The sequence below is a fragment of the Harpia harpyja genome, chromosome 14 (genome assembly GCF_026419915.1).
Source record: "Harpia harpyja isolate bHarHar1 chromosome 14, bHarHar1 primary haplotype, whole genome shotgun sequence".
In the NCBI taxonomy this organism is placed as follows: domain Eukaryota; kingdom Metazoa; phylum Chordata; class Aves; order Accipitriformes; family Accipitridae; genus Harpia; species Harpia harpyja.
In genome coordinates, this window is record NC_068953.1 from 42,807,481 (window position 1) to 42,876,260 (window position 68,780).

Here is a 68,780-nt window from a genome sequence, read left to right on the forward strand (position 1 = left end):
CCGGCGCCGGCGTGGTAGAGCTCCCTCCATATCCGGCGCTGGCGTGGTAGACCTGGCCTCCCTATCTGGTGCTGGCGGGATAGACCCGGCCTCCCTGCCGGCGCCGGGGGTGTAGACCTGACCTCCCAAGCCAGCGCCGGCACGGTAGTCCTGGCCTCCCTAGCTGGCGCTGGCTGCGTATTCATTGTCTTCCTAGCCGGCGCCGGCGGGATAGACCTCGCCTCCGTAGCCGGCGCCGGCAGGGTAAACCTTGCTTCCCTAGCCGGCGCCGACAGGGTAGACCTGGCCTCCCTAGCCGGCGTCGGTGGGGTTGACCTGGCCTCAAAAGCCGGCGCCGGCGGGGTAGACCTGTCCTCCCTAGCTGGCGCCGGATGCATATACATGGTCTTCCTAGCCGGCGCCGGCAGGATAGACCTGGCCTCCGTAGCCAGCGCGGGTAGGGTAGACCTGGCCTCCGTAGCCGTCGATGGCGGGCTAGAGCTGGCCTACCTGTCGGCGCCGGTGGCGTAGACCTGGCCTCCCTGCTGGCACCAGCGGGGTAGACCTGGCCTCCCTAGCCGGCGCCGGCGGGTACGATCTGGCCTCCCTGCCAGCGCCGGAGGGGTAGACCTGGCCTCCCAAGCCGGCGCCGGTGGCATAGACATGGCCTCCCTAGCCGTCGTCAGAGTCATAGACATTGCCTCGCTAGACGGCGCCAGCGGGGTAGACCTGTCCTCCCTAGCTGGCGCCGGCGTCATAGACCTGTCCTCCCTAGCCGGCGTCGGCGGCGTAGACCTGGCCTCCGTAGTTGGTGCAGGCGGGGTAGATCTGGCCTCCCTAGACGGCGCCGGCGGCGTAGACATTGACTTCCTAGGCCGCGCCGCCAGGGTAGACCTAGCCTACCTGCCGGCACCGGCGGGGTAGACCTGGCCTCCCAAGCCGGCGCCTGCGGCGTAGACCTGGGCTGCCTAGCCGGTGTCGGCAGCGTAGACATTGCCTCCCTTGCCGGCGCCGGCGGCGTATACCTGGCCTCCCTAGATGGCGCCGGCGAGTTAAACCTGGCCTCCCTTCTGGCACCAGCGGGGTAGACCTGGCCTCCGTAGCCGGCGCCGGCGAGTTAGACCTGGCCTCCCTGCTGGCTCCAGCGGGGTAGACCTGGCCTCCCTTCCGGCGTTGGCGGGGTAGACCTGGCCTACCAAGCCGGCGCCGGCAGGGTAATCCTCGCCTCCCACGCCGGCGCCGGCAGCGTAGACATGGCCTCCATAGCCGGCGCCGGCGGAGTAGACCTGGGCTCCGTAGCCGGCGCCGGCGGTGGTAGACCTGGCCTCCCTGCCTGCGCCAGCGGAGTAGACCTGGCATCCCTAGCCGGCGCCGGCGTGGTACACGTGGCCTCCCAAGTCGGGGCCGGCGGGGTAGACCTGGCCTCCCAAGCCTGCGCAGGGGGCGTAGACCTGGTCTCCTTAGCCGGCGCTGTCATGGTAGACCTGGCCTCCGAAACCGGCACCGGTGGTTTAGACCTGGCCTCCCTAGCCGGCGCCGGCAGTGTAGACTAGACATTGACTCCCTATCCGGCGCCGGCGGGGTAGACCTGGCCTCCCTAGCCGGTGGTGGCGGAGTAGACCTGGCCTCACTAGCCGGCGCCGGCGGTGTAGACCTGGCCCCAAGCCGGCGCTGGCGGGGTAAACATGGCCTCCCTACCCGTCGCCGGTGGGGTAGACCTGGCCACCTTAGCCGGTTCCGGTGGTGTAGACCTGGCCTCCCTGCCGATGCCGGCGGTGTAGACCTGGCCTTCCAAGCCAGCGCCGGTGGCATAGACCTTGCCTTCCTAGCCGGCGCCGGCGGCGTATACCTGGCTTCCCAAGCCGGCGGCGGAGGCGGCGTACACCTGGCCTCTCTAGGCGGCGCCAGCCGGGTAGACCTGTCCTCCCTAGCTGGCGCAGGCAGTGTAGACATGGCCTCCCTAGCCGGTGCCGGCGGGATAGACCTGGCTTCCCTAGCCTGCGCCGGTGGGGTAGTTCTGGCCTCCTTATCCGTCGCCGGCGAGGTAGACCTGGCCTCCCTGCCGGCGCCGGAAGGGTAGACCTGGCCTCCATAGCCGGCGCCGGCAAGTTAGACCTGGCCTCCCTGCTGGCACCAGCGGGGTAGACCTGGCCTCCCTAGCAGGCGCCGGCGGGGAAGATGTGGCCTCCCTGCCAACGCCGGCGGGGTAGACCTGGCCTCCCAAGCCAGCGCCGGTGGCGTAAAACTGGCCTCCCTAGCTGGCGCCGGTATAGTAGACATGGCCTCCCAAGCCGGCACCGGCGGGATAGACCTGGCCTCCCTAGCCAGCGCCGGTATAGTAGATCTGGCCTCCCAAGCCGGTGACGGCGGGGTAGACCTGGCCTCCCTAGCCGCACCAGCGTGGTAGACCTGGCCTCCCAAGCTGGCACGGTGCGGTAGACATGGCTTCCTTAGCCGGCGCCGGTGGGGAAGACCTGGCCTCCATAGCCGGTGCCAGTGGGGTAGATCTGGCATCCCTAGCCGGCGCCGACAAGGAAGACCTGGCCTCCCTGCCGGCGCAGGCAGGGTAGACCTGGCCTCCGTAGCCGACGCCAGCATGGTAGACCTGGCCTCCCAAGCCGGCGCCAGCGGAGTAAACCTGGCCTCTCAAGCCCGCGCCGGCGGCGTAGACCTGGACACCCTGCCGGCACCGGCAAGGAATACCTGGCCTCCCTGCCGGTGCCCGTGGCGTAGACCTGGCCTTCCTGCCGGCGCCGGCGGGGTAGACCTGTACTCCATAGCCGGCGCCAGCATGGTAGACCTGGCATCCCAAGCCGGCGCCGGCGGAGTAAACCTGGCCTCTCAAGCCCGCGCCGGCGGCGTAGACCTGGCATCCCTAGCCGTCGTCGGCGTCATAGACATTGCCTCGCTAGCCGGCGCCGGCGTCATAGAATTGGCCTTCCTGCCGGCGCCGGCGGGGTAGACCTGGCCTCCGTAGCCGGCGCCAGCACGGTAGACCTGGCCTCTCTAGGCGGCGGCGGCCTGGTAGACCTCTCCTCTCTAGGCGGCGCAGGCCGGGTAGACTTGGCCTCCCTAGCTGGCACTGGCGGGTTAGACCTGGTCTCCGTAGCCGATGCCTTCGAAGAAGACATGGCCTCCCTGACGGCGCTGGTGGGGTAGACCTGGCTGCCCAAGCCGGCGCCAGCGAGTTAGACCTGGCCTCCGTAGCCGGCGCCGGCATGGTAGACCTGGCATCCCTAGCCGGCGCCGGCGGGGTAGACCTGGCCTACCTGCCGGCGCCGGCAGGGTAGACCTGGCCAACCAAGCCGGCCCCAGCAGCGTAGACCTGTCCTCCCTATCAGGCGTCAGCGGCATAGTCATTGCCTTCATAGCCGGCGCTGGTGTGGTAAACCTGGCCTCCGTATCCGGCGCTGGCGTGGTAGACCTGGACTCCCTGCCGGCGCCGGCGAGATAGACCTGTCCTCCCAAGCCGGCGCCGGCGGGGAAGACCTGGCCTCCCTAGCCGGCGCCGGCGGGGTAGACCTGGACTCCCTCGCCGGCACTGGCATGGTAGTCCTGGACTCCCTGCCGGCGCCGGCGGGGTAGACCTGGCCTCCCTAGCTGGCGCCAACGTGGTAGACCTGGCCTCCAAAGCCGGCACCGGCGGCGTAGACCTGGCCTCCCTAGCTGGCGCCGCCTGCGTATAAATTGTCTTCCTAGCCGGCACCAGCGGGATAGACGTGGCCTCCGTAGCAGGCGCCGGCGGGGTAGACCTGGCCTCCCTGCCGGCGCCGGCGGGGTAGACCTAGGATCCGTAGCCGGCGCCGGTATAGTAGACTTGGCCTCGCAAGCCGGCGCCGGCGGGGTACACCTGGCCTCTCAAGCTGGCGCCGGTGGGGTAGACCTAGCCTCCCTGCTGGCGCCGGCGAGTTAGACCTGGCCTCCCAAGCCGGCTCTGGCGGCGTAGACATGGCCTCCCTATCCGGCGCCGGTATGGTATACCTGGCCTCCTTAGCCGGCGCCAGCGGGATAGACCTGGCCTCCCTAGCTGGTACCAACGTGGTAGACCTGGCCTCCCAGGCCGGCGCCGGCGGGGTAGACATGGCCTCCTTATTCGGCGCCGGAGGTGTAGACCTGGCCTCCATATCCGGCGCTGTCGTGGTAGACCTGGACTACCTGCCGGCGCCGGCGGGGTAGACCTGGCCTCTCTAGGAGGCGGCCGCCGGGTAGACCTGTCCTCTCTAGACGGTGCAGGACGGGTAGACTTGGCCTCCCTAGCTGGCGCCGGCGGGTTAGACCTGGCCTCCGTAGCCGGTGCCGTCGAAGTAGACCTGGTCTCCCTGCCAGCACCGGCGGCGTAGACCTGGCATCCCTAGCCAGCGCCGGTGGGGTAGACCTGGCCTCCCTATCCAGCGCTGGCGCAGTAGACCTGGCTTCCCAAGCCGGCGCCGGATGGGTAGACCTGTCCTGCCTAGCCAGCACCGGCGCGGAAGAACTGGCCTCCCTACCCGGCGCCGGCAGGGTAGACATGGCCTCCCTGCCGGCGTTGGCGGGGTAGAGCTGGCCTCCCCAGCCGGCGGCGGTGAGTTAGACCAGTCCTCCCAGCCGGCGCCGGCGGGGTAGACCTGGCCTCCCAAGCCTGTGTCGGCGGCGTAGACCTGGCCTCTCTAGATAGCGCCACTGGTGTAGACATTGTCTTCCTAGCCTGCGCCGGCGGGATAGACCTGGACTCCCTAGCCGCGCCAGCGTGGTAGACCTGGCCTCCCAAGCCAGCGCCGGCGGGGTAGACCTGGCCTCCGTAGCCGGTGCCGGCGGGGTAGACCTGGCCTCCCTGCCGGTGCTGGCGGGATAGACCTGGCCTCCGTAGCCGGCGCCGGCGGGGTAGACCTGGCCTCCGTAGCCGCGCCAGCGTGGTAGACCTGGCCTCCCAAGCCGGCGCCGGCGGGATAGACCTGGCCTCCGTAGCCGGTGCCGGCGGGGTAGACCTGGCCTCCTTAGCCGGCGCCTGTTGCCTTCATAGGCGCGGTGACCTGCTTCAGGAACGGCACGGCGACCAACCCCGGGCCGTTCGGGCCATCGGCTCACAGACACCAATATGGTGGATGGCAAATGGCGTTTATTGATGAGTAACAGAGCTTTATATAGCTAGGGTTTACAACGTCACTTCCGCCTGCTTACATCATAAACTAAAGGTTATTGGCTCTTAGGAGAGGAGCTCTATCTTTCCGTACAGCGCGACATCTTCCGGCCGCCAGACCCTAACCACCTACATTTTCCCCCCTCCCTATGCATAACTAAATTAGCTAAAATATAACAATCCTAAAAAATTCTATTTTTATTCTTATTCTATACTTTATAACAATCTTAAAAAGTATATGTCATAAACTTGAATAAAAAAACATAAGGCACAGTGAACGGGTGGAAGTTAGAGGGTGACTGGTAACAATGGGGTGTAACTTGGGGATAACTGGGGGTAACACTGAGTGGGTACATTCTTAAAGCAGTTGCTGGTGTTCTACCAGCATAATGTTAACCTTCTCTAGTCGGCTCTTGACAAACGACACGAGCTTATTCAGTATGCAGGGTCCAAAGATCAGTGCTATCATGATCATTACGATCGGCCCTATCAAGGTAGATATCAGGGTAGTTAACCACGGTGAATGGTTAAACCATGATGCAAACCAACTTTGTTGTGCCTCTCGTTCCCGTTTCCGTTTTTCTAATCCTTCTCGCAGTTTGGCCATAGTGTCTCTCACTATTCCGGTGTGGTCCGCATATACACAACACTCTTCTCTTAATGCAGCGCACACCCCCCCTTGCTGTAAGAACATCAGGTCTAATCCTCTTCGATTTTGTAGTACTACCTCAGATAATGATCTAATTGATTGTTCTAATGCGCTTATCGATTGTTCAATTCTAGCCAGGTCCTCATCTACCGCCGCCCTCAAGGCGCTGAATTCTTTACTCTGTTGCACCAAGGATGCTACTCCTGTACCTATTCCCGCGCCTCCTATCATCATTAGAGTAGCTACCGTTAGCGCTGTAAAGGGTTCTCGTTTTGACAGATGATGTTCTGGGGTAATCTGTGAGTCATAGACAAATTCTTCAGAATGGTAAAATATTTTAGGGACTATAGACACTTGGACACAATATTCTGAGGACTCATTAAATTTTTCTAGCGACAAACAAGGTGTAACTCCAATAGTAGAACAAACCCACTTGGCATTTTTGGCCGGTATTAACCACTTTGCAGGGGTTTTATGTTGTGTCTTATTAACACACAGTTGTTCTCTGTGCTTTGGGACTCTGCCTACACACGCGCCACTTCCTACCACTTGTGACAATGTAATGCCTTGTTTATCTGTGTCCCATATACACTGGGCTGGATTTGGACCATTTACCCGTATAGGTATGTCACTTACTCCTACGGCCTCATAAAAGGGTGGTTTTATCCCGTAGCATAACCAACAATGCTCTGTAAGATTCGGATTTGTTTTGTTCAATACTTGGTAACTAGCTTGCATCATTTTCCAGAGAGGATTTCTATAAGGGATTTTGGTGGTGTGTGTCGCTATAGGTGTGGTAGCGTAACTTTCTGTTACTGTTACCTGGTTGGTGGTATCGGTAGACACATAGTGATGCTTGGGAATAGTCGGGAATACTTCATTAACCAATACTTGGTTGGGGCCTACTGGCAGTGGATCATTCGGGACAACTTCCTTTTTTATGAGGATTAAGCCACCCTTGTCTGTCCCTGGTTCTGTGTATCTTATTCCCCACATTCTTCCAAATAGCCAACTGTCTTCTTGGGGCTTGGTAACATTTAAGAAGAGGTATCGACAATTTCCACGTCCTTTCCATGCTTGCGGTGGAATGCACCCATATGGACCCCACTGGACCTTTAGGTATCTGTCTGTACCACCACCCGGTATCCAAGTAGGGGCTATGGTCTCACATCCCCAATAACCACAATAATATTGGTTAGGGAGGTTACAATATCCCTTCCCAGGATTCGAGCTGGGGCACATATAGAAACCTAAGTATTCCCAACACCGGTCTCTCGGGACAAGCTTACACAGAGAGGCAGTAAAACTTGGTGCGCCTGATGTTATTTGAGTTGCGATAACTTGGTGATCCTCACATCGAAGGAGGGACCATTTAAACGGGCTGGTGGTGAAGGTGACTTGACTTTACCTGTTCTATGGTGATAAGCTCTAAAATCAAAATCACACAAAGGCCTCGCAGCCCCCTTCTGTGGAGGCTATCTTGCCGTTGTCTGGATTCTGCCAGTGCGGAATTTCCTGGCTTGGACAGGACGCTTGCCGACTTGTCGTTTTCTCTTGTTACTGGGATGTACGGGTTACGGGGGTGTCCGATGATCCGGTCCTGTGAACAAAAACTCACAGTTTTCATTAGTTTTATTCTGAAGGTCTGGTTTGATAGACTTAAGCGGGCACCACTTAACTCTACCATCTTTTTTGACAGCGGCATACCCTCGCCCTGTCAGAACCAGTTTCCACCCTTGTTCCCATTCTCCCAGCTCATTTCTAATTATGACCAACGGGCCTTCTTCTAGTGCTCGAGTGGCCCAATGTTTTTGGGTGGGGCTATTCAGTGCTAGTAGAGCAGAATTGATTCAGTGCTAGTAGAGCAGTTGCTAGTAGGCGTGCTTGGTCTCCCGGGGGAATGGCGTTGACAAAACCTTCTGGTTTTGCCAATACCTCCAATTTAGATTTCAGAGTTTGATTCGCTCGTTCTACTATGGCTTGTCCCGTGCTATTATATGGGATGCCGTGTGTTAGGGTAATACCCCATTTCAGAGCAAATGCCTGAACTGATTTAGAAACAAAATTTGGACCGTTGTCCATTTTGATCTGATTAGGGACGCCAAGCCACGCCATGGCTGTCAGCCAACGTTGGATGGTTGTTTTGGAGTCAGTCTTAAGGTGTTGAGTGGCTACAATCACCCCGCTATATGTGTCTACAGTTACCGCTAGCCACGCTCGAGGTTTTAGCAACTGGCAGAGTGTAAAATCCGTCTGCCACACCTCGGAGGCTTTAAGACCTCTGGGGTTCACCCCGCTGGACCACAGTGGTGCTTTCTGACAGTGGGGACATGTAGCTACTATGTGTTTTGCGTCAGTGACTGAGATCCCGCATCTCTTTACTAACGCTTTTGCTCCGATGTGGAGAGACTCATGTAGCTGACGGGCATCTCTTAGTGTCCACAATCCTTTTGCAGCGGCGTCTGCTTTGTCGTTACCCGTTTGGAAAAACCCTTTAATTGGGCTGTGGCTGTTGACATGGATGACCGATATAGTGCCCTTTCGAGAAAAAAGTGCTTCTTCCAGCATTAGGGCTGTTGTGGATGTTGACACGCCGGGCCCCGACGTGGCCAAGCAAAGTTTGGCCACAAACATCGAATCAGTTACTATGTTAAGGTGTTCTGCTGGGAACAGTCCGCACGCTAGTACTACGGCCGTCGCTTCTAGCTGCTGGACTGAAAGAGCACAATCGGTCATTTTAATGCAGTGCCATTCTCCTCCCGATTGCCATACTACTGCCGCGGTTGAGGTCGCTGAGGATGCGTCTGTGAAGACCGTTGGTCCCGGTTGGGGCCGGTCCATGATCTTCTGTGGAAGGTCGATGTTGAGAATTGTCAGCATTTGAGCCCAGGGGGGCTTTGTGGCGTACCGGACTTCTCCACCAAATCCGACGAGAGCTATGGCCAGATACTCTGACATCGCCACTGATTGCGTTGGAAGCTGTTTGCGGAAGGGTAGGTATATCCTGGCGGGTTCGATGCCTAAGTGCCTTAGGGCGAGTTTTCTGCCTTTCATGATGAGGTTACCAAGGCACTCGACTCCTGGAGAAAATGCACGTGACGTTTTTCCTAGGACTATCCATTGTACTGGCTGGGCTTTCTCAGGGGGGCCCTGGGCTAATGCTCCTACTCCCCCCCCCCCGCCGTGAAGTGTACATACAGATCAAGTAGTATATTCGGGTTCCACCTGGCGAGCGTGCTTGATGACACCTGTTGCTCGATAAAGTCGAGAGAGTTCGTTGCTTCTATCGTCAGAGTTTTTTGTTCCCATGGGTTCTTTCCTTTCAAAAGATCGTACAGGGGGGCCATGATTTCGGGAGGGATCAAAACAATGTTGCGGAGCCATTGCAAGGACCCCACTAACTGTTGCATATCATGGAGTGTCTTAATGTTCCGACGGATTTTTATTTGGGGGGGGGTTACATAAGAACTTGTGATCTCCACTCCCAAAAAACTTATGCATGGTCCTCTTTTAATTTTCGCGCTTGCAATTTCGAACCCGTTTGTTTTTAGAGTTTCTGAAACCGTTGACACTAGCTGGTCTACCTGACTTCCTGATGGTGCAGCGATTAAAATATCATCCATGTATTGAATGATAGTCGCAGTCGGGTTACTGCGCCGGACTGGTGCCAATGCCCGATCCACCCTAATCTGGCAGATAGTGGGTGAGTTGATCATTCCTTGGGGCAGCACTTTCCACTGGAAGCGTAGGTTGGGGCGTTGGCTGTTTGGGAACACGACGGAAAAAGCAAACCGCTCCTTGTCCTCCTCATACAGGGGTATCGAGAAGAAACAGTCCTTAATATCAAGGACAGCACAAGGTTGTCCTTCCGGTATCATAGAGTTCATAGGCAACAGCGTTTGGACAGGACCCATTGGTTGGATTGTCTTGTTTACTTCACGCAGGTCATGGAGGAGACGAAACCCTTCGCCAGTTCATTTGGGTATTACGAAAACTGGGGTGTTCCACGGGCTAGTGGAAGGCTCTATGTGACCTCGCTGTAGTTCGCGGTCAATTAGCTCAAAAAGAGCGTCCATTCGAGGCTTCGATAGGGGCCATTGCTCGACCCACACTGGGTCGGAAGATTTCCACGTCAGCTTAATTGGTGGAAGTGGGTGTGCGGCAGTGGCCCTTAGGGTAAATTTGTCACTCTGGCTTTTAGCAGGGCTAGAGCGTCCCTCCCCAACAGGGGTGGGACTCCTGACATGACATATGGGAAAAGGGTGATGGTTTTCTCTGGTCCCTTTTCAGTGTGGAGCATGAAATTGAGCTACCAATTGAGCACTCTTCCGAGCTCGGGTTAATCCCCCGACTCCACCCACCATGGGGGCGTCTTCCAATTTCCAGCGTGGGGGCCAATTCGTCTCAGGAATAACTGTAACATCTGCTCCGGTGTCAATCAAGAAGGGAACACTAATGGTGGTGTCATTTGAGATATTATAGAGGGAACAGATCCCCCATACCACTGGCGGGTTGTCACACTTTACTGCCAGGGCCACCCTGGGGTCTCGCCCCCAAGGGGTAGTCCTTGTTGTCCCTGTGATAGGGGCTGATTGGGCTGGACCATTGGTTGGACCATGAAGTTGGTCGCTTCTCGAGGGGGCAGCGGGTTCGGGAGCGCCTCGCCCCACCCGGGGTTGGCATAGTTGGGCCGCCTCATGTCCCAAGTGGGAGAGGGTCGTGCGCGGCCCGAGTGCCCTCTCCCCCCCCCGTTTCCCTGGGTTTTAGATCTGCAATCCTTAGCGAAATGTCCTTTCTTTCCACAGGCCCAACACGGTCCTCTGGATTGATTTTGGCGCGGGGGGGGCGCTGTTGGCGGGTCCCCCAGTCGGGGGCAGTTTGCCACCACGTGGCCCGCCTGGCCACATCTAAAACATGCCATCACATTAGCTATAGCGGTGCGAACAGCCGCCTGAATCGGGGCCAGATGCTCTTCTTTCATGACATGCTTAATCATGTCCGCGATACTTGACCCCACCGGTAGCGATCGTAGGATTTCTTTGGTTTTTGAATTACACTGCTGACGTAAGCAGTCTGCAACGACCGGACCTTTTGCTTCCGCGGGTAGGGTCGAGGAGTCGACCGCTGCTTGGAGGCGATCCACAAATTGTGTAAAGCTTTCACTTTCATTTTGTTTTATTGTAGACCATGGCGATGGCTTGGCGATAACTCTAGAGGCTGTGCGAATAGCTTCTCTAGCTGCACGAGTAGTTGCCGTAACTTCATGGGCCCGCAGGCCTTGGGCTTGTGCCTGGGGGGTAATCATTGTTGGGTCTGTACCCATTAGTCGCTGCAGGCTGGAGCCATGTAGTGGGTGATCTGCCCCAGTTACTTGGGCTAGTTGTTTCGTACAGTTGTCCTCCCATTCTTGTTTAAAAACAATCATCCCTGCCCCATCAAAAATCAATCTACAAGTCTGTTTTATATCGAATGGGAGCATGTCATCTCCTCCGAAAACCCCATCTATGAGGGTGGAGACCATGGCAGAATTAAGCCCTTTGTCCGCAATTGCTTTAACAATCGCTTGTATATCCTTAGGGTTTATTGGCGAATAGACCCTTTGTCCCCCGTCCGTCACCCGGACCGGGAACGCTAGCGTGGCCGATGGGGCCCAATCGGCACACGCAATCTTTATTTTTTTCCAATCCGTGAGAGGAATTTTTCCCCCCCGCGGCCCCTCTTTATTGCGGATGGGGATATTTTGGTTTTTAACCTTGTTTACCTCCGCTTCCTCCCCCTCTGAATTTGGATCGGTTGCGAGCCACTCGTCCCAGCTAGTGTCTGATCCGGAATCAGAACTCGACTGACTGGTTACTTCCGGGCTCCGATACTTTTTTGTTGGGCTCCGGCCCCGCCCACTTCCCTTGCGGGCGGGCTGTTCCCCCCCTCTTGGCTCGCCCCGCCTTCTACTAGGGGGGGTGTTTGCCCTATAAGGGCATTTCTTCAGATGGCCGTTCTGATTGGCCCTCCACCCATCACTCACGCTCCCCTTCCCTTCCCGGTTGTCCCCACCACTTTTCTCCTTCTCGTTCTCCTCCCCTTCCCGTTTGCAGGCGCTTGTTAGTTCTAGCGCTTCCCTCCTGTTCCCGCCGGCGGCGTCCTCGCCCCGCCCTCCCCCTTGCTGCTCGGCGCCATTTTGGGGCGCATAGGGCGGTGGTCTAGCCCAGACGTCCTCAGACTCTGATTTCCCCGCGGCACCTCTGGCCTCCTCGGCTAACCCACCCCAGAAGGATTTTGCTTGATTCTGTCCATCTGTAAGCGGGTCGGGGTTCGGGGATTTGGGGGGCGTATCGCCCTCTCGCAAGTTTTTAGGCTCAGCAGAATTGCCACCGTCTGGGGGGAGCGGAGTCTGTGTGGCTGCCCCGACTCCTACTTTCGGGGTGACCAACAAACAGTCCCTTGCTGCCACCCAGGTCTCCTGCTCTTGTATGGCCTTTTGCAGAGCTTGTACGACTTTCCCCCAAGACTTAAGGTTTTTCCCACAACCCGAGGACATCGTCTCCTCGGCTAACGCTTTAGTACACTTATCCCACACTTCAGGGTGGAGAATATCCACCGGCTGGTCAATGACCCCTATTTGTAAGAGCCTCGCAACGGCGAGAGTAAAATCTTTGGGTTTACAATCAATACCGCATTGCTTATGTAATTGTGATACGACCTTCACAAGGGCTTCCATCCTCCTTGTTGGTCCGGGAGCGTCCTCCCCGCCGGGCTGGTCCTGCCGCTCCGGCCGCCGTTCACCCGTCCAGGCGATGATTCCCGGGTTTCGGCACCACTTGTTGCCTTCATAGGCGCGGTGACCTGCTTCAGGAACGGCACGGCGACCAACCCCAGGCCGCTCGGGCCATCGGCTCACAGACACCAATATGGTGGATGGCAAATGGCGTTTATTGATGAGTAACACAGCTTTATATAGCTAGGGTTTACAACGTCACTTCCGCCTGCTTACATCATAAACTAAAGGTTATTGGCTCTTAGGAGAGGGGCTCTATCTTTCCGCACAGCGCGACATCTTCTGGCCGCCAGACCCTAACCACCTACAGGCGCCGGAGGGGTAGACCTGGCCTCCCTAGCCGGCGTCGGCAGCGTAGATATTACCTCCCTTGCCGGCGCCAGCGGGTTAGACCTGGCCTCTCTAGGCGGCGCTGGCAGGGTAGACCTGGCCTCCCTAGCTGGCGTCGGTGGCGTAGATATTGCCTCCCTAGCCGGCGCCGGTATAGTAGACCTGGCCTCCAAATCCGGCGCCGGCGGGGTAGACATGGCCTCTCAAGCCTGCGCCGGCAGCGTAGACATTGTCTTCCTAGCTGGCGCCGGCGCGATAGACCTGGCCTCCCTGCATGCGCCCGCGGAGTAGACCTGGCCTCCCTAGCCGGCGTCTACGGCGTACACATTGCCTCCCTAGCCGGCGCCGGTATAGTAGACCTGGACTCCCAAGCCGGCGCCGGTGGGGTAGACCTGGCCTCTGTAGCCGATGCCGCGGGGTAGACCTGGCCTCCCTAGCCGGTGTCGGAGGCGTAGACATTGCCTCCCTTGCCGGTGCCTGCGGGATAGCCGTGGCCTCCCTAGCCGACGCCGGCGTGGTAGACCTGGCTTCCCTAGCGGCACCGGCGAGTTAGACATGGCCTCCATGTAGGCCCCAGCGGGGTAGACCTGGCCTCCCTAGCTGGCGCCGGCGTGGTAGACCTGGCATCTCTGCCGGCGCCAGCAGGGGAGACCTGGCCTCCCTGCCGGCACCGTTGCGGTAGACCTGGCCTCCCTAGCCGTCGTCGGCGCGGTAGACCTGGCCTTCGTATCCGGCGCCGTTGGGGTAGACCTGGCATCCCTGCCGACGCCAGCGGGGTACAACTGGCCTCTCTAGGCGGCGCCGGCCGGGTAGACCTGTCCTCTCCAGGCGGCGCAGGCCGGGTAGACTTCGCCTCCCTAGCTGGCGCCGGCGGGGTAGACCTGGCCTCCCTGCCGGCACCTGCGGGGTAGACCTGGCCTCCCAAGCCGAAGCCGGTGGGGTAGACCTGGCTTCCCTAGAGGCACCGGCGAGTTAGACTTGGCCTCCCTGTCGGCGCCAGCGGGGTAGACCTGGCCTCCCTAACTGGCGCCGGCGCGGTAGACCTGGCCTTCGTAGACGGCGCTGTCGGGGTAGACCTGGCATCCCTGCCGGCGCCAGCGGGGGAGGCCTGGCCTCCCTGCCGGCACCGTCGGGGTAGACCTGGCCTCCCTAGCCGTCGTCGGCGCGGTAGACCTGGCCTTCGTAGCCGGCGCCGTCGGGGTAGACCTGGCCTCTCTGCCGGCGCCGGCGGAGTTGACATGGCCTCCCTATCCGGGTACGGCGAGGTAGACCTGGCCTCCCAAACCGGCGCCGGAGGCGTAGACCTGGACTCTCTAGATAGTGTCAGCAGCGTAGACATTGTCTTCCTAGCCTGCGCCGGTGGGATAGAACTGGCCTCCCTATCCGGCGCCAGCATGGTAGACCTGGCCTCCCAAGCCGGCGCCAGGGGTTTAGACCTGGCCTCCCTAGCCGGCGCCGGCAGCGTAGACCTGGCCTCCCTAGCCGGCTTCGGCGGCGTAGAAATTGCCTCCCTTGCCGGCGCCAGCGGGGTAGACTTGGCCTCCCTAGCCAGCGCCAGCGGGGTAGACCTGGCCTCCCAGCCGTCGCCCGCGGGGTAGACCTGGCCTCCGAAGCCGGCACCGGCGGGGTATACCTGGCCTCCCTAGCCGGCGTCAGCGGCGCACACATTTCCTCAAATGCCGGCGCCGGCCGTGTAGACCTGGCCTCCCTGCCAGCGCCGGCGGGGTAGACCTGGCCTCCCTAGCCGGCGCCGGCAGCGTAGACCTGGCCTTCGTAGCCGGCGCCGTCGGGGTAGACCTGGCCTCTCTGCCGGCGCCGGCGGGGAAGACCTGACCTCCCTAGCCGGCGCTGGCATGGTAGACCTGTCCTCCCAAGCCGGCGCCAGCGGTGTAGACCTGGCCTCCCAAGCTGGCGCCGGCGTCGTAGACCTGGACTCCGTAGCCGGCGCCGGCGGGGTAGACCTCGCCTCCCTGCCGGCACCGGCAGGGTAGACCTGGCCTCCCTGCCGGCGCCGGTGGGATAGACCTGGCCTCCAAAGACGGCGCCGGCTTTGAATACATTGTCTTCCTAGCCGGAGCAGGTGGGGTAGACCTGGCCTCACTAGCCGGCGCCAGCATGTTAGACCTGGCCTCCCAAGCCGGTGCCGGCGGGGTAGACCTGGCCTCCCTAGCCGGCGCCGGCGGGGTAGACCTGCCTCCGTAGCCGGCACCAGCGGGGTAGACCTGTCCTCCCTAGCCGGCGTCGGCGGCGTAGACATATCCTCCCTATCTGGAGCCAGCAGGGTAGACCTGGCCTCCCTAGCCGGCGTCGGTGGCGTAGACATAGCCTCCCTAGCTGGCGCCGGCGGGGTAGACCTGGCCTCCTTAGCCGGCGCCAGCATGGTAGACCTGGCCTCCCAAGCCGGTGACGGCGCGGTAGACATGACCTCCCAAGCCAGCGCCGGCAGGGTAGTCCTGGTCTCCCATGCCGGCGCTGGCGACGTAGACCTGGCCTCCCTAGCCGGCGTCCGCGGCGTACACATTGCCTCCCCAGCCGGCGCCGCCTGCGTAGACCTGGCCTCGCAAACCAGTTCCGGTGGTGTAGACCTGGCCTCCGTAGCTGTCGCAGGAGGGGTAGACCTGGCCTCCCTGCTGGCGCCAGACTCGTAGACCTGGCCTCCCAAAACGGTGCCGCGGGGTAGACCTGGCATCCGTAGCCGGCGCCGGCGGTGTAGACCTGGTCTCCATGCCGGCGCCGGCGGGGTAGACCTGGCCTCCCAAGCCAGCGCCTGTGGCGTAGACATGGCCTCCCTAGCCAGCGCCGGCGGCGTATAGCTAGTCTCCCTAGTTTGAGCCGGTGAGTTAGACCTGGCCTCCGTGCCGGCGCCGGCAGGGTAGACCTGGCCTCCCTAGCCGGCGCCGGCGGGGTAGACCTGGCCTCCCAAGACGGCGCCGGCGTCGTAGAGCTGGCATCCCTAGCCGGCATCGGCGCGTAGACATTGCCTCGCTAGCCAGCACCGTCAGGGTAGACCTGGCCTCCCGAGCCGGCGCCGGTGGTGTAGACCTGGACTCCCTAGCCGGCGCCGGCAAGGAAGACCTGGTCTCCCTGCCGGCCCCGGCGGTGTAGACCTGGCCTCCCAAGCCGGCGCTGGCGGCGTAGACATTGTCTTCCTAGCCGGCACCAGCGGGATAGACCTCGCCTCCCTAGCCGGCGCCGGAGGGGTGGACCTGGCCTCCCTAGCCATGCCAGCGAGGTAGACCTGGCCTCCCAACCGGCGCCGGCGTGGTAGACATGTCCTCCTTATCCGTCGCCGGCGGGGTGGACCTGGCCTCCATATCCGGCGACAGTGGGCTAGACCTGGCCTCCCTGCTAGCGCCGGCTGGGTAGACCTGGCCTCCCAACCGGCGCCGGCGTGGTAGACATGTCCTCCTTAGCCGTCGCCGGTGGGCTAGACCTGGCCTCCATATCCGGCGACAGTGGGCTAGACCTGGCCTCCCTGCTAGCGCCGGCTGGGTAGACCTGGCCTCCCAAGCCGGCGCCAGCGAGTTAGATCAGTCCTCCCTGCCGGCGCCGGCGGGGTAGACCTGGCCTCCCTAGCCGGCACTGGCGTGGTAGACGTGGCCTCCCTGCCAGCGCCAGCGGATTAGACCTGGCCTCCCAAGCCGGCGCCTGCGGCGTAGACCTGGCCTCCCTATCAGGCGTTGGCGGCATAATCATTGACTCCATAGCCGCCGCCGGCGGGGTAGACCTGGCCTCCCAAGCCGGCACCGGCTGCGTAGACCTGGCCTCCCTAGCTGGTGCCAACGTGGTAGACCTGGCCTCCAAAGCCGGTGCCGGCGTCATGGACCTGGCCTCCCTAGCCGGCGCCGGCAGCGTAGACCTGGGCTCCCTATCCGACGTCGGCGTCATAGACATTGCCTCGCTACCGGGCGCCGGCGTCATAGACCTGGCCTCCCTAGCCGGCGCTGGCATCGTATACGTGGCCTCCCTAGCAGGCGCTGGCTGCGTATACATTGTCTTCCTAGCCGGCGCCGGTGGAGTAGACCTGGCCTCCGTAGCCGGCGCCGGCGCGGTAGACCTGGACTCCCCAGCCGGCGCTGGCATGGTAGAACTGTCCTCCCAGCCGGCGGCGGCGGGGTAGACCTGGCCTCGCAAGCGGGCGCCGGCGGGGTGGACCTGGCCTCCCTAGGCACCGCCGGCATGGTAGACCTGGCTTCCAAAGCCGGTTCCGGTGGTGTAGACCTGGCCTCCCTAGCTGGCACCGGCTGCGTATACATTGTCTTCCTAGCCGGCACCGGCGGGATAGACCTGGCCTCCCTAGCCGCACCAGCGTGGTAGACCTGGCCTCCCAAGCCGCCGCCGGCGGGGTACACATGTCCTCCGTAGCCGGCGCCGGCGGGATAGACCTGGCCTCGCAAGCGGGTGACGGCGGTGCGGACCTGTACTCCCTGCCGGTGGCGTAGACCTGGCCTCCCTAGTCGGCGCCGGCGGGGTAGATCTGGCCTCCGTAGCCGCCGCCGGCGGGGTAGACCTGGACTCCCTGCCGGCGCCAGCAGGTTAGACATGGCCTCCCATGCCGGCGCCGGCGGGGTAGACCTGGCCTCCCTAGCCAGCGCCGGTATGGTAGACCTGGCCTCCCTAGCCGGTGCTGGCGTCATAGACATTGCCTCGCTACCCGGCGCCGGCGGGCTAGACCTGGCCTCCCAAGCCGGCGCTGGCGGCGTAGACATTGTCTTCCTAGCCGGCACCAGTGGGATAGACCTCGCCTCCCTAGCCGGCGCCGGAGGGGTGGACCTGGCCTCCCTAGCCATGCCAGCGAGGTAGACCTGGCCTCCCAACCGGCGCCGGCGTGGTAGACATGTCCTCCTTATCCGTCGCCGGCGGGGTGGACCTGGCCTCCATATCCGGCGACAGTGGGCTAGACCTGGCCTCCCTGCTAGCGCCGGCTGGGTAGACCTGGCCTCCCAACCGGCGCCGGCGTGGTAGACATGTCCTCCTTAGCCGTCGCCGGTGGGGTAGACCTGGCCTCCATATCCGGCGACAGTGGGCTAGACCTGGCCTCCCTGCTAGCGCCGGCTGGGTAGACCTGGCCTCCCAAGCCGGCGCCAGCGAGTTAGATCAGTCCTCCCTGCCGGCGCCGGCGGGGTAGACCTGGCCTCCCTAGCCGGCACTGGCGTGGTAGACGTGGCCTCCCTGCCAGCGCCAGCGGATTAGACCTGGCCTCCCTAGCTGGTGCTAGCGGTGTAGACCTGGCCTCCATGCCGGCGCCGGCGGGGTAGATCTGGCCTCCGTAGCCGCCGCCGGCGGGGTAGACCTGGACTCCCTGCCGGCGCCAGCAGGTTAGACATGGCCTCCCATGCCGGCGCCGGCGGGGTAGACCTGGCCTCCCTAGCCAGCGCCGGTATGGTAGACCTGGCCTCCCTAGCCGGTGCTGGCGTCATAGACATTGCCTCGCTACCCGGCGCCGGCGGGCTAGACCTGGCCTCCCAAGCCGGCGCTGGCGGCGTAGACATTGTCTTCCTAGCCGGCACCAGCGGGATAGACCTCGCCTCCCTAGCCGGCGCCGGAGGGGTGGACCTGGCCTCCCTAGCCATGCCAGCGAGGTAGACCTGGCCTCCCAACCGGCGCCGGCGTGGTAGACATGTCCTCCTTATCCGTCGCCGGCGGGGTGGACCTGGCCTCCATATCCGGCGACAGTGGGCTAGACCTGGCCTCCCTGCTAGCGCCGGCTGGGTAGACCTGGCCTCCCAACCGGCGCCGGCGTGGTAGACATGTCCTCCTTAGCCGTCGCCGGTGGGCTAGACCTGGCCTCCATATCCGGCGACAGTGGGCTAGACCTGGCCTCCCTGCTAGCGCCGGCTGGGTAGACCTGGCCTCCCAAGCCGGCGCCAGCGAGTTAGATCAGTCCTCCCTGCCGGCGCCGGCGGGGTAGACCTGGCCTCCCTAGCCGGCACTGGCGTGGTAGACGTGGCCTCCCTGCCAGCGCCAGCGGATTAGACCTGGCCTCCCTATCTGGTGCTAGCGGTGTAGACCTGGCCTCCATGCCGGCGCCGGCGGGGTAGACCTGGCCTCCCAGCCGGCGCCCGTGGGGTGTACCTGGCCTCCCAAGCCAGCGCCGGCGGCGTAGACCTGGCCTCCCTAGCCGGCATCGGCAGGGAAGACCTGGCCACCCTGCTGGCGCCGGCGGGTTAGACCTGGATTTCCTACCCAGCGCCGGACGGTAGATCTGTCCTCCTTACCCGGCACCGGCAGGGTAGACGTGGCCTCCCTTCCGGCGTTGGCGGGGTAGACCTGGCCTACCAAGCCGGCGCAGGCGAGGTAATCCTCGCCTCCCAAGCCAGCGCCGGCAGCGTAGACATGGCCTCCATAGCTGGCGCCGGCGGGGTAGACCTGGCCTCACTAGCCAGCGCCAGCGGGGTAGACCAGGCCTCCCTGCCTTCGCCGGCCGGGTAGACCTGGCCTCCTTATCCGGCGACGGCGGTGTAGACCTGGTCTCCGTAGCCGCCGCCAGCGGGGTAGACCTGGCCTCTCTAGGCGGCGCCGGCAGCTTAGACATTGCCTCCCTAGCCGGCGCCGGCGGGGGAGACCTGGACTCCCTGCTGGCGCCGGAGGGGTAGACCTGGCCTTCCAAGCCAGCGCCGGTGGCGTAGACCTGGCCTTCCTAGCCGGCGCTGGCGGCGTATACCTGCCTTCCCAAGCCGGCGCCGGCGGGGTAGACCTGGCCTCTCTAGGCGGCGCCGGCCGGGTAGACCTGGCCTCCCAAGCCGGCGCCGGCGTGATAGACCTGGCTTCCCTAGCCTGCACCGGCGGGGTAGACCTGGCCTCCCTGCCGGTGCCAGTGGGGTAATCCTGGCCTCCCAAGCCCACGCCAATGGCGTAGACCTGGCATCCCTAGCCAGAGTTGGCGGCGTAGACATGGCCTCCCTGCCGGCTCCGGCGGGGTCGACCTGGCTTCCCTGCAGGCGCCCGCGGGGTAGACCTGGCCTCCCAAGCCCACGCCAACGGCGTAGATCTGGCATCACTAGCCGGCGCAGGCGGGGTAGACCTGGCCTCACAAGCCGGCGCCTGCATGGTAGACCTGGCCTCCCAAGCCGACGCCGGTGGTGTAGACCTGGTCTCCCTAGCTGGCGCCGGCTGCGTATACATTGTCTTCCTAGCCGGCGCCGGCGGGATAGACCTGGGCTCCCAAGCCGGCGCCGGAGTCGTAGACCTGGCCTCCCAAGCCGGCGCCGGTGGTGTAGACCTGGACTCCCTAGCCGGCGCCGGCAAGGAAGACCTGGTCTCCCTGCCGGCCCCGGCGGGCTAGACCTGGCCTCCCAAGCCGGCGCTGGCGGCGTAGACATTGTCTTCCTAGCCGGCACCAGCGGGATAGACCTCGCCTCCCTAGCCGGCGCCGGAGGGGTGGACCTGGCCTCCCTAGCCATGCCAGCGAGGTAGACCTGGCCTCCCAACCGGCGCCGGCGTGGTAGACATGTCCTCCTTATCCGTCGCCGGCGGGGTGGACCTGGCCTCCATATCCGGCGACAGTGGGCTAGACCTGGCCTCCCTGCTAGCGCCGGCTGGGTAGACCTGGCCTCCCAACCGGCGCCGGCGTGGTAGACATGTCCTCCTTAGCCGTCGCCGGTGGGGTAGACCTGGCCTCCATATCCGGCGACAGTGGGCTAGACCTGGCCTCCCTGCTAGCGCCGGCTGGGTAGACCTGGCCTCCCAAGCCGGCGCCAGCGAGTTAGATCAGTCCTCCCTGCCGGCGCCGGCGGGGTAGACCTGGCCTCCCTAGCCGGCACTGGCGTGGTAGACGTGGCCTCCCTGCCAGCGCCAGCGGATTAGACCTGGCCTCCCTAGCTGGTGCTAGCGGTGTAGACCTGGCCTCCATGCCGGCGCCGGCGGGGTAGATCTGGCCTCCGTAGCCGCCGCCGGCGGGGTAGACCTGGACTCCCTGCCGGCGCCAGCAGGTTAGACATGGCCTCCCATGCCGGCGCCGGCGGGGTAGACCTGGCCTCCCTAGCCAGCGCCGGTATGGTAGACCTGGCCTCCCTAGCCGGTGCTGGCGTCATAGACATTGCCTCGCTACCCGGCGCCGGCGGGCTAGACCTGGCCTCCCAAGCCGGCGCTGGCGGCGTAGACATTGTCTTCCTAGCCGGCACCAGCGGGATAGACCTCGCCTCCCTAGCCGGCGCCGGAGGGGTGGACCTGGCCTCCCTAGCCATGCCAGCGAGGTAGACCTGGCCTCCCAACCGGCGCCGGCGTGGTAGACATGTCCTCCTTATCCGTCGCCGGCGGGGTGGACCTGGCCTCCATATCCGGCGACAGTGGGCTAGACCTGGCCTCCCTGCTAGCGCCGGCTGGGTAGACCTGGCCTCCCAACCGGCGCCGGCGTGGTAGACATGTCCTCCTTAGCCGTCGCCGGTGGGCTAGACCTGGCCTCCATATCCGGCGACAGTGGGCTAGACCTGGCCTCCCTGCTAGCGCCGGCTGGGTAGACCTGGCCTCCCAAGCCGGCGCCAGCGAGTTAGATCAGTCCTCCCTGCCGGCGCCGGCGGGGTAGACCTGGCCTCCCTAGCCGGCACTGGCGTGGTAGACGTGGCCTCCCTGCCAGCGCCAGCGGATTAGACCTGGCCTCCCTAGCTGGTGCTAGCGGTGTAGACCTGGCCTCCATGCCGGCGCCGGCGGGGTAGACCTGGCCTCCCAGCCGGCGCCCGCGGGGTGTACCTGGCCTCCCAAGCCAGCGCCGGCGGCGTAGACCTGGCCTCCCTAGCCGGCATCGGCAGGGAAGACCTGGCCACCCTGCTGGCGCCGGCGGGTTAGACCTGGATTTCCTACCCAGCGCCGGACGGTAGATCTGTCCTCCTTACCCGGCACCGGCAGGGTAGACGTGGCCTCCCTTCCGGCGTTGGCGGGGTAGACCTGGCCTACCAAGCCGGCGCAGGCGAGGTAATCCTCGCCTCCCAAGCCAGCGCCGGCAGCGTAGACATGGCCTCCATAGCTGGCGCCGGCGGGGTAGACCTGGCCTCACTAGCCAGCGCCAGCGGGGTAGACCAGGCCTCCCTGCCTTCGCCGGCCGGGTAGACCTGGCCTCCTTATCCGGCGACGGCGGTGTAGACCTGGTCTCCGTAGCCGCCGCCAGCGGGGTAGACCTGGCCTCTCTAGGCGGCGCCGGCAGCTTAGACATTGCCTCCCTAGCCGGCGCCGGCGGGGGAGACCTGGACTCCCTGCTGGCGCCGGAGGGGTAGACCTGGCCTTCCAAGCCAGCGCCGGTGGCGTAGACCTGGCCTTCCTAGCCGGCGCTGGCGGCGTATACCTGCCTTCCCAAGCCGGCGCCGGCGGGGTAGACCTGGCCTCTCTAGGCGGCGCCGGCCGGGTAGACCTGGCCTCCCAAGCCGGCGCCGGCGTGATAGACCTGGCTTCCCTAGCCTGCGCCGGCGGGGTAGACCTGGCCTCCCTGCCGGTGCCAGTGGGGTAATCCTGGCCTCCCAAGCCCACGCCAATGGCGTAGACCTGGCATCCCTAGCCAGAGTTGGCGGCGTAGACATGGCCTCCCTGCCGGCTCCGGCGGGGTCGACCTGGCTTCCCTGCAGGCGCCCGCGGGGTAGACCTGGCCTCCCAAGCCCACGCCAACGGCGTAGATCTGGCATCACTAGCCGGCGCAGGCGGGGTAGACCTGGCCTCACAAGCCGGCGCCTGCATGGTAGACCTGGCCTCCCAAGCCGACGCCGGTGGTGTAGACCTGGTCTCCCTAGCTGGCGCCGGCTGCGTATACATTGTCTTCCTAGCCGGCGCCGGCGGGATAGACCTGGGCTCCCAAGCCGGCGCCGGAGTCGTAGACCTGGCCTCCCAAGCCGGCGCCGGCGGGGTAGACCTGCCCTTCGTAGCCGGCGCCGGTGGTGTAGACCTGGCCTCCCTGCCGGCGCTGGCGGGATAGACTTGGCCTTCCAAGCCAGTGCCGGCTGCGTATACCTGGCTTCGCAAGCCGGCGGCGGCAGCGTAGACCTGGCCTACCAAGCCGGCGCCGGCGGGGTAGAGCTGGTCTCCGAAGCCAGTGCCAGCGGGGAAGACCTGGCTTCTCTAGGCGGCGCCGGCCAGGTAGACCTGTCCTCCCTAGCTGGTGCTAGCGGTGTAGACCTGGCCTCCCTAGCCGGTGCTGGCGAGATAGACCTGGCTTCCCTAGCCCACGCCAATGGCGTAGACCTGGCATCCCTAGCCAGAGTTGGCGGCGTAGACATGGCCTCCCTGCCGGCTCCGGCGGGGTCGACCTGGCTTCCCTGCAGGCGCCCGCGGGGTAGACCTGGCCTCCCAAGCCCACGCCAACGGCGTAGACCTGGCATCCCGAGCCGGCGCAGGCGGGGTGGACCTGGCCTCCCTGCCGGCACCTGCGGGGTAGACCTGCCCTCCCAAGCCGACGCTGGCGGGGTAGACCTGGCTTCCCTAGCGGCACCGGCGAGTTAGACTTGGCCTCCCTGTAGGCGCCAGCGGGGTAGACCTGGCCTCCCTGTCTGGCACCGGTACAGCAGACCTGGACTCCGTAGCTGACGCCGGCGGGGTAGACCTGGCCTCCCTAGCCGGCGCTGGTGTGGTAGACCTGGCCTCCCTGCCGGCGCCTGAGGGGTAGACCTGGCCTACAAAGCCGGCGCCAGCGGCGTAGACCTGGCTTCCCTAGCTGGCGCCGGCATGGTAGACCTGGCCTCCCAAGCCGGCACCTGTGGTGTAGACTTCGCCTCCCTAGCTGGCGCCGGCGGGGTAGACCTGGCCTCCCTGCCGGCACCTGCGGGGTAGACCTGGCCTCCCAAGCCGACGCTGGCGGGGTAGACCTGGCTTCCCTAGCGGCACCGGCGAGTTAGACTTGGCCTCCCTGTAGGCGCCAGCGGGGTAGACCTGGCCTCCCTAGCTGGCGCCGGCGCGGTAGACCTGGCCTTCGTAGACGGCGCTGTCGGGGTAGACCTGGCCTCTCTGCCGGTGCCGGCGGGGTAGACCTGGCCTCCCTAGCCGGCGCCGTCGTGGTAGACCTGGCCTCCCAAGCCGGCACCAGGGGGGTAGACCTGGCCTCCCTAGCCGGCGCCGGCAGCGTAGACCTGGCCTCCCTAGTCAGCTTCGGCGGCGTAGACATTGCCTCCCTTGCCGGCACCAGCGGGGTAGATTTGGCCTCCCTAGCCGGCGCCAGCGGGGTAAACCTGGACTCCCAGCCGGCGCCCGCGGCGTAGACCTGGCCTCCCTAGCTGGCGCCCGCGGCGTAGAGGTTGTCTTCCTAGCCTGCGCCGGCGGGATAGACCTGGCCTCCCTATCCGGGTACGGCGAGGTAGACCTGGCCTCCCAAACCGGTGCCGGAGGCGTAGACCTGGCCTCTCTAGATAGCGTCAGCGGCGTAGACATTGTCTTCCTAGCCTGCGCCGGCGGGATAGACCTGGCCTCCCTATCCGGCGCCGGCGATGTAGACCTGGCCTCCCTAGCCGCGCCAGCGTGGTAGACGTGGCCTCCCTGCCGGCACCGGCGGGATAGACCTGGCCTCCCTAGCCGGCTTCGGCGGCGTAGACATTGCCTCCCTTGCCGGCGCCAGCGGAGTAGACTTGGCCTCCCTAGCCGGCGCCAGCGGGGTAGACCTGGCCTCCCAGCCGTCGCCCGCGGGGTAGACCTGGCCTCCCAAGCCAGCGCCGGCGGCGTAGACCTGGCTTCCATAGCCGGCGTCGGCAGGGAAGACCTGGCATCCGTGCCGGCGCCAGCATGGTAAACCTGGCCTCCGAAGCCGGCGCCGGCGGGGTAGACCTGGCCTCCCAAGACGGCGCCGGCGTCGTAGAGCTGGCCTCCCTAGCCGGCGTCGGCGCGTAGACATTGCCTCGCTAGCCAGCACCGTCAGGGTAGACCTGGCCTCCCCGCCGGCGTCGTTGGGGTAGACCTGGCCTCCCAAACCGGCGCCGGCGGTGTAGACCTGGCCTCCCTAGCCGTCGTCGGTGTCATAGACATTGCCTCGCTATCCGGCGCCGGCGGGGTAGACCTGGACACCCTGCCGGCGCCGGAAAGGAAGACCTGGTCTCCCTGCTGGCGCCGGTGGCGTAGACCTGGCCTCCCTAGTCGGCGCCGGCGGGGTAGACCTGACCTCCGTAGCCGGTGCCAGCGGGGTACACCTGGCCTCTCTAGGCGGCGCCGGCCGGGTAGACGTGGCCTCCCTGCCGGCACCGGCGGGGTAGACCTGGCCTCCTTATCCGGCGACGGCGGTGTAGACCTGGTCTCCGTAGTCGCCGCCAGCGGGGTAGACCTGGCCTCTCTAGGCGGCGCCGGCGGCTTAGACATTGCCTCCCTAGCCGGCGCCGGCGGGGGAGACCTGGACTCCCTGCTGGCGCCGGAGGGGTAGACCTGGCCTTCCAAGCCAGCGCCGGTGGCGTAGACCTGGCCTTCCTAGCCGGCGCCGGCGGCGTATACCTGCCTTCCCAAGCCGGCGCCGGCGGGGTAGACCTGGCCTCTCTAGGCGGCGCCGGCCGGGTAGACCTGGCCTCCCAAGCCGGCGCCGGCGTGATAGACCTGGCTTCCCTAGCCTGCGCCGGCGGGGTAGACCTGGCCTCCCTGCCGGCGCCAGCGGGGTAATCCTGGCCTCCCAAGCCCACGCCAATGGCGTAGACCTGGCATCCCTAGCCAGAGTTGGCGGCGTAGACATGGCCTCCCTGCCGGCTCCGGCGGGGTCGACCTGGCTTCCCTGCAGGCGCCCGCAGGGTAGACCTGGCCTCCCAAGCCCACGCCAACGGCGTAGACCTGGCATCCCGAGCCGGCGCAAGCGGGGTAGACCTGGCCTCCGTAGCCGGCGGCGGCATGGTAGACCTGGCCTCCCAAGCCGACGCCGGTGGTGTAGACCTGGTCTCCCTAGCTGGCGCCGGCTGCGTATACATTGTCTTCCTAGTCGGCGCCGGCAGGATAGACCTGGGCTCCCAAGCCGGCGCCGGAGTCGTAGACCTGGCCTCCCAAGCTGGCCCCGGCGGGGTAGACCTGCCCTTCGTAGCCGGCGCCGGTGGTGTAGACCTGGCCTCACTGCCGGTGCCGGCGGGATAGACCTGGCCTTCCAAGCCAGTGCCGGCTGCGTATACCTGGCTTCCCAAGCCGGCAGCGGCAGCGTAGACCTGGCCTACCAAGCCGGCGCCGGCGGGGTAGAGCTGGTCTCCGAAGCCGGTGCCAGCGGGGAAGACCTGGCTTCTCTAGGCGGCGCCGGCCGGGTAGACCTGTCCTCCCTAGCTGGTGCTAGCGTTGTAGACCTGGCCTCCCTAGCCGGCGCTGGCGAGATAGACCTGGCTTCCCTAGCCCACACCAACGGCGTAGACCTGGCATCCCTAGCCGGAGTTGGCGGCGTAGACATGGCCTCCCTGCCGGCTCCGGCGGGGTCGACCTGGCTTCCCTGCAGGCGCCCGCGGGGTAGACCTGGCCTCCCAAGCCCACTCCAACGGCGTAGACCTGGCGTCCCTAGCTGGTGCCAGCGGGGTAGACCTGGCCTCCCAAGGCGGCACCGGCGGCGTAGAACTGGCCTCCCTAGATGGCGCTGGCGAGTTAGACCTGGCCTCCATGCCGGCGCCGGAAGGGTAGACCTGGCCTCCCTAGCCGGTGTCGGAGGCGTAGACATTGCCTCCCTTGCCGGTGCCTGCGGGATAGCCGTGGCCTCCCTAGCCGACGCCGGCGTGGTAGACCTGGCTTCCCTAGCGGCACCGGCGAGTCAGACATGGCCTCCATGTAGGCCCCAGCGGGGTAGACCTGGCCTCCCTAGCTGGCACCGGCGTGGTAGACCTGGCATCTCTGCCGGCGCCAGCAGGGGAGACCTGGCCTCCCTGCCGGCACCGTTGCGGTAGACCTGGCCTCCCTAGCCGTCGTCGGCGCGGTAGACCTGGCCTTCGTATCCGGCGCCGTTGGGGTAGACCTGGCATCCCTGCCGACGCCAGCGGGGTACAACTGGCCTCTCTAGGCGGCGCCGGCCGGGTAGACCTGTCCTCTCCAGGCGGCGCAGGCCGGGTAGACTTCGCCTCCCTAGCTGGCGCCGGCGGGGTAGACCTGGCCTCCCTGCCGGCACCTGCGGGGTAGACCTGGCCTCCCAAGCCGAAGCCGGCGGGGTAGACCTGGCTTCCCTAGAGGCACCGGCGAGTTAGACTTGGCCTCCCTGTAGGCGCCAGCGGGGTAGACCTGGCCTCCCTAACTGGCGCCGGCGCGGTAGACCTGGCCTTCGTAGACGGCGCTGTCGGGGTAGACCTGGCATCCCTGCCGGCGCCAGCGGGGGAGGCCTGGCCTCCCTGCCGGCACCGTCGGGGTAGACCTGGCCTCCCTAGCCGTCGTCGGCGCGGTAGACCTGGCCTTCGTAGCCGGCGCCGTCGGGGTAGACCTGGCCTCTCTGCCGGCGCCGGCGGAGTTGACATGGCCTCCCTATCCGGGTACGGCGAGGTAGACCTGGCCTCCCAAACCGGCGCCGGAGGCGTAGACCTGGACTCTCTAGATAGTGTCAGCAGCGTAGACATTGTCTTCCTAGCCTGCGCCGGTGGGATAGAACTGGCCTCCCTATCCGGCGCCAGCATGGTAGACCTGGCCTCCCAAGCCGGCGCCAGGGGTTTAGACCTGGCCTCCCTAGCCGGCGCCGGCAGCGTAGACCTGGCCTCCCTAGCCGGCTTCGGCGGCGTAGAAATTGCCTCCCTTGCCGGCGCCAGCGGGGTAGACTTGGCCTCCCTAGCCAGCGCCAGCGGGGTAGACCTGGCCTCCCAGCCGTCGCCCGCGGGGTAGACCTGGCCTCCCAAGCCAGCGCCGGCGGCGTAGACCTGGCCTCCCTAGCCGGCGTCGGCAGGGAAGACCTGGCATCCCTGCCGGCGCTGGCATGGTAAACCTGGCCTCCGAAGCCGGCACCGGCGGGGTATACCTGGCCTCCCTAGCCGGCGTCAGCGGCGCACACATTTCCTCAAATGCCGGCGCCGGCCGTGTAGACCTGGCCTCCCTGCCAGCGCCGGCGGGGTAGACCTGGCCTCCCTAGCCGGCGCCGGCAGCGTAGACCTGGCCTTCGTAGCCGGCGCCGTCGGGGTAGACCTGGCCTCTCTGCCGGCGCCGGCGGGGAAGACCTGACCTCCCTAGCCGGCGCTGGCATGGTAGACCTGTCCTCCCAAGCCGGCGCCAGCGGTGTAGACCTGGCCTCCCAAGCTGGCGCCGGCGTCGTAGACCTGGACTCCGTAGCCGGCGCCGGCGGGGTAGACCTCGCCTCCCTGCCGGCACCGGCAGGGTAGACCTGGCCTCCCTGCCGGCGCCGGTGGGATAGACCTGGCCTCCAAAGACGGCGCCGGCTTTGAATACATTGTCTTCCTAGCCGGAGCAGGTGGGGTAGACCTGGCCTCACTAGCCGGCGCCAGCATGTTAGACCTGGCCTCCCAAGCCGGTGCCGGCGGGGTAGACCTGGCCTCCCTAGCCGGCGCCGGCGGGGTAGACCTGCCTCCGTAGCCGGCACCAGCGGGGTAGACCTGTCCTCCCTAGCCGGCGTCGGCGGCGTAGACATATCCTCCCTATCTGGAGCCAGCAGGGTAGACCTGGCCTCCCTAGCCGGCGTCGGTGGCGTAGACATAGCCTCCCTAGCTGGCGCCGGCGGGGTAGACCTGGCCTCCTTAGCCGGCGCCAGCATGGTAGACCTGGCCTCCCAAGCCGGTGACGGCGCGGTAGACATGACCTCCCAAGCCAGCGCCGGCAGGGTAGTCCTGGTCTCCCATGCCGGCGCTGGCGACGTAGACCTGGCCTCCCTAGCCGGCGTCCGCGGCGTACACATTGCCTCCCCAGCCGGCGCCGCCTGCGTAGATCTGGCCTCGCAAACCAGTTCCGGTGGTGTAGACCTGGCCTCCGTAGCTGTCGCAGGAGGGGTAGACCTGGCCTCCCTGCTGGCGCCAGACTCGTAGACCTGGCCTCCCAAAACGGTGCCGCGGGGTAGACCTGGCATCCGTAGCCGGCGCCGGCGGTGTAGACCTGGTCTCCATGCCGGCGCCGGCGGGGTAGACCTGGCCTCCCAAGCCAGCGCCTGTGGCGTAGACATGGCCTCCCTAGCCAGCGCCGGCGGCGTATACCTAGTCTCCCTAGTTTGAGCCGGTGAGTTAGACCTGGCCTCCGTGCCGGCGCCGGCAGGGTAGACCTGGCCTCCCTAGCCGGCGCCGGCGGGGTAGACCTGGCCTCCCAAGACGGCGCCGGCGTCGTAGAGCTGGCATCCCTAGCCGGCATCGGCGCGTAGACATTGCCTCGCTAGCCAGCACCGTCAGGGTAGACCTGGCCTCCCGAGCCGGCGCCGGTGGTGTAGACCTGGACTCCCTAGCCGGCGCCGGCAAGGAAGACCTGGTCTCCCTGCCGGCCCCGGCGGTGTAGACCTGGCCTCCCAAGCCGGCGCTGGCGGCGTAGACATTGTCTTCCTAGCCGGCACCAGCGGGATAGACCTCGCCTCCCTAGCCGGCGCCGGAGGGGTGGACCTGGCCTCCCTAGCCATGCCAGCGAGGTAGACCTGGCCTCCCAACCGGCGCCGGCGTGGTAGACATGTCCTCCTTATCCGTCGCCGGCGGGGTGGACCTGGCCTCCATATCCGGCGACAGTGGGCTAGACCTGGCCTCCCTGCTAGCGCCGGCTGGGTAGACCTGGCCTCCCAAGCCGGCGCCAGCGAGTTAGATCAGTCCTCCCTGCCGGCGCCGGCGGGGTAGACCTGGCCTCCCTAGCCGGCACTGGCGTGGTAGACGTGGCCTCCCTGCCAGCGCCAGCGGATTAGACCTGGCCTCCCTAGCTGGTGCTAGCGGTGTAGACCTGGCCTCCATGCCGGCGCCGGCGGGGTAGATCTGGCCTCCGTAGCCGCCGCCGGCGGGGTAGACCTGGACTCCCTGCCGGCGCCAGCAGGTTAGACATGGCCTCCCATGCCGGCGCCGGCGGGGTAGACCTGGCCTCCCTAGCCAGCGCCGGTATGGTAGACCTGGCCTCCCTAGCCGGTGCTGGCGTCATAGACATTGCCTCGCTACCCGGCGCCGGCGGGCTAGACCTGGCCTCCCAAGCCGGCGCTGGCGGCGTAGACATTGTCTTCCTAGCCGGCACCAGCGGGATAGACCTCGCCTCCCTAGCCGGCGCCGGAGGGGTGGACCTGGCCTCCCTAGCCATGCCAGCGAGGTAGACCTGGCCTCCCAACCGGCGCCGGCGTGGTAGACATGTCCTCCTTATCCGTCGCCGGCGGGGTGGACCTGGCCTCCATATCCGGCGACAGTGGGCTAGACCTGGCCTCCCTGCTAGCGCCGGCTGGGTAGACCTGGCCTCCCAACCGGCGCCGGCGTGGTAGACATGTCCTCCTTAGCCGTCGCCGGTGGGCTAGACCTGGCCTCCATATCCGGCGACAGTGGGCTAGACCTGGCCTCCCTGCTAGCGCCGGCTGGGTAGACCTGGCCTCCCAAGCCGGCGCCAGCGAGTTAGATCAGTCCTCCCTGCCGGCGCCGGCGGGGTAGACCTGGCCTCCCTAGCCGGCACTGGCGTGGTAGACGTGGCCTCCCTGCCAGCGCCAGCGGATTAGACCTGGCCTCCCTAGCTGGTGCTAGCGGTGTAGACCTGGCCTCCATGCCGGCGCCGGCGGGGTAGACCTGGCCTCCCAGCCGGCGCCCGCGGGGTGTACCTGGCCTCCCAAGCCAGCGCCGGCGGCGTAGACCTGGCCTCCCTAGCCGGCATCGGCAGGGAAGACCTGGCCACCCTGCTGGCGCCGGCGGGTTAGACCTGGATTTCCTACCCAGCGCCGGACGGTAGATCTGTCCTCCTTACCCGGCACCGGCAGGGTAGACGTGGCCTCCCTTCCGGCGTTGGCGGGGTAGACCTGGCCTACCAAGCCGGCGCAGGCGAGGTAATCCTCGCCTCCCAAGCCAGCGCCGGCAGCGTAGACATGGCCTCCATAGCTGGCGCCGGCGGGGTAGACCTGGCCTCACTAGCCAGCGCCAGCGGGGTAGACCAGGCCTCCCTGCCTTCGCCGGCCGGGTAGACCTGGCCTCCTTATCCGGCGACGGCGGTGTAGACCTGGTCTCCGTAGCCGCCGCCAGCGGGGTAGACCTGGCCTCTCTAGGCGGCGCCGGCAGCTTAGACATTGCCTCCCTAGCCGGCGCCGGCGGGGGAGACCTGGACTCCCTGCTGGCGCCGGAGGGGTAGACCTGGCCTTCCAAGCCAGCGCCGGTGGCGTAGACCTGGCCTTCCTAGCCGGCGCCGGCGGCGTATACCTGCCTTCCCAAGCCGGCGCCGGCGGGGTAGACCTGGCCTCTCTAGGCGGCGCCGGCCGGGTAGACCTGGCCTCCCAAGCCGGCGCCGGCGTGATAGACCTGGCTTCCCTAGCCTGCGCCGGCGGGGTAGACCTGGCCTCCCTGCCGGTGCCAGTGGGGTAATCCTGGCCTCCCAAGCCCACGCCAATGGCGTAGACCTGGCATCCCTAGCCAGAGTTGGCGGCGTAGACATGGCCTCCCTGCCGGCTCCGGCGGGGTCGACCTGGCTTCCCTGCAGGCGCCCGCGGGGTAGACCTGGCCTCCCAAGCCCACGCCAACGGCGTAGATCTGGCATCACTAGCCGGCGCAGGCGGGGTAGACCTGGCCTCACAAGCCGGCGCCTGCATGGTAGACCTGGCCTCCCAAGCCGACGCCGGTGGTGTAGACCTGGTCTCCCTAGCTGGCGCCGGCTGCGTATACATTGTCTTCCTAGCCAGCACCAGTGGTGTAGACCTGGACTCCCTAGCTGGCGACGGCTGCGTATACATTGTCTTCCTAGCCGGCGCCGGCGGGATAGACCTGGGCTCCCAAGCCGGCGCCGGAGTCGTAGACCTGGCCTCCCAAGCCGGCGCCGGCGGGGTAGACCTGCCCTTCGTAGCCGGCGCCGGTGGTGTAGACCTGGCCTCCCTGCCGGCGCTGGCGGGATAGACTTGGCCTTCCAAGCCAGTGCCGGCTGCGTATACCTGGCTTCGCAAGCCGGCGGCGGCAGCGTAGACCTGGCCTACCAAGCCGGCGCCGGCGGGGTAGAGCTGGTCTCCGAAGCCAGTGCCAGCGGGGAAGACCTGGCTTCTCTAGGCGGCGCCGGCCAGGTAGACCTGTCCTCCCTAGCAGGTGCTAGCGGTGTAGACCTGGCCTCCCTAGCCGGTGCTGGCGAGATAGACCTGGCTTCCCTAGCCCACGCCAATGGCGTAGACCTGGCATCCCTAGCCAGAGTTGGCGGCGTAGACATGGCCTCCCTGCCGGCTCCGGCGGGGTCGACCTGGCTTCCCTGCAGGCGCCCGCGGGGTAGACCTGGCCTCCCAAGCCCACGCCAACGGCGTAGACCTGGCATCCCGAGCCGGCGCAGGCGGGGTGGACCTGGCCTCCCTGCCGGCACCTGCGGGGTAGACCTGCCCTCCCAAGCCGACGCTGGCGGGGTAGACCTGGCTTCCCTAGCGGCACCGGCGAGTTAGACTTGGCCTCCCTGTAGGCGCCAGCGGGGTAGACCTGGCCTCCCTGTCTGGCGCCGGTACAGCAGACCTGGACTCCGTAGCTGACGCCGGCGGGGTAGACCTGGCCTCCCTAGCCGGCGCTGGTGTGGTAGACCTGGCCTCCCTGCCGGCGCCTGAGGGGTAGACCTGGCCTACAAAGCCGGCGCCAGCGGCGTAGACCTGGCTTCCCTAGCTGGCGCCGGCATGGTAGACCTGGCCTCCCAAGCCGGCACCTGTGGTGTAGACTTCGCCTCCCTAGCTGGCGCCGGCGGGGTAGACCTGGCCTCCCTGCCGGCACCTGCGGGGTAGACCTGGCCTCCCAAGCCGACGCTGGCGGGGTAGACCTGGCTTCCCTAGCGGCACCGGCGAGTTAGACTTGGCCTCCCTGTAGGCGCCAGCGGGGTAGACCTGGCCTCCCTAGCTGGCGCCGGCGCGGTAGACCTGGCCTTCGTAGACGGCGCTGTCGGGGTAGACCTGGCATCCCTGCCGGCGCCAGCGGGGTAGACCTGGCCTCCCTATCCGGCGCCGTCGTGGTAGACCTGGCATCCCTGCCGGCGCCAGCGGGGGAGACCTGGCCTCCCTGCCGGCACCGTCGGGGTAGACCTGGCCTCCCTAGCCGTCGTCGGCGCGGTAGACCTGGCCTTCGTAGCCGGCGCCGTCGGGGTAGACCTGGCCTCTCTGCCGGCGCCGGCGGGGTAGACCTGGCCTCCCTAGCCGGCGCCGTCGTGGTAGACCTGGCCTCCCAAGCCGGCACCAGGGGGGTAGACCTGGCCTCCCTAGCCGGCGCCGGCAGCGTAGACCTGGCCTCCCTAGTCAGCTTCGGCGGCGTAGACATTGTCTCCCTTGCCGGCACCAGCGGGGTAGATTTGGCCTCCCTAGCCGGCGCCAGCGGGGTAAACCTGGACTCCCAGCCGGCGCCCGCGGCGTAGACCTGGCCTCCCTAGCTGGCGCCCGCGGCGTAGAGGTTGTCTTCCTAGCCTGCGCCGGCGGGATAGACCTGGCCTCCCTATCCGGGTACGGCGAGGTAGACCTGGCCTCCCAAACCGGTGCCGGAGGCGTAGACCTGGCCTCTCTAGATAGCGTCAGCGGCGTAGACATTGTCTTCCTAGCCTGCGCCGGCGGGATAGACCTGGCCTCCCTATCCGGCGCCGGCGATGTAGACCTGGCCTCCCTAGCCGCGCCAGCGTGGTAGACGTGGCCTCCCTGCCGGCGCCGGCGGGATAGACCTGGCCTCCCTAGCCGACTTTGGCGGCGTAGACATTGCCTCCCTTGCCGGCGCCAGCGGGGTAGACTTGGCCTCCCTAGCCGGCGCCAGCGGGGTAGACCTGGCCTCCCAGCCGTCGCCCGCGGGGTAGACCTGGCCTCCCAAGCCAGCGCCGGCGGCGTAGACCTGGCTTCCATAGCCGGCGTCGGCAGGGAAGACCTGGCATCCGTGCCGGCGCCAGCATGGTAAACCTGGCCTCCGAAGCCGGCGCCGGCGGGGTAGACCTGGCCTCCCAAGACGGCGCCGGCGTCGTAGAGCTGGCCTCCCTAGCCGGCGTCGGCGCGTAGACATTGCCTCGCTAGCCAGCACCGTCAGGGTAGACCTGGCCTCCCCGCCGGCGTCGTTGGGGTAGACCTGGCCTCCCAAACCGGCGCCGGCGGTGTAGACCTGGCCTCCCTAGCCGTCGTCGGTGTCATAGACATTGCCTCGCTATCCGGCGCCGGCGGGGTAGACCTGGACACCCTGCCGGCGCCGGAAAGGAAGACCTGGTCTCCCTGCTGGCGCCGGTGGCGTAGACCTGGCCTCCCTAGTCGGCGCCGGCGGGGTAGACCTGACCTCCGTAGCCGGTGCCAGCGGGGTACACCTGGCCTCTCTAGGCGGCGCCGGCCGGGTAGACGTGGCCTCCCTGCCGGCACCGGCGGGGTAGACCTGGCCTCCTTATCCGGCGACGGCGGTGTAGACCTGGTCTCCGTAGTCGCCGCCAGCGGGGTAGACCTGGCCTCTCTAGGCGGCGCCGGCGGCTTAGACATTGCCTCCCTAGCCGGCGCCGGCGGGGGAGACCTGGACTCCCTGCTGGCGCCGGAGGGGTAGACCTGGCCTTCCAAGCCAGCGCCGGTGGCGTAGACCTGGCCTTCCTAGCCGGCGCCGGCGGCGTATACCTGCCTTCCCAAGCCGGCGCCGGCGGGGTAGACCTGGCCTCTCTAGGCGGCGCCGGCCGGGTAGACCTGGCCTCCCAAGCCGGCGCCGGCGTGATAGACGTGGCTTCCCTAGCCTGCGCCGGCGGGGTAGACCTGGCCTCCCTGCCGGTGCCAGTGGGGTAATCCTGGCCTCCCAAGCCCACGCCAATGGCGTAGACCTGGCATCCCTAGCCAGAGTTGGCGGCGTAGACATGGCCTCCCTGCCGGCTCCGGCGGGGGTCGACCTGGCTTCCCTGCAGGCGCCCGCGGGGTAGACCTGGCCTCCCAAGCCCACGCCAACGGCGTAGATCTGGCATCCCTAGGCGGCGCAGGCGGGGTAGACCTGGCCTCACAAGCCGGCGCCTGCATGGTAGACCTGGCCTCCCAAGCCGACGCCGGTGGTGTAGACCTGGTCTCCCTAGCTGGCGCCGGCTGCGTATACATTGTCTTCCTAGCCAGCACCAGTGGTGTAGACCTGGACTCCCTAGCTGGCGACGGCTGCGTATACATTGTCTTCCTAGCCGGCGCCGGCGGGATAGACCTGGGCTCCCAAGCCGGCGCCGGAGTCGTAGACCTGGCCTCCCAAGCCGGCGCCGGCGGGGTAGACCTGCCCTTCGTAGCCGGCGCCGGTGGTGTAGACCTGGCCTCCCTGCCGGCGCTGGCGGGATAGACTTGGCCTTCCAAGCCAGTGCCGGCTGCGTATACCTGGCTTCGCAAGCCGGCGGCGGCAGCGTAGACCTGGCCTACCAAGCCGGCGCCGGCGGGGTAGAGCTGGTCTCCGAAGCCAGTGCCAGCGGGGAAGACCTGGCTTCTCTAGGCGGCGCCGGCCAGGTAGACCTGTCCTCCCTAGCTGGTGCTAGCGGTGTAGACCTGGCCTCCCTAGCCGGTGCTGGCGAGATAGACCTGGCTTCCCTAGCCCACGCCAATGGCGTAGACCTGGCATCCCTAGCCAGAGTTGGCGGCGTAGACATGGCCTCCCTGCCGGCTCCGGTGGGGTCGACCTGGCTTCCCTGCAGGCGCCCGCGGGGTAGACCTGGCCTCCCAAGCCCACGCCAACGGCGTAGACCTGGCATCCCGAGCCGGCGCAGGCGGGGTGGACCTGGCCTCCCTGCCGGCACCTGCGGGGTAGACCTGCCCTCCCAAGCCGACGCTGGCGGGGTAGACCTGGCTTCCCTAGCGGCACCGGCGAGTTAGACTTGGCCTCCCTGTAGGCGCCAGCGGGGTAGACCTGGCCTCCCTAGCTGGCGCCGGCGCGGTAGACCTGGCCTTCGTAGACGGCGCTGTCGGGGTAGACCTGGCATCCCTGCCGGCGCCAGCGGGGTAGACCTGGCCTCCCTATCCGGCGCCGTCGTGGTAGACCTGGCATCCCTGCCGGCGCCAGCGGGGGAGACCTGGCCTCCCTGCCGGCACCGTCGGGGTAGACCTGGCCTCCCTAGCCGTCGTCGGCGCGGTAGACCTGGCCTTCGTAGCCGGCGCCGTCGGGGTAGACCTGGCCTCTCTGCCGGCGCCGGCGGGGTAGACCTGGCCTCCCTAGCCGGCGCCGTCGTGGTAGACCTGGCCTCCCAAGCCGGCACCAGGGGGGTAGACCTGGCCTCCCTAGCCGGCGCCGGCAGCGTAGACCTGGCCTCCCTAGTCAGCTTCGGCGGCGTAGACATTGCCTCCCTTGCCGGCACCAGCGGGGTAGATTTGGCCTCCCTAGCCGGCGCCAGCGGGGTAAACCTGGACTCCCAGCCGGCGCCCGCGGCGTAGACCTGGCCTCCCTAGCTGGCGCCCGCGGCGTAGAGGTTGTCTTCCTAGCCTGCGCCGGCGGGATAGACCTGGCCTCCCTATCCGGGTACGGCGAGGTAGACCTGGCCTCCCAAACCGGTGCCGGAGGCGTAGACCTGGCCTCTCTAGATAGCGTCAGCGGCGTAGACATTGTCTTCCTAGCCTGCGCCGGCGGGATAGACCTGGCCTCCCTATCCGGCGCCGGCGATGTAGACCTGGCCTCCCTAGCCGCGCCAGCGTGGTAGACGTGGCCTCCCTGCCGGCGCCGGCGGGATAGACCTGGCCTCCCTAGCCGGCTTCGGCGGCGTAGACATTGCCTCCCTTGCCGGCGCCAGCGGGGTAGACTTGGCCTCCCTAGCCGGCGCCAGCGGGGTAGACCTGGCCTCCCAGCCGTCGCCCGCGGGGTAGACCTGGTCTCCCAAGCCAGCGCCGGCGGCGTAGACCTGGCTTCCATAGCCGGCGTCGGCAGGGAAGACCTGGCATCCGTGCCGGCGCCAGCATGGTAAACCTGGCCTCCGAAGCCGGCGCCGGCGGGGTAGACCTGGCCTCCCAAGACGGCGCCGGCGTCGTAGAGCTGGCCTCCCTAGCCGGCGTCGGCGCGTAGACATTGCCTCGCTAGCCAGCACCGTCAGGGTAGACCTGGCCTCCCCGCCGGCGTCGTTGGGGTAGACCTGGCCTCCCAAACCGGCGCCGGCGGTGTAGACCTGGCCTCCCTAGCCGTCGTCGGTGTCATAGACATTGCCTCGCTATCCGGCGCCGGCGGGGTAGACCTGGACACCCTGCCGGCGCCGGAAAGGAAGACCTGGTCTCCCTGCTGGCGCCGGTGGCGTAGACCTGGCTTCCCTAGCCTGCGCCGGAGGGGTAGACCTGGCCTTCCAAGCCAGCGCCGGTGGCGTAGACCTGGCCTTCCTAGCCGGCGCCGGCGGCGTATACCTGCCTTCCCAAGCCGGCGCCGGCGGGGTAGACCTGGCCTCTCTAGGCGGCGCCGGCCGGGTAGACCTGGCCTCCCAAGCCGGCGCCGGCGTGATAGACCTGGCTTCCCTAGCCTGCGCCGGCGGGGTAGACCTGGCCTCCCTGCCGGCGCCAGCGGGGTAATCCTGGCCTCCCAAGCCCACGCCAATGGCGTAGACCTGGCATCCCTAGCCAGAGTTGGCGGCGTAGACATGGCCTCCCTGCCGGCTCCGGCGGGGTCGACCTGGCTTCCCTGCAGGCGCCCGCAGGGTAGACCTGGCCTCCCAAGCCCATGCCAACGGCGTAGACCTGGCATCCCGAGCCGGCGCAGGCGGGGTAGACCTGGCCTCCGTAGCCGGCGGCGGCATGGTAGACCTGGCCTCCCAAGCCGACGCCGGTGGTGTAGACCTGGTCTCCCTAGCTGGCGCCGGCTGCGTATACATTGTCTTCCTAGTCGGCGCCGGCGGGATAGACCTGGGCTCCCAAGCCGGCGCCGGAGTCGTAGACCTGGCCTCCCAAGCTGGCCCCGGCGGGGTAGACCTGCCCTTCGTAGCCGGCGCCGGTGGTGTAGACCTGGCCTCACTGCCGGTGCCGGCGGGATAGACCTGGCCTTCCAAGCCAGTGCCGGCTGCGTATACCTGGCTTCCCAAGCCGGCAGCGGCAGCGTAGACCTGGCCTACCAAGCCGGCGCCGGCGGGGTAGAGCTGGTCTCCGAAGCCGGTGCCAGCGGGGAAGACCTGGCTTCTCTAGGCGGCGCCGGCCGGGTAGACCTGTCCTCCCTAGCTGGTGCTAGCGTTGTAGACCTGGCCTCCCTAGCCGGCGCTGGCGAGATAGACCTGGCTTCCCTAGCCCACACCAACGGCGTAGACCTGGCATCCCTAGCCGGAGTTGGCGGCGTAGACATGGCCTCCCTGCCGGCTCCGGCGGGGTCGACCTGGCTTCCCTGCAGGCGCCCGCGGGGTAGACCTGGCCTCCCAAGCCCACTCCAACGGCGTAGACCTGGCGTCCCTAGCTGGTGCCAGCGGGGTAGACCTGGCCTCCCAAGGCGGCACCGGCGGCGTAGAACTGTCCTCCCTAGATGGCGCTGGCGAGTTAGACCTGGCCTCCCTGCCGGCGCCGGAAGGGTAGACCTGGCCTCCCTAGCCAGCGCCGGCGAGTTAGACCTGGCCTCCCTGACGGCGCCGGCGGGTTAGACCTGGCCTGCCTAGCTGGCGCCGGCGCAGTAGACCTGGTCTTCGTAGCCGGCGCCGTCGGGGTAGACCTGGCCTCTCTGCCGGGGCCGGCGGGGTAGACCTGGCCTCCCTAGCCGGCGCCGACATTGAAGACCTGGCCTACCAAGCCGGCGCCAGCGGGGTAGGCCTGGCCTCCCTAGCCGGCTTCGGCGGCGTAGACATTGCCTCCCTTGCCGGCGCCAGCGGTGTAGACTTGGCCTCCCTACCGGCGCTGGAGGTGTAGACCTGGCCTCCGTAGCCGGCGCCATCGGGGTAGACCTGGCCTCCCTGCCGGCGCCGGCGGGGTAGACCTGGCCTCCCTAGCCGGTGTCGGAGGCGTAGACATTGCCTCCCTTGCCGGTGCCTGCGGGATAGCCGTGGCCTCCCTAGCCGACGCCGGCGTGGTAGACCTGGCTTCCCTAGCGGCACCGGCGAGTTAGACATGGCCTCCATGTAGGCCCCAGCGGGGTAGACCTGGCCTCCCTAGCTGGCGCCGGCGTGGTAGACCTGGCATCTCTGCCGGCGCCAGCAGGGGAGACCTGGCCTCCCTGCCGGCACCGTTGCGGTAGATCTGGCCTCCCTAGCCGTCGTCGGCGCGGTAGACCTGGCCTTCGTATCCGGCGCCGTTGGGGTAGACCTGGCATCCCTGCCGACGCCAGCGGGGTACAACTGGCCTCTCTAGGCGGCGCCGGCCGGGTAGACCTGTCCTCTCCAGGCGGCGCAGGCCGGGTAGACTTCGCCTCCCTAGCTGGCGCCAGCGGGGTAGACCTGGCCTCCCTGCCGGCACCTGCGGGGTAGACCTGGCCTCCCAAGCCGAAGCTGGCGGGGTAGACCTGGCTTCCCTAGCGGCACCGACGAGTTAGACTTGGCCTCCCTGTAGGCGCCAGCGGGGTAGACCTGGCCTCCCTAACTGGCGCCGGCGCGGTAGACCTGGCCTTCGTAGACGGCGCTGTCGGGGTAGACCTGGCATCCCTGCCGGCGCCAGCGGGGGAGGCCTGGCCTCCCTGCCGGCACCGTCGGGGTAGACCTGGCCTCCCTAGCCGTCGTCGGCGCGGTAGACCTGGCCTTCGTAGCCGGCGCCGTCGGGGTAGACCTGGCCTCTCTGCCGGCGCCGGCGGAGTTGACATGGCCTCCCTATCCGGGTACGGCGAGGTAGACCTGGCCTCCCAAACCGGCGCCGGAGGCGTAGACCTGGACTCTCTAGATAGTGTCAGCAGCGTAGACATTGTCTTCCTAGCCTGCGCCGGTGGGATAGAACTGGCCTCCCTATCCGGCGCCAGCATGGTAGACCTGGCCTCCCAAGCCGGCGCCAGGGGTTTAGACCTGGCCTCCCTAGCCGGCGCCGGCAGCGTAGACCTGGCCTCCCTAGCCGGCTTCGGCGGCGTAGAAATTGCCTCCCTTGCCGGCGCCAGCGGGGTAGACTTGGCCTCCCTAGCCAGCGCCAGCGGGGTAGACCTGGCCTCCCAGCCGTCGCCCGCGGGGTAGACCTGGCCTCCCAAGCCAGCGCCGGCGGCGTAGACCTGGCCTCCCTAGCCGGCGTCGGCAGGGAAGACCTGGCATCCCTGCCGGCGCTGGCATGGTAAACCTGGCCTCCGAAGCCGGCACCGGCGGGGTATACCTGGCCTCCCTAGCCGGCGTCAGCGGCGCACACATTTCCTCAAATGCCGGCGCCGGCCGTGTAGACCTGGCCTCCCTGCCAGCGCCGGCGGGGTAGACCTGGCCTCCCTAGCCGGCGCCGGCAGCGTAGACCTGGCCTTCGTAGCCGGCGCCGTCGGGGTAGACCTGGCCTCTCTGCCGGCGCCGGCGGGGAAGACCTGACCTCCCTAGCCGGCGCTGGCATGGTAGACCTGTCCTCCCAAGCCGGCGCCAGCGGTGTAGACCTGGCCTCCCAAGCTGGCGCCGGCGTCGTAGACCTGGACTCCGTAGCCGGCGCCGGCGGGGTAGACCTCGCCTCCCTGCCGGCACCGGCAGGGTAGACCTGGCCTCCCTGCCGGCGCCGGTGGGATAGACCTGGCCTCCAAAGACGGCGCCGGCTTTGAATACATTGTCTTCCTAGCCGGAGCAGGTGGGGTAGACCTGGCCTCACTAGCCGGCGCCAGCATGTTAGACCTGGCCTCCCAAGCCGGTGCCGGCGGGGTAGACCTGGCCTCCCTAGCCGGCGCCGGCGGGGTAGACCTGCCTCCGTAGCCGGCACCAGCGGGGTAGACCTGTCCTCCCTAGCCGGCGTCGGCGGCGTAGACATATCCTCCCTATCTGGAGCCAGCAGGGTAGACCTGGCCTCCCTAGCCGGCGTCGGTGGCGTAGACATAGCCTCCCTAGCTGGCGCCGGCGGGGTAGACCTGGCCTCCTTAGCCGGCGCCAGCATGGTAGACCTGGCCTCCCAAGCCGGTGACGGCGCGGTAGACATGACCTCCCAAGCCAGCGCCGGCAGGGTAGTCCTGGTCTCCCATGCCGGCGCTGGCGACGTAGACCTGGCCTCCCTAGCCGGCGTCCGCGGCGTACACATTGCCTCCCCAGCCGGCGCCGCCTGCGTAGACCTGGCCTCGCAAACCAGTTCCGGTGGTGTAGACCTCGCCTCCGTAGCTGTCGCAGGAGGGGTAGACCTGGCCTCCCTGCTGGCGCCAGACTCGTAGACCTGGCCTCCCAAAACGGTGCCGCGGGGTAGACCTGGCATCCGTAGCCGGCGCCGGCGGTGTAGACCTGGTCTCCATGCCGGCGCCGGCGGGGTAGACCTGGCCTCCCAAGCCAGCGCCTGTGGCGTAGACATGGCCTCCCTAGCCAGCGCCGGCGGCGTATACCTAGTCTCCCTAGTTTGAGCCGGTGAGTTAGACCTGGCCTCCGTGCCGGCGCCGGCAGGGTAGACCTGGCCTCCCTAGCCGGCGCCGGCGGGGTAGACCTGGCCTCCCAAGACGGCGCCGGCGTCGTAGAGCTGGCATCCCTAGCCGGCATCGGCGCGTAGACATTGCCTCGCTAGCCAGCACCGTCAGGGTAGACCTGGCCTCCCGAGCCGGCGCCGGTGGTGTAGACCTGGACTCCCTAGCCGGCGCCGGCAAGGAAGACCTGGTCTCCCTGCCGGCCCCGGCGGTGTAGACCTGGCCTCCCAAGCCGGCGCTGGCGGCGTAGACATTGTCTTCCTAGCCGGCACCAGCGGGATAGACCTCGCCTCCCTAGCCGGCGCCGGAGGGGTGGACCTGGCCTCCCTAGCCATGCCAGCGAGGTAGACCTGGCCTCCCAACCGGCGCCGGCGTGGTAGACATGTCCTCCTTATCCGTCGCCGGCGGGGTGGACCTGGCCTCCATATCCGGCGACAGTGGGCTAGACCTGGCCTCCCTGCTAGCGCCGGCTGGGTAGACCTGGCCTCCCAACCGGCGCCGGCGTGGTAGACATGTCCTCCTTAGCCGTCGCCGGTGGGGTAGACCTGGCCTCCATATCCGGCGACAGTGGGCTAGACCTGGCCTCCCTGCTAGCGCCGGCTGGGTAGACCTGGCCTCCCTAGCCGGCGCCAGCGAGTTAGATCAGTCCTCCCTGCCGGCGCCGGCGGGGTAGACCTGGCCTCCCTAGCCGGCACTGGCGTGGTAGACGTGGCCTCCCTGCCAGCGCCAGCGGATTAGATCTGGCCTCCCAAGCCGGCGCCTGCGGCGTAGACCTGGCCTCCCTATCAGGCGTTGGCGGCATAATCATTGACTCCATAGCCGGCGCAGGCGGGGTAGACCTGGCCTCCCAAGCCGGCACCGGCTGCGTAGACCTGGCCTCCCTAGCTGGTGCCAACGTGGTAGACCTGGCCTCCAAAGCCGGTGCCGGCGTCATGGACCTGGCCTCCCTAGCCGGCGCCGGCTGCGTAGACCTGGGCTCCCTATCCGACGTCGGCGTCATAGACATTGCCTCGCTACCGGGCGCCGGCGTCATAGACCTGGCCTCCCTAGCCGGCGCTGGCGTCGTATACGTGGCCTCCCTAGCAGGCGCTGGCTGCGTATACATTGTCTTCCTAGCCGGCGCCGGTGGAGTAGACCTGGCCTCCGTAGCCGGCGCCGGCGCGATAGACCTGGACTCCCCAGCCGGCGCTGGCATGGTAGAACTGTCCTCCCAGCCGGCGGCGGCGGGGTAGACCTGGCCTCGCAAGCGGGCGCCGGCGGGGTGGACCTGGCCTCCCTAGGCACCGCCGGCATGGTAGACCTGGCTTCCAAAGCCGGTTCCGGTGGTGTAGACCTGGCCTCCCTAGCTGGCACCGGCTGCGTATACATTGTCTTCCTAGCCGGCACCGGCGGGATAGACCTGGCCTCCCTAGCCGCACCAGCGTGGTAGACCTGGCCTCCCAAGCCGCCGCTGGCGGGGTACACATGTCCTCCGTAGCCGGCGCCGGCGGGATAGACCTGGCCTCGCAAGCGGGTGACGGCGGTGCGGACCTGTACTCCCTGCCGGTGGCGTAGACCTGGCCTCCCTAGTCGGCACCGGCGGGGTAGATCTGGCCTCCGTAGCCGCCGCCGGCGGGGTAGACCTGGACTCCCTGCCGGCGCCAGCAGGTTAGACATGGCCTCCCATGCCGGCGCCGGCGGGGTAGACCTGGCCTCCCTAGCCAGCGCCGGTATGGTAGACCTGGCCTCCCTAGCCGGTGCTGGCGTCATAGACATTGCCTCGCTACCCGGCGCCGGCGGGCTAGACCTGGCCTCCCAAGCCGGCGCTGGCGGCGTAGACATTGTCTTCCTAGCCGGCACCAGCGGGATAGACCTCGCCTCCCTAGCCGGCGCCGGAGGGGTGGACCTGGCCTCCCTAGCCATGCCAGCGAGGTAGACCTGGCCTCCCAACCGGCGCCGGCGTGGTAGACATGTCCTCCTTATCCGTCGCCGGCGGGGTGGACCTGGCCTCCATATCCGGCGACAGTGGGCTAGACCTGGCCTCCCTGCTAGCGCCGGCTGGGTAGACCTGGCCTCCCAACCGGCGCCGGCGTGGTAGACATGTCCTCCTTAGCCGTCGCCGGTGGGGTAGACCTGGCCTCCATATCCGGCGACAGTGGGCTAGACCTGGCCTCCCTGCTAGCGCCGGCTGGGTAGACCTGGCCTCCCAAGCCGGCGCCAGCGAGTTAGATCAGTCCTCCCTGCCGGCGCCGGCGGGGTAGACCTGGCCTCCCTAGCCGGCACTGGCGTGGTAGACGTGGCCTCCCTGCCAGCGCCAGCGGATTAGACCTGGCCTCCCTAGCTGGTGCTAGCGGTGTAGACCTGGCCTCCATGCCGGCGCCGGCGGGGTAGACCTGGCCTCCCAGCCGGCGCCCGCGGGGTGTACCTGGCCTCCCAAGCCAGCGCCGGCGGCGTAGACCTGGCCTCCCTAGCCGGCATCGGCAGGGAAGACCTGGCCACCCTGCTGGCGCCGGCGGGTTAGACCTGGATTTCCTACCCAGCCGCCGGACGGTAGATCTGTCCTCCTTACCCGGCACCGGCAGGGTAGACGTGGCCTCCCTTCCGGCGTTGGCGGGGTAGACCTGGCCTACCAAGCCGGCGCAGGCGAGGTAATCCTCGCCTCCCAAGCCAGCGCCGGCAGCGTAGACATGGCCTCCATAGCTGGCGCCGGCGGGGTAGACCTGGCCTCACTAGCCAGCGCCAGCGGGGTAGACCAGGCCTCCCTGCCTTCGCCGGCCGGGTAGACCTGGCCTCCTTATCCGGCGACGGCGGTGTAGACCTGGTCTCCGTAGCCGCCGCCAGCGGGGTAGACCTGGCCTCTCTAGGCGGCGCCGGCAGCTTAGACATTGCCTCCCTAGCCGGCGCCGGCGGGGGAGACCTGGACTCCCTGCTGGCGCCGGAGGGGTAGACCTGGCCTTCCAAGCCAGCGCCGGTGGCGTAGACCTGGCCTTCCTAGCCGGCGCCGGCAACGTATACCTGCCTTCCCAAGCCGGTGCCGGCGGGGTAGACCTGGCCCTCCTCTAGGCGGCGCCGGCCGGGTAGACCTGGCCTCCCAAGCCGGCGCCGGCGTGATAGACCTGGCTTCCCTAGCCTGCGCCGGCGGGGTAGACCTGGCCTCCCTGCCGGTGCCAGTGGGGTAATCCTGGCCTCCCAAGCCCACGCCAATGGCGTAGACCTGGCATCCCTAGCCAGAGTTGGCGGCGTAGACATGGCCTCCCTGCCGGCTCCGGCTGGGGTCGACCTGGCTTCCCTGCAGGCGCCCCGCGGGGTAGACCTGGCCTCCCAAGCCCACGCCAACGGCGTAGATCTGGCATCCCTAGGCGGCGCAGGCGGGGTAGACCTGGCCTCACAAGCCGGCGCCTGCATGGTAGACCTGGCCTCCCAAGCCGACGCCGGTGGTGTAGACCTGGTCTCCCTAGCTGGCGCCGGCTGCGTATACATTGTCTTCCTAGCCAGCACCAGTGGTGTAGACCTGGACTCCCTAGCTGGCGACGGCTGCGTATACATTGTCTTCCTAGCCGGCGCCGGCGGGATAGACCTGGGCTCCCAAGCCGGCGCCGGAGTCGTAGACCTGGCCTCCCAAGCCGGCGCCGGCGGGGTAGACCTGCCCTTCGTAGCCGGCGCCGGTTGGTGTAGACCTGGCCTCCCTGCCGGCGCTGGCGGGATAGACTTGGCCTTCCAAGCCAGTGCCGGCTGCGTATACCTGGCTTCGCAAGCCGGCGGCGGCAGCGTAGACCTGGCCTACCAAGCCGGCGCCGGCGGGGTAGAGCTGGTCTCCGAAGCCAGTGCCAGCGGGGAAGACCTGGCTTCTCTAGGCGGCGCCGGCCAGGTAGACCTGTCCTCCCTAGCTGGTGCTAGCGTTGTAGACCTGGCCTCCCTAGCCGGTGCTGGCGAGATAGACCTGGCTTCCCTAGCCCACGCCAATGGCGTAGACCTGGCATCCCTAGCCAGAGTTGGCGGCGTAGACATGGCCTCCCTGCCGGCTCCGGCGGGGTCGACCTGGCTTCCCTGCAGGCGCCCGCGGGGTAGACCTGGCCTCCCAAGCCCACGCCAACGGCGTAGACCTGGCATCCCGAGCCGGCGCAGGCGGGGTGGACCTGGCCTCCCTGCCGGCACCTGCGGGGTAGACCTGCCCTCCCAAGCCGACGCTGGCGGGGGTAGACCTGGCTTCCCTAGCGGCACCGGCGAGTTAGACTTGGCCTCCCTGTAGGCGCCAGCGGGGTAGACCTGGCCTCCCTGTCTGGCGCCGGTACAGCAGACCTGGACTCCGTAGCTGACGCCGGCGGGGTAGACCTGGCCTCCCTAGCCGGCGCTGGTGTGGTAGACCTGGCCTCCCTGCCGGCGCCTGAGGGGTAGACCTGGCCTACAAAGCCGGCGCCAGCGGCGTAGACCTGGCTTCCCTAGCTGGCGCCGGCATGGTAGACCTGGCCTCCCAAGCCGCACCTGTGGTGTAGACTTCGCCTCCCTAGCTGGTGCCGGCGGGGTAGACCTGGCCTCCCTGCCGGCACCTGCGGGGTAGACCTGGCCTCCCAAGCCGACGCTGGCGGGGTAGACCTGGCTTCCCTAGCGGCACCGGCGAGTTAGACTTGGCCTCCCTGTAGGCGCCAGCGGGGTAGACCTGGCCTCCCTAGCTGGCGCCGGCGCGGTAGACCTGGCCTTCGTAGACGGCGCTGTCGGGGTAGACCTGGCATCCCTGCCGGCGCCAGCGGGGTAGACCTGGCCTCCCTGCCGGCACCGTCGGGGTAGACCTGGCCTCCCTAGCCGTCGTCGGCGCGGTAGACCTGGCCTTCGTAGCCGGCGCCGTCGGGGTAGACCTGGCCTCTCTGCCGGCGCCGGCGGGGTAGACCTGGCCTCCCTAGCCGGCGCCGTCGTGGTAGACCTGGCCTCCCAAGCCGGCACCAGGGGGGTAGACCTGGCCTCCCTAGCCGGCGCCGGCAGCGTAGACCTGGCCTCCCTAGTCAGCTTCGGCGGCGTAGACATTGCCTCCCTTGCCGGCACCAGCGGGGTAGATTTGGCCTCCCTAGCCGGCGCCAGCGGGGTAAACCTGGACTCCCAGCCGGCGCCCGCGGCGTAGACCTGGCCTCCCTAGCTGGCGCCCGCGGCGTAGAGGTTGTCTTCCTAGCCTGCGCCGGCGGGATAGACCTGGGCCTCCCTATCCGGGTACGGCGAGGTAGACCTGGCCTCCCAAACCGGTGCCGGAGGCGTAGACCTGGCCTCTCTAGATAGCGTCAGCGGCGTAGACATTGTCTTCCTAGCCTGCGCCGGCGGGATAGACCTGGGCCTCCCTATCCGGCGCCGGCGATGTAGACCTGGCCTCCCTAGCCGCGCCAGCGTGGGTAGACGTGGCCTCCCTGCCGGCGCCGGCGGGATAGACCTGGCCTCCCTAGCCGGCTTCGGCGGCGTAGACATTGCCTCCCTTGCCGGCGCCAGCGGGGTAGACTTGGCCTCCCTAGCCGGCGCCAGCGGGGTAGACCTGGCCTCCCAGCCGTCGCCCGCGGGGTAGACCTGGCCTCCCAAGCCAGCGCCGGCGGCGTAGACCTGGCTTCCATAGCCGGCGTCGGCAGGGAAGACCTGGCATCCGTGCCGGCGCCAGCATGGTAAACCTGGCCTCCGAAGCCGGCGCCGGCGGGGTAGACCTGGCCTCCCAAGACGGCGCCGGCGTCGTAGAGCTGGCCTCCCTAGCCGGCGTCGGCGCGTAGACATTGCCTCGCTAGCCAGCACCGTCAGGGTAGACCTGGCCTCCCCGCCGGCGTCGTTGGGGTAGACCTGGCCTCCCAAACCGGCGCCGGCGGTGTAGACCTGGCCTCCCTAGCCGTCGTCGGTGTCATAGACATTGCCTCGCTATCCGGCGCCGGCGGGGTAGACCTGGACACCCTGCCGGCGCCGGAAAGGAAGACCTGGTCTCCCTGCTGGCGCCGGTGGCGTAGACCTGGCCTCCCTAGTCGGCGCCGGCGGGGTAGACCTGACCTCCGTAGCCGGTGCCAGCGGGGTACACCTGGCCTCTCTAGGCGGCGCCGGCCGGGTAGACGTGGCCTCCCTGCCGGCACCGGCGGGGTAGACCTGGCCTCCTTATCCGGCGACGGCGGTGTAGACCTGGTCTCCGTAGTCGCCGCCAGCGGGGTAGACCTGGCCTCTCTAGGCGGCGCCGGCGGCTTAGACATTGCCTCCCTAGCCGGCGCCGGCGGGGGAGACCTGGACTCCCTGCTGGCGCCGGAGGGGTAGACCTGGCCTTCCAAGCCAGCGCCGGTGGCGTAGACCTGGCCTTCCTAGCCGGCGCCGGCGGCGTATACCTGCCTTCCCAAGCCGGCGCCGGCGGGGTAGACCTGGCCTCTCTAGGCGGCGCCGGCCGGGTAGACCTGGCCTCCCAAGCCGGCGCCGGCGTGATAGACCTGGCTTCCCTAGCCTGCGCCGGCGGGGTAGACCTGGCCTCCCTGCCGGCGCCAGCGGGGTAATCCTGGCCTCCCAAGCCCACGCCAATGGCGTAGACCTGGCATCCCTAGCCAGAGTTGGCGGCGTAGACATGGCCTCCCTGCCGGCTCCGGCGGGGGTCGACCTGGCTTCCCTGCAGGCGCCCGCAGGGTAGACCTGGCCTCCCAAGCCCACGCCAACGGCGTAGACCTGGCATCCCGAGCCGGCGCAGGCGGGGTAGACCTGGCCTCCGTAGCCGGCGGCGGCATGGTAGACCTGGCCTCCCAAGCCGACGCCGGTGGTGTAGACCTGGTCTCCCTAGCTGGCGCCAGCTGCGTATACATTGTCTTCCTAGCCGGCGCCGGCGGGATAGACCTGGGCTCCCAAGCCGGCGCCGGAGTCGTAGACCTGGCCTCCCAAGCTGGCGCCGGCGGCGTAGACCTGCCCTTCGTAGCCGGCGCCGGTGGTGTAGACCTGGCCTCACTGCCGGTGCCAGCGGGATAGACCTGGCCTTCCAAGCCAGTGCCGGCTGCGTATACCTGGCTTCCCAAGCCGGCAGCGGCAGCGTAGACCTGGCCTACCAAGCCGGCGCCGGCGGGGTAGAGCTGGTCTCCGAAGCCGGTGCCAGCGGGGAAGACCTGGCTTCTCTAGGCGGCACCGGCCGGGTAGACCTGTCCTCCCTAGCTGGTGCTAGCGTTGTAGACCTGGCCTCCCTAGCCGGCGCTGGCGAGATAGACCTGGCTTCCCTAGCCCACACCAACGGCGTAGACCTGGCATCCCTAGCCGGAGTTGGCGGCGTAGACATGGCCTCCCTGCCGGCTCCGGCGGGGTCGACCTGGCTTCCCTGCAGGCGCCCGCGGGGTAGACCTGGCCTCCCAAGCCCACTCCAACGGCGTAGACCTGGCGTCCCTAGCTGGTGCCAGCGGGGTAGACCTGGCCTCCCAAGGCGGGCACCGGCGGCGTAGAACTGGCCTCCCTAGATGGCGCTGGCGAGTTAGACCTGGCCTCCCTGCCGGCGCCGGAAGGGTAGACCTGGCCTCCCTAGCCAGCGCCGGCGAGTTAGACCTGGCCTCCCTGACGGCGCCGGCGGGTTAGACCTGGCCTGCCTAGCTGGCGCCGGCGCAGTAGACCTGGTCTTCGTAGCCGGCGCCGTCGGGGTAGACCTGGCCTCTCTGCCGGGGCCGGCGGGGTAGACCTGGCCTCCCTAGCCGGCGCCGACATTGAAGACCTGGCCTACCAAGCCGGCGCCAGCGGGGTAGGCCTGGCCTCCCTAGCCGGCTTCGGCGGCGTAGATATTGCCTCCCTTGCCGGCGCCAGCGGTGTAGACTTGGCCTCCCTACCGGCGCTGGAGGTGTAGACCTGGCCTCCGTAGCCGGCGCCATCGGGGTAGACCTGGCCTCCCTGCCGGCGCCGGCGGGGTAGACCTGGCCTCCCTAGCCGGTGTCGGAGGCGTAGACATTGCCTCCCTTGCCGGTGCCTGCGGGATAGCCGTGGCCTCCCTAGCCGACGCCGGCGTGGTAGACCTGGCTTCCCTAGCGGCACCGGCGAGTTAGACATGGCCTCCATGTAGGCCCCAACGGGGTAGACCTGGCCTCCCTAGCTGGCGCCGGCGTGGTAGACCTGGCATCTCTGCCGGCGCCAGCAGGGGAGACCTGGCCTCCCTGCCGGCACCGTTGCGGTAGATCTGGCCTCCCTAGCCGTCGTCGGCGCGGTAGACCTGGCCTTCGTATCCGGCGCCGTTGGGGTAGACCTGGCATCCCTGCCGACGCCAGCGGGGTACAACTGGCCTCTCTAGGCGGCGCCGGCCGGGTAGACCTGTCCTCTCCAGGCGGCGCAGGCCGGGTAGACTTCGCCTCCCTAGCTGGCGCCGGCGGGGTAGACCTGGCCTCCCTGCCGGCACCTGCGGGGTAGACCTGGCCTCCCAAGCCGAAGCTGGCGGGGTAGACCTGGCTTCCCTAGCGGCACCGGCGAGTTAGACTTGGCCTCCCTGTAGGCGCCAGCGGGGTAGACCTGGCCTCCCTAACTGGCGCCGGCGCGGTAGACCTGGCCTTCGTAGACGGCGCTGTCGGGGTAGACCTGGCATCCCTGCCGGCGCCAGCGGGGTAGACCTGGCCTCCCTATCCGGCGCCGTCGTGGTAGACCTGGCATCCCTGCCGGCGCCAGCGGGGGAGACCTGGCCTCCCTGCCGGCACCGTCGGGGTAGACCTGGCCTCCCTAGCCGTCGTCGGCGCGGTAGACCTGGCCTTCGTAGCCGGCGCCGTCGGGGTAGACCTGGCCTCTCTGCCGGCGCCGGCGGGGTTGACATGGACTCCCTATCCGGGTACGGCGAGGTAGACCTGGCCTCCCAAACCGGCGCCGGAGGCGTAGACCTGGACTCTCTAGATAGTGTCAGCAGCGTAGACATTGTATTCCTAGCCTGCGCCGGTGGGATAGAACTGGCCTCCCTATCCGGCGCCAGCATGGTAGACCTGGCCTCCCAAGCCGGCGCCAGGGGTTTAGACCTGGCCTCCCTAGCCGGCACCGGCAGCGTAGACCTGGCCTCCCTAGCCGGCTTCGGCGGCGTAGAAATTGCCTCCCTTGCCGGCGCCAGCGGGGTAGACTTGGCCTCCCTAGCCAGCGCCAGCGGGGTAGACCTGGCCTCCCAGCCGTCGCCCGCGGGGTAGACCTGGCCTCCCAAGCCAGCGCCGGTGCGTAGACCTGGCCTCCCTAGCCGGCGTCGGCAGGGAAGACCTGGCATCCCTGCCGGCGCCGGCATGGTTAACCTGGCCTCCGAAGCCGGCACCGGCGGGGTATACCTGGCCTCCCTAGCCGGCGTCAGCGGCGCACACATTTCCTCAAACGCCGGCGCCGGCCGTGTAGACCTGGCCTCCCTGCCAGCGCCGGCGGGGTAGACCTGGCCTCCCTAGCCGGCGCCGGCAGCGTAGACCTGGCCTTCGTAGCCGGCGCCGTCGGGGTAGACCTGGCCTCTCTGCCGGCGCCGGCGGGGAAGACCTGACCTCCCTAGCTGGCGCTGGCATGGTAGACCTGTCCTCCCAAGCCGGCGCCAGCGGTGTAGACCTGGCCTCCCAAGCTGGCGCCGGCGTCGTAGACCTGGACTCCGTAGCCGGCGCCGGCGGGGTAGACCTCGCCTCCCTGCCGGCACCGGCAGGGTAGACCTGGCCTCCCTGCCGGCGCCGGTGGGATAGACCTGGCCTCCAAAGACGGCGCCGGCTTTGAATACATTGTCTTCCTAGCCGGAGCAGGTGGGGTAGACCTGGCCTCACTAGCCGGCGCCAGCATGTTAGACCTGGCCTCCCAAGCCGGTGCCGGCGGGGTAGACCTGGCCTCCCTAGCCGGCGCCGGCGGGGCGGGGTAGGGGGGACCTGCCTCCGTAGCCGGCACCAGCGGGGTAGACCTGTCCTCCCTAGCCGGCGTCGGCGGCGTAGACATATCCTCCCTATCTGGAGCCAGCAGGGTAGACCTGGCCTCCCTAGCCGGCGCCAGCATGGTAGACCTGGCCTCCCAAGCCGGTGACGGCGCGGTAAACATGACCTCCCAAGCCAGCGCCGGCAGGGTAGTCCTGGTCTCCCATGCCGGCGCTGGCGACGTAGACCTGGCCTCCCTAGCCGGCGTCCGCGGCGTACACATTGCCTCCCCAGCCGGCGCCGCCTGCGTAGACCTGGCCTCGCAAACCAGTTCCGGTGGTGTAGACCTGGCCTCCGTAGCTGTCGCAGGAGGGGTAGACCTGGCCTCCCTGCTGGCGCCAGACTCGTAGACCTGGCCTCCCAAAACGGCGCCGCGGGGTAGACCTGGCATCCATAGCCGGTGCCGGCGGTGTAGACCTGGTCTCCATGCCGGCGCCGGCGGGGTAGACCTGGCCTCCCAAGCCAGCGCCTGTGGCGTAGACATGGCCTCCCTAGCCAGCGCCGGCGGCGTATACCTAGTCTCCCTAGTTTGAGCCGGTGAGTTAGACCTGGCCTCCGTGCCGGCGCCGGCAGGGTAGACCTGGCCTCCCTAGCCGGCGCCGGCGGGGTAGACCTGGCCTCCCAAGACGGCGCCGGCGTCGTAGAGCTGGCATCCCTAGCCGGCATCGGCGCGTAGACATTGCCTCGCTAGCCAGCACCGTCAGGGTAGACCTGGCCTCCCGAGCCGGCGCCGGTGGTGTAGACCCGGACTCCCTAGCCGGCGCCGGCAAGGAAGACCTGGTCTCCCTGCCGGCCCCGGCGGTGTAGACCTGGCCTCCCAAGCCGGCGCTGGCGGCGTAGACATTGTCTTCCTAGCCGGCACCAGCGGGATAGACCTCGCCTCCCTAGCCGGCGCCGGAGGGGTGGACCTGGCCTCCCTAGCCATGCCAGCGAGGTAGACCTGGCCTCCCAACCGGCGCCGGCGTGGTAGACATGTCCTCCTTATCCGTCGCCGGCGGGGTGGACCTGGCCTCCATATCCGGCGACAAGTGGGCTAGACCTGGACTCCCTGCTAGCGCCGGCTGGGTAGACCTGGCCTCCCAACCGGCGCCGGTGTGGTAGACATGTCCTCCTTAGCCGTCGCCGGTGGGGTAGACCTGGCCTCCATATCCGGCGACAGTGGGCTAGACCTGGCCTCCCTGCTAGCGCCGGCTGGGTAGACCTGGCCTCCCAAGCCGGCGCCAGCGAGTTAGATCAGTCCTCCCTGCCGGCGCCGGCGGGGTAGACCTGACCTACCAAACCGGCGCCAGCGAGTTAGACCTGTCCTCCCTGCTGGCGCCGGCTGGGTTGACCTGGCCTCCCAAGCCAGCATCGGCGCCGTAGAACTGGCCTCCCTATCCGGCGTCGGCGGCGTAGATATTGCCTCGCTAGCCGCCACCGGTGGGGTACACCAGGACACCCTGCTGGCGCCGGCAAGGAAGACCTGGCCTCCGGGCTGGCACCGGTAGAGTAGAATTGGCCTCCCCGCTGGCGCTGGCGGGGTAGACCTGGCCTCCCAAGCCGGCGCCACAGGGCTAGACCTGGCCTCCCAAGTTGGCGCCGACGGCGTAGACCTGGCCTCCCTAGCCGTCGGCGGCGGCATAGACATTGCCTCGCTAGCCGACGCCGGTGGGGTAGACCTGGCCTCCCAAGCCGGCGCCGGCGTCATAACATGGTATCCCAAGAGGGCGCCGGCGGGGTAGACCTGGCCTCCCTAGCCGGCGTCGGCGGCGTAGACATTACCTCCCTAGCCGGCGCCGGCGGGGTAGACCTGGACACCCTGCCGGCGCCGGTGGCATAGACCTGGCCTCCCGAGTCGGCGCCGGCGGGTAGACCTGGCCTCCGTAGTTGGTGTCGGCGGGGTAGATCTGGCCTCTGTAGCCGGCGCCGGTATAGTATAACTGGCCTCCCAAGCCGGCGCCTGCGGTGTAGACCTAGCCTACCTGCCGGCACCGGCGGGGTAGACCTGGCCTCCCAAGCCGGCGCTGGCGGGGTAGACCTGACCTCCCTAGCCGGTGCCCGCGGGATAGACCTGGCCTCCCAAGCCGGCGTTGGTGGGGTAGACCTGACCTACCAAGCCAGCGCCATCGGGATAGACCTGGCCTCTCAAGCCGGCGCTGGCGGCGTAGACATTGTCTTCCTAGCCGGCACCAGCGGGATAGACCTCGCCTCCCTAGCCGGCGCCGGCGGGGTGGACCTGGCCTCCCTAGCCATGCCAGCGAGGTAGACCTGGCCTCCCAACCGGCGCCGGCGTGGTAGACATGTCCTCCTTATCCGTCGCCGGTGGGCTAGACCTGGCCTCCATATCCGGCGACAGTGGGCTAGACCTGGCCTCCCAAGCCGGCGCCGGCGGCGTACACCTGGCCTTCCTAGCCGTCGTCGGCGTCATAGTAATTGCCTCGCTAGCCGGCGCCGGCGGAGTAGACCTAGCCTCCAAAGCCGGCGCTGGCACCATAGACCTGGCCTCCCTAGCCGGCGTCGGCGGCTTAGACATTGCCTCCCTAGCCGGCACCGGCCCGGTAGACCTGTACACCCTGCCGGCGCCAGCAAGGAAGACCTGGCCTCCCTGCTGGCGCTGGTAGAGTAGAATTGGCCTCCCGAGCCGGCGCCGGCGGGGTAGACATGGCCTCCTCAGCCGGCGCCGGCAGGGTAGAACTGTCCTCCCAAGCCGGCGACGGCGGGGTAGACCGGGCATCCCTGCCGGCGCCGGCGGTGTAGACCTGGCCTCCCAAGCCGGCGCCACCAGCGTAGATATTGTCTTCCTATCCGGCGCCGGCGGGATAGACCTGACCTCTCTAGCCGGCGCCATGGGGTAAACCTGGCCTCCCCGCCACCGCCGGCGGGGTAGACCTGGCCTCCCAAGCTGGCGCCGGCACAGTAGACATTGTCTTCCTAGCCGGCACCGGCGTCGTAGACCTGGCCTCCCTAGCCGGCACCAGCGGCGTAGACCTGGCCTCCCTGCCGGCGCCGGCGGTGTAGACCTGGCCTCCCAAGCCGGCGCCGGCGGCGTAGAACTGGCCTCCCTAGCCGGCGCCGGTATAGTAGACCTGGCCTCCCAAGCCGGCGCCAGCGGGGTATACATGGACTCCTTAGCCGGCGCCGGCGTGGTAGAGCTACCTCCATATCCGGCGCTGGCGTGGTAGACCTGGCCTTCGTAGCGGCCGCCGTCAGGGTAGACCTGGCATCCCTGCCGGCGCCAGCGGGGGAGACCTGGCCTCTCTGCCGGCGCCGTCGCGGTAGACCTGGCCTCCCTAGCCGTCGTCGGCGCGGTAGACCTGGCCTTCGTAGCCGGCGCCGTTGGGGTAGACCTGGCCTCTCTGCCGGCGCCGGCGGGGTAGACATTGCCTCCCTTGCCGGCGCCAGCGGGGTAGACTTGGCCTCCCTAGCCGGCGCCAGCGGGGTAGACCTGGCCTCCCAGCCGGCGCCTGCGGGGTAGACCTGGCCTCCCAAGGCAGCGCCGGCGGCGTAGACATTGCCTCCCTTGCCTGCGCCAGCGGGGTAGACTTGGCCTCCCTAGCGGGCACCAGCGTGGTAGACCTCGCCTCCCTACCGGCGCTGGAGGTGTAGACCTGGCCTCCGTAGTCGTCGTCGGCGGGGTAGACATTGCCTCCCAAGCCGGCGCCATCAGGGTAGACCTGGTCTCTCTAGGTGGTGCCGGCCGGGTAGACCTGGCCTCTCTAGGTGGCGCAGGCCGGGTAGACTTGGCCTCCCTAGCTGGCGCCGGCGGGGTAGACCTGAACTCCCTAGCCGGCGCCGGCAAGGAAGACCTGGCCTCCCTTGCCGGCGCCGGCTGCCGTATACATTGTCTTCCTAGCCGGCGCTGGCGGGATAGACCTGGCCTCCGTAGCCGGCGCCAGCGGGGAAGACCTGGCCTCTCTGCCGGCACCGGCGGCATAGACCTGGCCTCCCAAGCTGGCGCCGGCTGCCGTATACATTGTCTTCCTAGCCGGCGCTGGCGGGATAGACCTGGCCTTCGTAGCCGGCGCCACCAGGGTAGACCTGGACTCCGTAGCCGGCGCCGGCGGGGTAGACCTGGCCTCTCTGCCGGCACCAGCGGGGTAGTCCTGGGCTCCCAAGACGGCGCCGGTGGGGTAGAACTTGCCTCCCTAGCCGGCGCCGGTATAGTAGACCTGGCCTCCCAAGCCGGCGCCGGTGGGGTAGACCTGGCCTCCCTATCCTGCGCCGGCGAGGTAGACCTGGCCTCCCTAACCGCCTTCGGTGGCATAGACATTGCCTCGCTATCCGGCGCCGGTGGGGTAGACCTGGCATCCCTGACGGCGCCGGCGTGGTAGACCTGGCCTCCCAAGCCGGCGCAGGCGCGATAGACCTGACCTCCCTAGCCGGCGCCGGCGCGGTAGACCTGGCCTCTCTAGGCGGCAACGGCCGCGTAGACCTGGCCTCTCTAGGCGGCGCAGGCCGGGTAGAATTGGCCTCCCTAGCTGAGGCCGGTGGCTTAGACCTGGCCTCCGTAGCCGGTGCCTCGGGGTAGACCTGGCCTCCCAAGGCGGTGCCGGCGGCGTAGACCTGACCTCCCTAGCCGGCGTCAGTGGCGTAGATATTGCCTCCCTTGCCAGCGCCAGTGGGGTAGACCTGGCCTCTCTAGGCGGCGCCGCTATAGTAGACCTGGCCTCCCAAGCCGGCGCCGGCGGGGTATACATGGACTCCTTAACCGGCGCCGGCGTGGTAGAGCTCCCTCCATATCCGGCGCTGGCTTGATAGACCTGGCCTCCCTAGCCGGCGCCGGCGGCGTAGATCTGGGCTCCGTAGCCATCGTCGGCGTCATAGAAATTGCCTCGCTAGCGGGCGCCGGCGTCATAGACCTGGCCTTCCTAGCCGGCGTCGGCGGCGTAGACATTACCTCCCTAGCCGGCGCCGGTGGGGTAGACCTGGACACTCTGCCGGCGCCAGCAAGGAAGACCTGGCCTCCCTGCCGGTGCCGGTGGCATAGACCTGGCCTCCCTAGTCGGCGCCGGCGGGTAGACCTGGCTTCCCAAGCCGGCGCCAGCGGGTTAGACCTGGCCTCCCAAGCCGGCGCCGGCCGCGTAGACCTGGCCTCCCTATCAGGCGTCGGCGGCATACTCATTGCCTCCATAGCAGGCGCCGTCGGGGTAGTCCTGGCCTCCCTAGCCGGCGCCAGCGGGGAAGACCCGGCCTCCCTGCCGGCACCAGCAGCGTAGACCTGGCCTCTCTGCCGGCGCCTGCGGTGTAGACCTAGACTCCCAAGCCGGCGCCGGCGGTGTAGAACTGGCCTCCCTAGCCGGCGCCGGTATAGTAGACCTGGCCTCCGTAGTTGGTGCCGGCGGGGTAGATCTGGCCTCTGTAGCCGGTGCCGGTATAGTAGAACTGGCCTCCCAAGCCGGCGCCGGCGGGTTATACAAGGCCTCCTTAGCCGGCACCGGCTTGGTAGACCTCCCTCCATATCCGGTGCTGGCGTGGTAGACGTGGCCTCCCTGCCGGCGCCAGCGGGGTAGACCTGTCCTCCAAAGCCAGCGCCGGCGTCATAGACCTGGCCTCCCTAGCCGGCGTCGGCGGCGTAGACCTGGCCTCCGTAGTTGGTGCCGGCGGGGTAGATCTGGCCTCTGTAGCCGGTGCCGGTATAGTAGAACTGGCCTCCCAAGCCGGCGCCTGCGTTGTAGACCTAGCCTACCTGCCGGCACCGGCGGGATAGACCTGGCCTCCCTAGCCGGCGCCGGCGGGGTAGACCTGGCCTCTGTAGCCGGCACCGGTATAGTAGAACTGGCCTCCCAAGCCGGCGCCGGCAGGGTAGACCTGGCCTCTGTAGCCGGCGCCGGTATAGTAGACCTGGCCTCCCAGTCCGGCGCCGGCGGGGTATACATGGACTCCTTAGCCGGCGCCGGCGTGGTAGAGCTCCCTCCATATCCGGCGCTGGCGTCATAGACCTGGCCTCCCTAGCCGGCGCCGGAGGGGTAGACCTGGACACCCTGCCGGCGCCGGCAAGGAAGACCTCGCCTCCCTGCCGGTGCCGGTGGCGTAGACCTGGCCTCCCTAGTCGGCGCCGGCGGGGTAGATCTGGGCTCCCTAGCCGGCGCCGGCAAGGAAGACCTGGCCTCCCAAGCCGGCGCCGGCGGCGTAGACCTGGTCTCCCTATCAGGCGTCGGCGGCATAATCATTGCCTCCATAGCCGGCGCCGCCGGGTAGACCTGGCCTCCCTGCTGGCGCCGGCGTTGTAGACTTGGCCTCCCAAGCCGGCGGCGGCGGCGTAGAACTGGCCTCCCTAGGCGGCGCCGGTATAGTAGACCTGGCCTCCCAAGCCGGCGCCGTCGGGGTATACATGGCCTCCCTAGCCGGCGCTGGTATAGTAGACCTGGCCTCCCAAGCCGGCGCCGGCGGGGTATACATGGCCTCCTTAGCCGGCGCCGGCGTGGTACACCTCCCTCCATATCCGGCGCTGGCGTGGTAGACCTGGCCTCCCTGCAGGCGCCGGCGGGGTAGACCTGGCCTCCCAAGCCGGCGCCGGCACCGTAGACATTGTCTTCCTATCCGGCACCGGCGGGATAGACCTTGCCTCCCTAGCCGTCGCCGGTGAGTTAGACCTGGCCTCCCTAGATGGCGCCAGCGGGGAAGACCTGGCCTCCCTGCCGTCGCCGGCGGGGTAGACCTGGCCTCCCATGCTGGTGCCGGCGGCGTAGGACGTGACCTCCCAAGCTGGCACCGCATGGTAGACCTGCCCTCCCTGCTGGCGCCGGCGGGGTAGACCTGGCCTCCCTGCCGGCGCCGGCGGTGGAGACCTGGCCTCCGTAGCCGGCGCCAGCGTCGTAGACCTGGCCTCCCAAGCCGGTGCATGCAGCATAGACCTGGCCTCCCTAGCCAGCGCCGGCGGGGTAGACTTGGCCGCCGTAGCCTGCTCCGGCGGGGTACACCTGGCCTCTCTGCTGTTGCCGGCGGGGTAGACATGGCCTCCCAAGCCGGCGCCGGCGACGTAAACCTGGCCACCCAAGCCGCCGCCAGCGGGGTAGACCTGGGCTCTCTAGGCGGCGCCGGCCGCGTAGACCTGGCCTCCCTAGCTGGTGCAGGCTGGGTAGACTTGGCCTCCCTGTCGGCGCCGGCAGGGTAGACCTGGCCTCCCTAGCCGGAGCCGGCGGCGTAGACCAGGACTCCCTCGCTGGCGCCGGCAAGGAAGAACTGGCCTCCCTGCCAGCGCCGGCGGGGTAGACCTGGCCTCCCAAGCAGGCGCCAGCGGGGTAGACCTGGCCACCCTAGCCGGCACCGGCGGGGTAGACCTGGCCTCCCTAGCCGGTGCCCGCGGGATAGACCTGGCCTCCCAAGCCGGCGCTGGCGGGGTAGACCTGACCTACCAAACCAGCGCCATCGGGATAGACCTGGCCTCTCAAGCCGGCGCTGGCGGCGTAGACATTGTCTTCCTAGCCGGCACCAGCGGGATAGACCTCGCCTCCCTAGCCGGCGCCGGCGGTGTGGACCTGGCCTCCCTAGCCATGCCAGCGAGGTAGACCTGGCCTCCCAACCGGCGCCGGCGTGGTAGACATGTCCTCCTTAGCCGTCGCCGGTGGGGTAGACCTGGCCTCCATATCCGGCGACAGTGGGCTAGACCTGGCCTCCCTGCTAGCGCCGGCTGGGTAGACCTGGCCTCCCAAGCCGGCGCCAGCGAGTTAGATCAGTCCTCCATGCCGGCGCCGGCGGGGTAGACCTGGCCTACCAAACCGGCGCCAGCGAGTTAGACCTGTCCTCCCTGCTGGCGCCGGCTGGGTTGACCTGGCCTCCCAAGCCAGCATCGGCGCCGTAGAACTGGCCTCCCTAGCCGGCGTCGGCGGCGTAGATATTGCCTCGCTAGCCGCCACCGGTGGGGTACACCAGGACACCCTGCTGGCGCCGGCAAGGAAGACCTGGCCTCCGGGCTGGCACCGGTAGAGTAGAATTGGCCTCCCGAGCCGGCGCTGGCGGGGTAGACCTGGCCTCCCAAGCCGGCGCTACAGGGCTAGACCTGGCCTCCCAAGTTGGCGCCGACGGCGTAGACCTGGCCTCCCTAGCCGTCGGCGGTGGCATAGACATTGCCTCGCTAGCCGGCGCCATCAGGGTAGACCTGGTCTCTCTAGGTGGTGCCGGCCGGGTAGACCTGGCCTCTCTAGGTGGCGCAGGCCGGGTAGACCTGGCCTCCCTAGCCGGCGCCGGCGGGATAGACCTGGCCTCTGTAGCCGGCGCCGGTATAGTAGAACTGGCCTCCCAAGCCGGCGCCGGCAGGGTAGACCTGGCCTCCCTAGGCGGCGCCGGCGGCGTAGATCTGGGCTCCCTAGCCGTCGTCACCGTCATAGACATTGCCTCGCTAGCGGGCGCCGGCGTCATAGATCTGGCCTCACTAGCCGGCGCTGGCTAGGTAGTCCTGGCCTCCCAAGCCGGCGCCGGTGGTGTAGACCTGGCCTCCCAAGCCGGCACCAGCGGCGTAGACCTGGCCTCCCCGCCGGCACCGGCGGGGGAGACCTGGCCTCCGTAGCCGGAGCCGGCGTCGTAGACCTGGCCTCCCAAGCCGGTGCATGCAGCGTAGACCTGGCCTCCCTAGCTGGCGCAGGCCGGGTAGACTTGGCCTCCCTGTCGGCGCCGGCAGGGTAGACCTGGCCTCCCTAGCCGGAGCCGGAGGCGTAGACCAGGACTCCCTCGCTGGCGCCGGCAAGGAAGAACTGGCCTCCCTGCCAGCGCCGGCGGGGTAGACCTGGCCTCCCAAGCAGGCGACAGCGGGGTAGACCTGGCCACCCTAGCCGGCACCGGCGGGGTAGACCTGACCTACCAAGCCAGCGCCATCGGGATAGACCTGGCCTCTCAAGCCGGCGCTGGCGGCGTAGACATTGTCTTCCTAGCCGGCACCAGCGGGATAGACCTCGCCTCCCTAGCCGGCGCCGGCGGGGTGGACCTGGCCTCCATATCCGGCGACAGTGGGCTAGACCTGGCCTCCCTGCTAGCGCCGGCTGGGTAGACCTGGCCTCCCAACCGGCGCCGGCGTGGTAGACATGTCCTCCTTAGCCGTCGCCGGTGGGGTAGACCTGGCCTCCATATCCGGCGACAGTGGGCTAGACCTGGCCTCCCTAGCTGGCGCCGGCTGCGTATACATTGTCTTCCTAGCCGGCACCGGCGGGATAGACCTGGCCTTCCTAGCCGGCACCAGCGGCGTAGACCTGGCCTCCCTGCCGGCGCCGGCGGTGTAGACCTGGCCTCCCAAGCCGGCGCCGGCGGCGTAGAACTGGCCTCCCTAGCCGGCGCCGGTATAGTAGACCTGGCCTCCCAAGCCGGCGCCGGCGGGGTATACATGGACTCCTTAGCCGGCGCCGGCGTGGTAGAGCTCCCTCCATATCCGGCGCTGGCATGGTAGACCTGGCCTTCGTAGCCGCCGCCGTCGGGGTAGACCTGGCATCCCTGCCGGCGCCAGCGGGGGAGACCTGGCCTCTCTGCCGGCGCCGTCGCGGTAGACCTGGCCTCCCTAGCCGTCGTCGGCGTGGTAGACCTGGCCTTCGTAGCCGGCGCCGTAGGGGTAGACCTGGCCTCTCTGCCGGCGCCGGCGGGGTAGACATTGCCTCCCTTGCCGGCGCCAGCGGGGTAGACTTGGCCTCCCTAGCCGGCGCCAGCGGGGTAGACCTGGCCTCCCAAGGCAGCGCCGGCGGCGTAGACATTGCCTCCCTTGCCGGCGCCAGCGGGGTAGACTTGGCCTCCCTAGCGGGCGCCAGCGTGGTAGACCTGGCCTCCCTACCGGCGCTGGAGGTGTAGACCTGGCCTCCGTAGTCGTCGTCGGCAGGGTAGACATTGCCTCCCAAGCCGGCGCCATCGGGGTAGACCTGGTCTCTCTAGGTGGTGCCGGCCGGGTAGACCTGGCCTCTCTAGGTGGCGCAGGCCGGGTAGACTTGGCCTCCCTAGCTGGCGCCGGCGGGTTAGACCTGACCTCCCTAGCCGGCGCCGGCAAGGAAGACCTGGCCTCCGTTGCCGGCGCCAGCTGCCGTATAGATTGTCTTCCTAGCCGGCGCTGGCGGGATAGACCTGGCCTCCGTAGCCGGCGCCAGCGGGGAAGACCTGGCCTCTCTGCCGGCACCGGCGGCGTAGACCTGGCCTCCCAAGCTGGCGCCGGCTGCCGTATACATTGTCTTCCTAACCAGCGCTGGCGGGATAGACCTGGCCTTCGTAGCCGGCGCCACCAGGGTAGACCTGGACTCCGTAGCCGGCGCTGGAGGGGTAGACCTGGCCTCTCTGCCGGCACCAGCGGGGTAGTCCTGGGCTCCCAAGACGGCGCCGGTCGGGTAGAACTTGCCTCCCTGGCGGGCCCCGGTATAGTAGACCTGGCCTCCCAAGCCGGCGCCGGTGGGGTAGACCTGGCCTCCCTATCCTGCGCCGGCGAGGTAGACCTGGCCTCCCTAACCGTCTTCGGTGGCATAGACATTGCCTCGCTAGCCGGCGCCGGTGGGGTAGACCTGGCATCCCTGACGGCGCCGGTGGGGAAGACCTGGCCTCCTTGCCGGCGCCGTCGGGGTAGACCTGGACTCCCAAACCGGCGCCGATGGCGTAGACCTGGCCTCCCTAGCCGGCGCCGTCGGGGTATACATGGCCTCCCTAGCCGGCGCCTGTATAGTAGACCTGGCTTCCCAAGCCGGCGCCAGCGGGGTATACATGGCCTCCTTAGCCGGCGCCGGCGTGGTACACCTCCCTCCATATCCGGCGCTGGCGTGGTAGACCTGGCCTCCCTGCAGGCGCCGGCGGGGTAGACCTGGCCTCCCAAGCCGGCGCCGGCACCGTAGACATTGTCTTCCTAGCCGGCACCGGCGGGATAGACCTGGCCTCCCTAGCCGGCGCCGGCGCGGTAGTTCTGACCTCCCAAGCCGGCGCCGGCAGGGTAGACCTGTCCTCTCAAGCCGGCGCCAGAGGCGTAGACCTGGCCTCGCTACACGGCGCCAGCGGGGTAGACCTGGCCTCCCAAACCGGCGCCGACGGCGTAGACCTGGCCTCCCTAGCCGGCGCCGGCAGGGTAGACCTGGCCTCCCTAGCCGGCGCCGGCGGGGAAGACCTGGCCTCCCTAGCCGGCACCAGCGGCGTAGACCTGGCCTCCCTAGCCGGCGCCGGTATAGTAGACCTAGCCTCCCAAGCAGGCGCCGTCGGGGTATACATGGCCTCCCAAGCCGGCGCCGTCGGGGTATACATGGCCTCCTTAGCCGGCGCCGGCGTGGTACACCTCCCTCCATATCCGGCGCTGGCGTGGTAGACCTGGCCTCCCTGCAGGCGCCGGCGGGGTAGACCTGGCCTCCCAAGTCGGCGCCGGCACCGTAGACATTGTCTTCCTAGCCGGCACCGGCGGGATAGACCTGGCCTCCCTAGCCGGCGCCGGTGAGTTAGACATGGCCTCCCTGCCGGCGCCAGCGGGGAAGACCTGGCCTCCCTGCCGTCGCCGGCGGCGTAGACCTGACCTCCCTAGCTGGCACCGCATGGTAGACCTGCCCTCCCTGCTGGCGCCGGCGGGGTAGACCTGGCCTACCAAACCGGCGCCAGCGAGTTAGACCTGTCCTCCCTGCTGGCGCCGGCTGGGTTGACCTGGCCTCCCAAGCCAGCATCGGCGCCGTAGATCTGGCCTCCCTAGCCGGCGTCGGCGGCGTAGACATTGCCTCGCTAGCCGCCACCGGTGGTGTACACCAGGACACCCTGCTGGCAAGGAAGACCTGGCCTCCGGGCTGGCACCGGTAGAGTAGAATTGGCCTCCCGAGCCGGCGCTGGCGGGGTAGACCTGGCCTCCCAAGCCGGCGCCACAGGGCTAGACCTGGCCTCCCAAGTTGGCACCGACGGCGTAGACCTGGCCTCCCTAGCCGTCGGCGGCGGCATAGACATTGCCTCGCTAGCCGACGCCGGCGGGGTAGACCTGGCCTCCCAAGCCGACGCCGGCGTCATAACCTGGTATCCCAAGAGGGCGCCGGCGGGGTAGACCTGGCCTCCCAAGCCGGCGCCGGCGGCGTACACCTGGCCTTCCTAGCCGTCGTCGGCGTCATAGTAATTGCCTCGCTAGCCGGCGCCGGCGGAGTAGACCTAGCCTCCAAAGCCGGCGCCGGCACCATAGACCTGGCCTCCCTAGCCGGCGTTGGCGGCTTAGACATTGCCTCCCTAGCCGGCGCCGGCCCGGTAGACCTGGACACCCTGCCGGCGCCAGCAAGGAAGACCTGGCCTCCCTGCTGGCGCTGGTAGAGTAGAATTGGCCTCCCGAGCCGGTGCCGGCGGGGTAGACATGGCCTCCTCAGCCGGCGCCGGCAGGGTAGAACTGTCCTCCCAAGCCGGCGACGGCGGGGTAGACCGGGCATCCCTGCCGGCGCCGGCGGTGTAGACCTGGCCTCCCAAGCCGGCGCCACCAGCGTAGATATTGTCTTCCTATCCGGCGCCGGCGGGATAGACCTGACCTCTCTAGCCGGCGCCATGGGGTAGACCTGGCCTCCCCGCCACCGCCGGCGGGGTAGACCTGGCCTCCCAAGCTGGCGCCGGCTGCGTATACATTGTCTTCCTAGCCGGCACCGGCGGGATAGACCTGGCCTCCCTAGCCGGCACCAGCGGCGTAGACCTGGCCTCCCTGCCGGCACCGGCGGTGTAGACCTGGCCTCCCAAGCCGGCGCTGGCGGCGTAGAACTGGCCTCCCTAGCCGGCGCCGGTATAGTAGACCTGGCCTCCCAAGCCGGCGCCAGCGGGGTATACATGGACTCCTTAGCCGGCGCCGGCGTGGTAGAGCTACCTCCATATCCGGCGCTGGCGTGGTAGACCTGGCCTCCCTAGCCGGCGCCGGCGGGGTAGACTTGGCCTCCCTGCCGGCGCCGTCTGGGTACACCTTGCCTCCCAAGCCGGCGCCGGCGGCGTAGACCTGGCCTCCCTGCCGGCTCCGGCGGTGTAGACCTTGCCTCCCAAGCCGGCGCCTGCGGCGTATACATTGTCTTCCTAGCCGGCACCGGCGGGATAGACCTGGCTTCCCTAGCCAGCACCAGCGGCGTAGACCTGGCCTCTGTAGCCGGCGTCGGTATAGTAGACCTGGCCTCCCTATCCGGCGCCGGCAGGGTAGACCTGGCCTCCCTAGCCGGCGCCGGCGGGGAAGACCTGGCCTCCCTAGCCGGCACCAGCGGCGTAGACCTGGCCTCCCTAGCCGGCGCCGGTATAGTAGACCTAGCCTCCCAAGCAGGCGCCGTCGGGGTATACATGGCCTCCCAAGCCGGCGCCGTCGGGGTATACATGGCCTCCTTAGCCGGCGCCGGCGTGGTACACCTCCCTCCATATCCGGCGCTGGCGTGGTAGACCTGGCCTCCCTGCAGGCGCCGGCGGGGTAGACCTGGCCTCCCAAGTCGGCGCCGGCACCGTAGACATTGTCTTCCTAGCCGGCACCGGCGGGATAGACCTGGCCTCCCTAGCCGGCGCCGGTGAGTTAGACATGGCCTCCCTGCCGGCGCCAGCGGGGAAGACCTGGCCTCCCTGCCGTCGCCGGCGGCGTAGACCTGACCTCCCTAGCTGGCACCGCATGGTAGACCTGCCCTCCCTGCTGGCGCCGGCGGGGTAGACCTGGCCTCCCTAGCCGGCGCCAGCGGGGTAGACCTGGCCTCCCAATCCGGCGCCGGCACGGTAGATCTGACCTCCCAAGCCGGCGCCGGCAGGGTAGACCTGGCCTCTCAAGCCGGCGCCAGAGGCGTAGACCTGGCCTTGCTACACGGCGCCGGCGTGGTAGACCTGGCCTCCCTGCAGGCGCCGGCGGGGTAGACCTGGCCTCCCAAGCCGGCGCCGGCACCGTAGACATTGTCTTCCTAGCCGGCACCGGCGGGATAGACCTGGCCTCCCTAGCCGGCGCCGGCGGCGTAGACATTGTCTTCCTAGCCGGCACCGGCGGGATAGACCTGACCTCCCTCGCCGGCGCCGGTGAGTTAGACCTGGCCTCCCTAGCCGGCGCCAGCGGGGAAGACCTGGCCTCCCTAGCCGGCACCAGCGGCGTAGATCTGGGCTCCCTAGCCGTCGTCGGCGTCATAGACATTGCCTAGCTAGCAGGCGCCGGCGTCATAGACCTGGCCTCCCTAGCCGGCGATGGCGGGGAAGACATGGCCTCCCGAGCCGGCGCCGGTGGTATAGACCTGGCTTCCCTAGCCTGCGCCGGCGGGGTAGAACTGGCCTCCCAAGCCGGCGCCGGTGGTGTAGATCTGGACTCCCTAGCCGGCGCCGGCAAGGAAGACCTGGTCTCCCTGCCGGCCCCGGCGGGATAGACCTGGACTCCCAAGCCGGCGCAGGCGCGATAGACCTGACCTCCCTAGCCGGCGCCGTCGGGGTAGACCTGGCCTCCCAAGGCGGTGCCGGCCGCGTAGACCTGGCCTCCCTAGCCGGCGTCGGCGGCGTAGAACTGGCCTCCCTAGGCGGCGCCGGTATAGTAGACCTGGCCTCCCAAGACGGCGCCGGCGATGTAGACGTGGCCTCCTTAGCCGGCGCCGGCGGTGTAGACGTGGCCTCCATATCCAGCGCTGTCGTGGTAGACCTGGCCTCCCAAGCCGGCGCCTGCGGGGTAGACCTGGCCTCCCAAGGCAGCGCCGGCGGCGTAGACATTGCCTCCCTTGCCGGCACCAGCGGGGTAGACTTGGCCTCCCTAGCGGGCGCCAGCGTGGTAGACCTGGCCTCTCTGCCGGCACCAGCGGGGTAGTCCTGGGCTCCCAAGACGGCGCCGGTGGGGTAGAACTTGCCTCCCTAGCCGGCCCCGGTATAGTAGACCTGGCCTCCCAAGCCGGCGCCGGTGGGGTAGACCTGACCTCCCTATCCTGCGCCGGCGAGGTAGACCTGGCCTCCCTAACCGTCTTCGGTGGCATAGACATTGCCTCGCTAGCTGGCGCCGGTGGGGTAGACCTGGCATCCCTGACGGCGCCGGTGGGGAAGACCTGGCCTCCTTGCCGGCGCCGTCGGGGTAGACCTGGACTCCCAAACCGGCGCCGACGGCGTAGACCCGGCCTCCCTAGCCGTCGTCGGTGTCATAGACATTGCCTTGCTATCCGGCGCCGGCGGGGTCGACCTGGCCTCCCTAGCCGCCGCCGGCGTCATACACCTGCCCTCCCTATCTGGCTTCGGCAGGCGTAGATATTGCCTCCCTAGCCGGCGCCGGCGCGGAAGACCTGGCCTCCCTGCCAGTGCCAGCGGGGAAGACCTGCCCTCCCGAGCCGGCGCCGGTGGTATAGACCTGGCTTCCCTAGCATGCGCCGGCGGGGTAGAACTGGCCTCCCAAGCCGGCGCCGGTGGTGTAGATCTGGACTCCCTAGCCGGCGCCGGCAAGGAAGACCTGGTCTCCCTGCCGGCCCCGGCGGGATAGACCTGGCCTCCCAAGCCGGTGCAGGCGCGATAGACCTGACCTCCCTAGCCGGCGCCGGCGGGGTAGACCTGGCCTCCGTAGCCGGCGCCGTCGGGGTAGACCTGGCCTCCCAAGGCGGTGCCGGCGGCGTAGACCTGGCCTCCCTAGCCGGCGTCGACGGCGTAGATATTGCCTCCCTTGCCGGCGCCAGTGGGGTAGACCTGGCCTCTCTAGGCGGCGCCGGTATAGTAGACCTGGCCTCCCAAGCCGGCGCCGGCGGGGTATACATGGACTCCTTAGCCGGCGCCGGCCTGGTAGAGCTCCCTCCATATCCGGCGCTGGCTTGATAGACCTGGCCTCCCTAGCCGGCGCCGGCGGCGTAGATCTGGGCTCCGTAGCCATCGTCGGCGTCATAGAAATTGCCTCGCTAGCGGGCGCCGGCGTCATAGACCTGGCCTCCCTAGCCGGCGTCGGCGGCGTAGACATTACCTCCCTAGCCGGCGCCGGCGGGGTAGACCTGGACACTCTGCCGGCGCCGGCAAGGAAGACCTGGCCTCCCCGCCGGCACCGGCGGGGGAGACCTGGCCTCCGTAGCCGGAGCCGGCGTCGTAGACCTGGCCTCCCAAGCCGGTGCATGCAGCGTAGACCTGGCCTCCCTAGCTGGCGCAGGCCGGGTAGACTTGGCCTCCCTGTCGGCGCCGGCAGGGTAGACCTGGCCTCCCTAGCCGGAGCCGGAGGCGTAGACCAGGACTCCCTCGCTGGCGCCGGCAAGGAAGAACTGGCCTCCCTGCCAGCGCCGGCGGGGTAGACCTGGCCTCCCAAGCAGGCGACAGCGGGGTAGACCTGGCCACCCTAGCCGGCACCGGCGGGGTAGACCTGACCTACCAAGCCAGCGCCATCGGGATAGACCTGGCCTCTCAAGCCGGCGCTGGCGGCGTAGACATTGTCTTCCTAGCCGGCACCAGCGGGATAGACCTCGCCTCCCTAGCCGGCGCCGGCGGGGTGGACCTGGCCTCCATATCCGGCGACAGTGGGCTAGACCTGGCCTCCCTGCTAGCGCCGGCTGGGTAGACCTGGCCTCCCAACCGGCGCCGGCGTGGTAGACATGTCCTCCTTAGCCGTCGCCGGTGGGGTAGACCTGGCCTCCATATCCGGCGACAGTGGGCTAGACCTGGCCTCCCTAGCTGGCGCCGGCTGCGTATACATTGTCTTCCTAGCCGGCACCGGCGGGATAGACCTGGCCTTCCTAGCCGGCACCAGCGGCGTAGACCTGGCCTCCCTGCCGGCGCCGGCGGTGTAGACCTGGCCTCCCAAGCCGGCGCCGGCGGCGTAGAACTGGCCTCCCTAGCCGGCGCCGGTATAGTAGACCTGGCCTCCCAAGCCGGCGCCGGCGGGGTATACATGGACTCCTTAGCCGGCGCCGGCGTGGTAGAGCTCCCTCCATATCCGGCGCTGGCGTGGTAGACCTGGCCTTCGTAGCCGCCGCCGTCGGGGTAGACCTGGCATCCCTGCCGGCGCCAGCGGGGGAGACCTGGCCTCTCTGCCGGCGCCGTCGCGGTAGACCTGGCCTCCCTAGCCGTCGTCGGCGTGGTAGACCTGGCCTTCGTAGCCGGCGCCGTTGGGGTAGACCTGGCCTCTCTGCCGGCGCCGGCGGGGTAGACATTGCCTCCCTTGCCGGCGCCAGCGGGGTAGACTTGGCCTCCCTAGCCGGCGCCAGCGGGGTAGACCTGGCCTCCCAAGGCAGCGCCGGCGGCGTAGACATTGCCTCCCTTGCCGGCGCCAGCGGGGTAGACTTGGCCTCCCTAGCGGGCGCCAGCGTGGTAGACCTGGCCTCCCTACCGGCGCTGGAGGTGTAGACCTGGCCTCCGTAGTCGTCGTCGGCAGGGTAGACATTGCCTCCCAAGCCGGCGCCATCGGGGTAGACCTGGTCTCTCTAGGTGGTGCCGGCCGGGTAGACCTGGCCTCTCTAGGTGGCGCAGGCCGGGTAGACTTGGCCTCCCTAGCTGGCGCCGGCGGGTTAGACCTGACCTCCCTAGCCGGCGCCGGCAAGGAAGACCTGGCCTCCGTTGCCGGCGCGAGCTGCCGTATAGATTGTCTTCCTAGCCGGCGCTGGCGGGATAGACCTGGCCTCCGTAGCTGGCGCCAGCGGGGAAGACCTGGCCTCTCTGCCGGCACCGGCGGCGTAGACCTGGCCTCCCAAGCTGGCGCCGGCTGCCGTATACATTGTCTTCCTAACCAGCGCTGGCGGGATAGACCTGGCCTTCGTAGCCGGCGCCACCAGGGTAGACCTGGACTCCGTAGCCGGCGCTGGAGGGGTAGACCTGGGCTCCCAAGACGGCGCCGGTCGGGTAGAACTTGCCTCCCTAGCGGGCCCCGGTATAGTAGACCTGGCCTCCCAAGCCGGCGCCGGTGGGGTAGACCTGGCCTCCCTATCCTGCGCCG